This window comes from Manis pentadactyla, chromosome 1 (genome assembly GCF_030020395.1).
Source record: "Manis pentadactyla isolate mManPen7 chromosome 1, mManPen7.hap1, whole genome shotgun sequence".
Taxonomy (NCBI): domain Eukaryota; kingdom Metazoa; phylum Chordata; class Mammalia; order Pholidota; family Manidae; genus Manis; species Manis pentadactyla.
Genome location: NC_080019.1, coordinates 126,993,248 through 127,065,336, shown reverse-complemented (window position 1 = coordinate 127,065,336; position 72,089 = coordinate 126,993,248). Strand labels below are relative to the sequence as shown.

At 39.1% G+C, this 72,089-nt stretch overlaps 1 protein-coding gene across 2 annotated transcripts; it reads right to left on the bottom strand.

Annotated features, from left to right (window-relative positions):
- Nucleotides 1–14,322: 14,322 nt before the first annotated feature.
- On the bottom strand, nucleotides 14,323–57,322 carry ADAMTS5 (ADAM metallopeptidase with thrombospondin type 1 motif 5). 2 transcript variants are annotated; one of them, XM_036875140.2, is made up of 9 exons: nucleotides 56,959–57,322; nucleotides 54,811–56,635; nucleotides 46,032–46,164; nucleotides 35,975–36,142; nucleotides 27,642–27,925; nucleotides 26,048–26,231; nucleotides 25,514–25,689; nucleotides 23,717–23,892; nucleotides 14,323–19,061 (listed from the first exon to the last, which is right to left on the bottom strand). In XM_036875140.2, the coding sequence occupies exons 2-9, from the start codon at nucleotides 55,912–55,914 to the stop codon at nucleotides 18,494–18,496; spliced, it is 2,793 nt and encodes a 930-aa protein (XP_036731035.1). In that variant the 5' UTR covers nucleotides 55,915–56,635; nucleotides 56,959–57,322; the 3' UTR covers nucleotides 14,323–18,493. The 2 variants fall into 2 exon arrangements, with proteins under 2 accessions (XP_036731035.1, XP_036731034.1); XM_036875139.2 differs by lacking the exon at nucleotides 56,959–57,322 and having other exon boundaries at nucleotides 54,811–56,832.
- Nucleotides 57,323–72,089: the final 14,767 nt, after the last annotated feature.

Genomic DNA, 72,089 nt, shown 5'->3' with positions numbered 1-72,089 from the left:
TGAAGGGATGTCCTCTTAGCTTCCTGGAGGAAAGGGCAATTAAATTGGCCCTTAGAGAAAGGACATTATTTCAACAACAGGACAGGTAGAGCCCTCCTATACAAAGGGGATGCAAGGATATGAGTAGAGGACCAAGTCATTTGAGATAAGCGAGAGTGACCTTATGGTCTAGGACAAAGGCGATGGAGGAGGAAAAGTGGGGAAATTGTGCTTGTAAATGTCCTGACTGCCAGGACTAGGAGTTTTATTTGAATAATTAGCACTTGGTAGACATTGACAGTTTTAAGTAGAACTCCATGAAGAGAAAGTGGGTAAGCTAGAAAGAAATGAAAGACCAAAGTTTCTGGAGCTATTTCTCTGTGCTGTACATTAAAGAGGCATGTCAAATTCTTCATCTGCAGATAGGGAAACTAGGGCTGAGATGTTGAAAACTTGCTCAGATCTATAGATTAGGTGCTCAGACCCAAGTGTGTTGAATGCACAAAGCCCAGGCTTGTGTAGTAATGAAGAATAAGCCCATCAACTAGAGGGCAAGAGATGCTTCAGGACCAAAGATCTGGCATAAGGCTTGAGACTGGGACCCAGGATACTGGATGGATGCCTCTAGCCTGCATCCAGGTGTAGCTTGTAGGCTCTATCTAATGTTACAGAATGTAGGACAAACACCAGAATTCTAGTTTCATTAATTCTTTTTCAGATTATCAAAGTTAGTAGGATTTCTGGATTAGCATACTAAGGCATGCTTAATAATATACCTCTTCTTAACCTTCCATTCAAATATTCACAGACTGAATGATAGCACCACCATAAATTGAACACAAGAAGAGAACAGGGCAGCATTTTCTCGAATTGCATCTCTGGTGTAGCAGAGTTGAAAGTACATTCTTGGGCTACCTATTCTAGGTTCCAACCTCTGATGTGAACAATAAAGAAGCCACCCAAGCTGGCAGGCAACTGTGGTTACCTCCTCTTTACAGGTGCTAAATATTAGATTGAAGGGTACTCTCCTCTAAGCATATACATCTGCTTCTGAGTTGTAAGTGTTCTCAGACCCAAACAAATTAAACCCAGAGCCCAGGTCTTTCCCTTATTTTTTCTACATGTATTCACTTCTCTTTTGACATTCATTCAGAGATGACAAGTTTCAGGGTACAAAAGGCCAGGAATTAGAGGAGCTAGAGGCAGGTAGAGATGGCAAAATATTTCTAGCAGCACACTGAAGATCTGAAGAACTGTGAACAGCATCTGATTCAAGCACTGTCAGAGCAAGCTACTATTAGTGATGAAGAAGACACAAACTCTGTTCACCAGGTGCCCACCAGATAAACCCTTGCCATGTCCCCCAAGGTGAGCAACAGATTATGCCCCCCTATTTGGCTTTTAGTTTCTGAGAGAAAAAATTCCCCAAACTCAAATGGCTCATGAAGGGTGGCTGGTCATCCTCTTTACTGCAAAAATCATGTATAGATAGACTTCAAAGATAACTATACCCAAACATGTGCACTATGATGAGAAAATACGAATGAGGATGGAGAGCAGCGCCACAAGGCAGGCTGAACCACTGTGCTTCCCCAGCTGCACCAGGAAACTCCTGAGGAGATTAAAAAAAAAAATACCAACCTTGGGCCTCAACCCTAGAACTTCTGATTTAATTGGTGCAGAGCTAGGCCTGGGCATTAAGATTTTTAAAACATGTCTTCAGATGACTGTAATGTAACCAAGATCAAGAACCACTGATTCAGAACAAGAACGGCTCTTGACAAATATTTTCCTCTCACTTAGCCTCAATTTCCTTATCTGGCAAAAGAGAAACCTTCATCAAGGCAATGAATCATTGTGTTTCTCCTACCTTCTTGGAAATTGCTATAGTATTTACATTATAAAATGCTCCAAGGAAATATGTATCTGTATTAAAACATGAGAGCCAAATAGCAAATGAGATAAGTGAAAATTGCATGTGGTCTAGATTACTTCTTTGTACTTTCTTAATTTTAGAATGGGCTGTCATTCCAAGACTGGTTTTGTTCTGACTCACAGAGAGCAATGCTAACAAATATAAGGACCCTGAACTGCGGCCAGGGCATGGAGAAGTTTACTGGGCTCTGTCCATGCCTCAGGGCCTCAGGCCCTAAACAGCCACCTGATGGGCCATCAGTACCAAGAATACAAAAAAAATAGTAAAAATGTGTTCCTGGACTAACTTTTCCTAAACTCCCTGGCTCTCACATGCTCCATCTGTCCAATGGGTGGATGATATGATTTAAAGCTTCCTTAATTCTCCAATTAACCATTATATTATTATTATTATTATTATTGTTATTACAGGGTTTCATTAGCATTAAGGACAACAAATAAAACAAAATGTATGTTTTACTAACTTTTCAGCAGCTTAGGTAGCATGGATAGTCCAGTATCAGGTCTATGACAAGCGATGAGGTGAGTGAAAACTTGCCTGTACCACCAAACTGAAGAAAGTAGGGTGCCGTAAGATGCAATAATCAAGAAAAAAAAAATCCAATGTTCTGTTTTAAAAAATCAAAATTAATGAACATCTGTGATGAGCAACATATCAACACTCTAAATAAAGACATTGTATTTTAAAACTTAGATTTGTTTAGAAATTAACATCTATAGTGTTTGCCCAAACTGATATTCAAAACATGCTCATTCAATCATTGAAATAAGAAACTTGCAGAGATTGCAAATATAACGATGGTGAAGACATGGCTTTTTTCTTCAAAGGACTTAATATGGGTGGTGAAGTCTGTGAAGAAACAAAAATGGAAGGGTGTAATAATGTAGGTACCCATGATATTGGTATTGAGAAGACAAGGTAATTGATTTTGACTGGGAGTATATGTGTATGTGTATAGCGGATCTGGGCAGTCTTCATGAAAAATGCGACTTTTAAAACTGCAGAAGGTTTTTTAGGAGACATGATGGAAAGGCAACCCGGGTTGAGGGAACAACATGGAAAAACCACAGAGATTTGGCATAGAGAGGAAATTTGGGAAAGAAGGTGGCTTTTGTGGCAGAATCATAAGTGTGTATGATCAGGTATGATACTGGGACATGTGGCTGGAAAAGTTGGTTGCAATTGGAATGTTATGAGTACCTATCATCTGCTGGCTTCCAGAGTCAGGCCCTTTAGGGTGAAGAAGAGAGCTATAAATACTCTTCAAAGTATGGAACCCCCACAAATGAGAAGCCAGTGTGTTTCTAAATGCAAAAGTGTTTTGGAAGAAGTTTGCAGCTTGGGCCTAGTAAACTTAGCCAAAAAGATTTAGTTAAACATCCAAGCAAACAGGCAGCCTCTGGAATTCAGCTTTGAACTGACAAAGGGAATCATTCACTCCCCCATCGGTATCACAAGCAGGGGGAATCAGAACTGGGGTAGCAGCTTTTAGAGATGGCCCTCAGTTTTGATGGCTTAATTGTGAACATACCAGTCACTGTGTATCAGGTTTTGAATTGAACCAAGACTGACTTTTATGATTGAAAGTCATTTCTGTGAGAGAAAAACAAAGCACATTCAAGCACACTCATTTTTCAAAGTGTGCACGTGCTTCTAGAGATGGAACGTCTTTGGCCTTGACTTGAAAGCTGTGGTGGTGAGTCTTTTAGGAGGTGGAAGGTAATGAATGTAGACAGCAGAAATAAACGAGATCCTCAGGAATCCTTCTGGTTTGGCATGATGGAATCCAGTGGCAATCACACTATATATAGCTAAAAATAAATAATAACCTCATGAAAATGGAGGCAGAATTTCATAGTGTGTCTTCCCCAGATCCTACCTGCTCTTAACCACAATGCTTGTGACTTTCTCTTTCTCCTTCCTTCTTTCTGTCTTATATTACTCTTAATCTCTAAAATAGAGTAAATTATGGCTCCTTTTTGGTTATGACCAAATTTCCAGCTATTGTATTATTGGTAATTTCCTTTTTAAATTAGGAAATCGTGGTTGAAAAAAAGAAAAGAAAAATACCTTTTTTTCTTCTTTAGTCAATTATAATAGCATTGGGGCTATTCTAAATGGCCAAGTTTGAGGATTTTGGTAAATCTTCACATATACAAGCCTTTATCTAGCTCTTACTCTTAAACATTCTTAAGCAAAAAAACCCAAAACACCAAATCTATAGCTAGTGACATGTTGAAAACTGAATTGGGATTGGCCGTTACATATCATGTTTTATATTTCCTAGACTTTTTGTAATTCTAGAATTCCCTAGAAACTAAAACATGCTCATTTACAGCACTTACTAGTTAAAAATAAATGCTATTTGTACTTAAAATAAAATGTTGTTTAAAAATGCCCTTAAAGGAACAAAACTTTCATTCTTCTTAATTCTTTTCCCTTGGCTATATAGAAAACATTCCAATTAGCTCATTCAGAAAATGTGCAAACCTGGCTTTGGGCACGATAGTAATTTTCTAAAATGGGCCAGGGCTGGTTTCCATACATTTCTTGCAATCAGTTGCATGTGGTTAGAAGTAAGACTACTGGTGAATTATAGTGATTGCCTGCCATCAGTCTATGCCATGCTCACACTCACCTGCATAATCCATCAATTGTCCCATCAATGCCCAGGTCTCATAACATGCCTGAGATTATGTGGCTCTTGTGTGAGGAAATACACACCACGCGCCACTGTTTCGAGGACAGATCACGAGTACCTAAACTCCTGCTGTTTCAGCTTCCACAGCAGCACGGAGAAAAGAGTCATAGGCATGTTGATTCACATCACATTAGAAGGTGAGCCATAGGCCCCTGGGAGTGTATCACACAGCCCGAGCAGGACAGGAGGGATCTACTAGGGCAGTGTTTCTAATAGTGCAGCACTATTGATGTTTTGGATGGGGTAATTGTTGTGGGTGGCTGTCTAGTGCTTTCCAGCATCCTTTGATTCTACCCACTAGAGGCCAATAGCACCCCCTTCCCTGCATTGTGAGAATCAAAAATATCTCCAACCATTGCCAAACATCCTCTGGGAAATTTCAAAATTTCCCCTGAATGAGATCCACTGTACTAGGGGAAAAGTAAAACTAAGCTTTCGTAATTGGCCAATGTTGCATAGTGAATGCATGAGGTATATAGCAGTCTGTAGGATCAAAGTGAATAAAAGATAAATATTTATTAAACATATCTAAAAGTAATGCATATATACACAGAACATACATTGACATTTTCAGTAAATTTTTTACTGAGGGAGGGGAATGGTAAAAATAAACCTTCACAGTTACGGTACTTCTGAAACATCTGTGTTTGGAAGAAAAGTGAGTGTGATAATAGTAGAATTTTTTTTTTCTACTTTGGTCCTCATTTTGACCAACTTACTGGTTTTAATTCTACCATTCTGGTTATATAAAATAATTGTCAATCTTCTTCCTCATAGTCCATCAACTGTTTGAAAACATAAACTATATCATTCTAAAGTCCCTTTGCAACCTTTTTTAATCAAATGAAATAGGACTTAGTTTTAAGTTCTTCCATCATCACTCTTTCCCCTAAGGGAGCTTTAGTCTGTTTATATTATTCTTAAATTAGAATTCTTATGATTGAAATGAGAACTTGAATCAATTGGAAATGCTTTCATCTGCAAGAAAGAGAAAATCCAGTAGGGACTTGAACCTTTAAAAAAACGTTCTCACAAAACAAGGATTCCAAAGATGTTGATTGTTAACATTGGGGTTCAGCTGCTCAAGGACTTGGTCTCTAGTTGGTCATTTGTCCTACCTTCTTAGCATGGAGCAAGGAGGGAGTTGGAATGGATGTTAGCATTAGCAGGTCGGCAACACATGGAAGAGGAAGAGAATCACTGTATACAGGTGTATCAATGCACTTCAAGAGCCTAGCTGCTTCTTGGCAACCATATTACGTGACTGACCTGTATTTAAGTGTACCACAGAAACTATTCTACTGCAGTATAACTTCTTTGTCACCCATGTATACATCTCCCTGGGTTTGGGTCCTTGAATATTGGAACTATTGTTTGCTATTGCATCCTAATATTATTATAGGTCAATTATATAAGTGATCAGTAAATACTTTTTAAAAATTATCAATGTATAACAATATGTGCTAATCTTAAAAGCAAAATTTTCACTTGTAAGTTTTTTAGTAGAAAATTTCCATTTACAACTTATTTATTTTTCCTTCTGTTACATTGGAATTCCTTATTTAGTGTCTGGAGGTCTATGAATTCTCTAGAAATTGTACATAATATTTCATGTGAATATACATTTCCTAAGTGAATCACAGCTTAAATAAGGTTCTTAATGTACTATTTGGCTCTAGAAAAGTTAATTCTTATACAGTATAGATTTGTCAAGAAAAAAAAAAGATAAATGGAAGATCAAAGGAAAAGTACTCTGAGAAGGGAATTATTTTTCAAGAAAATAGGACAACCAGAAAGGATTTGCTGGAGAGGTTTATGTTTCTTCCTATTGCCCCAAAGTAGAAAAAAAAATGCACCTGCAATTATAGGCCTGAATTTCATGTCGAATTCTGCCACTGAGCTCACATAGGAAATTAGTCAATGCCAAAATCCAAAAAAGGTTTAGGAGTCTATTGGATTGTAGGAATAAAAATAATGGGCTCCCAAAACACTTTGCCAATATTAATATAGGTTTGTTCTTTCACTAAAAAAGATGCAATATATAAGCTGTCCTTTCTTTAGGCTCCTGACCCATTTGTAGCAGTAGATGCCCTTAAAGTCTGTGTTGATGAATTTATATTGATTCAATCATAATTCTGACTGGCCCCCTGTAAGAACAATGACAGAGAAACTGGTAGGATAGGAGAGAGGTCTATGACTTTCAGCCACTGGAACTTGATCATGGCTATGTTACACAGAGCTAAATTAAGGTGCTATACATATTTCCTAAACAGTACATTTCCTGTCTTCATTCTCCTAATTACAGGGATTTTTATTGGCTGGTGAAGTGATGTGCAGATGATTGAACAATTTATTATGCTACTATCAATATATTCTTGGAAACAAAGATTTATTACTTATTAAACTCATATGAACAAATGATACCAAAGGCTTTCTTCACAATCTCATGTCTGGGGTCTCTTTAAGTCAGACACTCCTTGTCCTCAGAGTGACAACAATTATTTGGACATGCTGAAATCGTTTTTTCAAAGAAGGATATGCAGATCAGGAAAACAAAACAAAAAAACAGTAATAATCACTTCATTTTTCCCACCCAACCAGGGAGATTCTCAGAGTCAGGACTGGTACACAAAATTAATTACAAGACTGTGTGAATTATTGTCTGTAGGTTGCTTGCTTTAGACAGAAATGAATGTAAAGGGTCATGATATCCACTTAATTGTTAACAAAATATAAATATTATGCTTTTGTAATTCTAAATATTGTTTTTCTGAAATGAAAACCAATTTTTTGTGTGTGTGCAGAAATACCATGTTATCAAAGAAAAATTAACTTTGAAAGGTTGATTAAGCAAATTACAAAGAATGAAATACTGTATAATCTTTTAACTTCTCCAAGAAGCAAGGAAGAATCTTGAGTGTTACCAACTCACACATTGTGAAATTTTTAATTAGTTGCATTGAAAAGGGATATTCTGTGACGTCCAAACCTCAGCCATAAGAAACGTTATAGATTCCACTTGATTATCTGGGAATACCTGCTCTTGGAACCCCTGAACCACCTTGTAAGAAGACTGACTACACGTTGCTGAAGAACCCACAGGGAAAGGCTCAAGAGTACAGGAAAAAAGAGAGGTCTGGCCAATACTGGCCTTCTAACTGTTCCTGCAAAGATACAAGTCATGTGAGTGAACCTGTCTTGAACTCTTCACTCCAGTCCAGTCACCAGATGAATCTCAATGACCCCGGCTGATGAGTGGAGCGGGCATATCCTCCAGGTGATCCCTGACTTAGAAATCACGAGGTTCAATAAACTGCTGTTTTAAACTACTAAATTTTGGGATGGTTTGTTAATAGCAATATTGTAATCTGAACAGTCTTCTTAAATTTTGTAAATGATTTGATCAAAAACTTTATTCATTTATGTACTGCCAACAAAGCATTTTTTGGTGGCATTTTGGAAAACATTGTTCCAGGCAAAAGATTTCCCCATCCTTCATTTCTTATCCCTTTGCCCCTGTTTTCAAGCTGTATTTGCTTGCCCTTGTCACTGTTGGCTTTAGATTCTCACTTCACACTAAGCCTTTAGTTAATCTTGTTCTGAGTCAGTATATATATATACACACACACACACACACATACATATACCTTTTGTCTGATGACCCAAATAACTCCATATTATAGTTAGCTTGGATAAGGGTCTATCTCAAGTCTTTGTGCCAGTTCTAGTAACTTTGATCCTGTGTTTTTGTGTGTGTGTGTCCCCCATCCTCCTTTTACTGTTGCCCCAGTAACTGGGTCTTAAGCTTGTTCATCCTGCTTAAATGTCTAGCCTGATAGCCTAATAACTCCATTTGAAATTGGGATCCTCCCTTGTTTTAATTTTCTGTAAGTATTATAGCAAGTTGACACACATTTTGCAGCTTAAGCAACACCATTTTATTATCTCTCAGTTTGTCTAGGCTCTGCATGGCTCAGCTGGGTCTCTGCTCCGGGTAATACCTGGATGGAACCAAGGTAGCAACAGGGCTGCGCCCCTTTCTGAAGGCTCTAAGAATGAATCTGTCTCTCTGTTTCTTCATGTTGTTAGTGGAATCAGTGCCTTGCAGTTGTAGAACTGAGGACCCTACTTTCTTGCTGGTTGTCAGCCAGGGGTCACTTGGCTTCTTGCTGCTGCCTGTGTTCCTTGGTTTGTGGCTCTCTTTCTCTACCAGTGATGGCACATGGAGTCTTTCTAGTGCTGGGAATTTCTCTGACATTCCCTTGTGCCTTTCTCTTCTGCTTTTAAGAGTTTGTGTGATTACATTGGGCACCCCAGTGAATGCAGGATAATCTTCCTCTTTAAAAGTGTGTGAGTTGGTAACATTAATGCCATCTGCAAAATATTCCAGAGCAGTACCTGGATTAATGTTTGAATAACTAAGGGATAGGAATTATGGAGGGGCATCTTCAGATTTCTACCTTCCATAACATGTCATCCAAGGTGCTAAAGATCTGTCTTGGAATCAAGGAGCTGAGTTCTTGCTGTAACCCATCTTCTCTGGCTTCCTTACTTCACTGACCTAGTCCTGGCTTGCCATTTGTCTAAAACATCAGTGTAACATATTTAAAGTATTCCCATTACCATGTTTTGCCCACTTGCTAAGATACCACTGACCATTTCTTGAGTCCCCTTGATGATGGTCTGCCTGGATTGCCATCTATTCATTCATTCATTCAACATTCATTCATTCAACAAGTGCTTCCTGTGTCCTTAGTATATGCCAGGTGCCTTCTTAGGACCTGGTAATATGGCTGTAGAAAAAACAAAGACTGTGCCCTCAAAGTATGTGCATTTTTATATCTATCTATACCTATTTATATACATATAACAGACATATACAAATGAATATATATATTAATAGATGTATATGTGAAATTTCACGTGTTGAGGAAAATTGAAGGAGGATTGCTTCTATTTGAATTAGGGTGGTCAGAGATGGCCTCTCTGAGAAACAACATTTAAACAGAGACTTGAAGGGAAAAAGAAGAAGCAAGTGTATGTCTGGGAAAGAATGTTCTTGGCAAAGGTTTCTGGACAGGGTTCATGCTTAGAACAGTGAGGAACAGCAGGAAGGAAAAGCTGCTGGAATGGTGAACCAGGACAAGAGAAATAAGAGATGATGTTAGAGAGAAGGCAGGAGCGAGACCCTGGGGGATTTGAAGGCCATGGGGGATTTGAAATACATTGTTTTGTTTTTACTTTGAGTAAGATGGGAAGGCTTTAGATAATTTTCAGTGAAGGAGTTAAATGATCTGACTTATGGTTTTCCACGATCAGTCTGGCTGCACCATTTAGGAGGCATTTGCTGGTGTTCAGGGTAGAAAAGGCATCTTGGACTGGAGTGGTAACAGTGGGAGAGCTAAGAAGCAGCTGTTCTTCGCATAACCTTGAAAGAAGGGGCTTTCAGTGCTTGTTCCTGCACACGGCCATCCTGTCAGACATACCCACAGTGGTCACAGCTCCAGGCACTTCTTCAGGGTCCCACCAATGAGGGCTCTTGTGTCTTTCGTATTTTCTGCTTAATCCCAGCCAGCTCTAAAGTCTGAGTTCCCACCTTGAAACTGCCTAAAGCAGTGCTAAGACCTGTGCAGCCAGAGAAACCATCTGTGATGGCACAGAGCTAGTCACGGGGGCTCAAGAGTGAAGAAACACTCTAGGGAAATTCTTTTCAATGTCTAGTAGGTAGTGAACTTGCTTGGAAGGTGAGTAGATTAATCGTTCCCAACACATTTGTAGATGAATGATTCTTTTAACCTAAAATTAGTTCAACCACTGTTGGAATGAGTGTATTTACAAGTGATTAAGATGTATGGTTTCCTGCTTTCCAAGATTTAGATGCTTTTAACAATAAATAGCAACTACAAAAAGTCTGTAACCCCAATTCAAGGCAAACCCCAGTGAAGGCTAAAGTAGGAGACAAAGCCCTGCGGCCATCTAGAAGTGAAACGAGAAAAGTATACAGCGGGGTGTGTGAATTCATGCCAGAGAGAGGCCCTGGGCGGGTTCCCTGTCTTTCCTAATGCTGGGAACTGCTCCAGGTAGTTAATCACCTTAGGTTTTGGTTCTCTTTACCTATGTGATGAACGTGGAAGGGACTAGGAAACCAAGCTACCCCTTTGTTTGTGTCTATGCGAAGACATAATCAGTCATTCTGTGGGAAAACATCAGTTTAATTGAACAGATAAAACAATAATACATCAAGACAGATTCCCACAGAATCTAGGAATTAAAGATGGCTTGGACTTTCCAAATGTCTGTCATGCCATTTCTAACCAACTTCTTTGTTCATTCTACTCCGGATCTACAAGCTACAGCAGGACCGTTTTTACACATTTGACCTTGTCTGAACCCGCTCATTATTGGCTGTGAGGGGTTTGTAAGGTTAAATACCACAGTTTTGTTTTTATACTCCCCAGCAATTTACTGGTTTTCTAAATCAAATTCTCTCTCCCCTTTCATTAAACAACAGTCCTTTGTACATTCTAAGCATATGCCTCTATTCTCACTGCTCGCCGGATTCTACACTTTCCTTGCCATTTTTATTGGAATTTTAGGACTACTCTTGCTTTTTTACTCAGGTGTCAACACATAAGGACACCTAACACTTCCCCCATTTCTTAAGTCTAACAGAGTCCTCCATCAACCCTACAATCTCTCCCTCAGACTCACATTCCATAAGGATTTAAGACTCTCACTGCTTAAAAAAGGAGCCAGTAATTGATAGTAAACCTCTAAAAGTGCTTAAAACAGTGCCTGGCACTAGGTAACAGCTAAATGACCATTAACGACGATTATGATGTGATAGTCCTTTGTAACACTGGGATCTCAAGACCAGCCTCACAAAAGTCATGGAGAGAAATATGTGGGAGATAGTTTGTGAGGTGTTTACCACAGGGCCTGACCCAGAGATGGTCAACAAATCTTAACCATGTTACAATGACTAACTTTATATGTCATCTTCTTAAAAGTAGAGGTGTTTTGAATTGCTTATTTAAAATGTATACACCCTACCAAGAAGAAAACTTAAAGTACAATGATTCTGAAATATTACTTGAGAGAGAAGTGCAATTTTTCAATGTACACTAAAGAGTAGGGATTTCAGGTTTCAGAGGAGCTGATGTCCTTAGAAACCTTAATACCTCATATTTGTTAGCTTTTACTAGTAAATGTCAATTCTTTTTGAATTTCAATGCATGCATTATTATCTTGACTATTTAATTTTTTATCTAGAATAAGTTCATTTTCAAAAAAGTAAAGATGAAGCAGATAGATTATATTTCTTGTTATTTCTAATTTAACAACAGAATTTCAATTCCAGACCAGACTCAACGGGTCAAAGTCTGGTAAGAAGGACTTAAAGCAAACAGTTCCATAGTACTTAAACTAAGACAGACAAAGTATTAATTGTCTATGCCAAAGTGAATGAAGGATGGCAGACATTCTAGACAGCCTAGGGCTTGGTGCTGCTGCTGATATGAGAGAATTAAAAACAAACGGACAATAGTTTCCAACTCTAAAACATATTATATGCAGTAATACTTTAACCTGGTTTTCAATTAACATTTATTATGCCTATTGAAACCATAAAGCCAATATTTAATTTTACAGTTTAAAGTCACACATAAGGAAATGCTTTACAAAATAGGATATTGTTTCTCAATGAAAAATATTACAGTACAGTTCCCAAATGATGGTTCAAGTGGTTTGCCTGAATAACAGGATTGTTGTGGAATGCAGGCTACATAACACAATAATGCTTTCAGTAGCTGATTCAGGTTTGAAAATTGCCAAAGCTGAAGAGATATTTTAAACAAGACCTGTCTTGGTTTTCCAAGATTTTTGGTTTTTCCACTGTATTATATTTACAGAAAAATGCCATCACTTCCAGAAAATTGAGGGTAATAACCAGCTTACATTTTGCCACTTATGTACAGTATGTAAATCTTTGACATTTTCCTTTACCTTAAAGACATGTTTCAAGATTTAAAAATCTCAGTTAAACCTGCTTAGGTTTATTACCTGACTTTACTCACAAACCGTAATGTAGAAATCAAATGTGTGTGCTACTGCTTACTTCAACCTGAAGATATTTCTGCACTCTGTTTAGTTATCTACAGTCTATTAACAAAGCATGTGCATGGCTTCCTCTAATACATCCCACTAAAATGTAAGCGGTATTTGTTAGCTCCTCCACGTATGGCATCCAGTGACAATATATATTTCTTAATCAAAAGGCTAACTTCACACAGTCACAAACAGTATGATCTTCTATTCTCAATATCCTCTCACTGTGGGTTGAAGTTTTCTTAGTATGTTGTGAAGTGCTGAAGACTGAGATGCAGCAGCCAGGTAGCTACTTTATGAACATAAAATATTGCAAAGCTTACAAGAGTCAGGCCAAATACACACAAAAGTTTGTGTATAGGAAACAAAAAAGTTTGCTTGAAAGGAATGCTGATGGCTTAGTCAGGGATGAAACATTTCTCATCTAAATGTCTGCTACTCCAGCCTGACACTATTCAAGTTTTGATGTCACTTTAAACATCCTCGATGTACATATAGTTTATGTCACTAAACACTGTTGATCAGAATGACCAATAGATACAATTTCCCAAACTTTGAGTATCAAGTTGTACCCAGACAAAAAACTTAGAGTTCTTTCTTACAGATTGAAAAATCATGTAGAATAAAACAGTAACCCAGAAATACCATATTTTGACAGCTGATCACTGAAGATGTTAGCATGTTAGTAAGAATTGCAATCTTTCGTTGAATGTACCAAAGGAAAATGAAAAAAAAAAAGAATCCCATTTATTTACAAATTGCAGCTTTCCTCATTGTGTTAGACTGGGCCACTCTGATGGGGCAGTGCCTTATAGGATGATGGGCCTGTTTTTTCATTTGACCCTTGGCAGTCCAGAAGGACCAGTTGTTGGAGTTCTGGGGTAAGGAACACAGACAGCAAACTTACTGCTAAGTGCTAGTCTATTAGGAGAGTGCAATTAACTGGGTTAACTAATATGTACATTTCTGTCATATTCTTTTAAAACAAACATCTTCTAATGACATATGCCTTTATTTTTCGCACAAAATATGTATTGAGAATTAATTATGGTATCCAAAAGACACTTGACAGGTTGGATGCTTTTCTGATCTTAACACCATGTGTATTTCCATTCTTTGTCTCACTAATGCAGGGGTTCCTATTTCAATATGCTCCCAAACATTAACTGATCACAACACAGCTAGCCATTATAGACTCATGTTTTCCATTCTTTGTCTCACTAATGCAGGGGTTCCTATTTCAATATGCTCCCAAACATTAACTGATCACAACACAGCTAGCCATTATAGACTCATGTTTTATCAGGCTATTACTTGAGAAGTCATTTCTGTAGTTCATGCTAGCAAGAGGGGCTACTGTGATTTTTTTTTTTTCAGTGGGCTGGTCTGTTAAGTTGATTTACCTGTTGAACAATCTAAAACTCCAGGTTGTTAGCAAATGAGAAAAACAATAGAGAAAACATACAAGATCCTTTTCTGTTGGTCTAAATGACAGGTCATTTTGACCCTGCACTTGGTTCCATTATAGCTTTGGATGACCATTTCTGTATTCATGGTTGTTCATTTATCTTGTAGGTTAGACATCGTAAGAATGATAAGGTATTTTTATGGTTTCAAGTTTAATTATAAATAGATTAGTTATATTCATCAATCATGCCAATGAGATTTCACACTCAGCCACAAAGTATTAACAACATTTGGTAATTATTAAATTCAATCTTATTTCATAAACAATGAACTCTAAGTCATAGCACAAGTACTGAGCTTCTTTGAATCCAGTTGCTGTCCTCATCAAAACCATTACAATGACCTTGTTAATAAGGAAGGAGCCAACAGGAGAAACATCAGAACCAGAGAGAGATCCAGTCAATTGTGTGTCCAAGGGTGCTTTGCTTTAATTTTGTGATCAGACTGGATTTATAGTCAGAGGCAAGCTGATGTGAACCAAGGTGTCCCTCCCTGTCCCAGGTCTTATGACTCCATGACATTTATTATTAGTAGAAAGTCACTCAGTGGAGATACCGTATTTGTAGAAATAGATATGACTCTTAACACTTGAATCATTTTAATCAAACGTGTTTACTCCCTTGTATAGAATCCTACATACATGAAAGACTAAGTAATAATTAATTTTAAGAAGTGTTTCTAAAGCAGCAAAAGACAATATTTGGTTTTATTTTCATTTCTATCACTTGGAGGTTGTATGTGCACAGCTTTCATACAGTACATCAGCATCTCCTTGTCCAAGTTTATCAGTGAAGTGAATGCACTTGATTCTTAATTCTTTCTCAGCATCTATGGGAAGCGTCCAGGTTATCTATATACCCAAGTTTAAAACTTGGATCTTAGTTGCTTAAGTGTTTTTCTCATCTGTGACTTGGAAAAATTAGTATTAATGAAACTCAAATAGACCTAATGTAACTAGAAGTAATGAACACTACTAGTCATGAAAAATTCAGTTAGAAACTTCCTTGGAAAAGAAAGTAGTATCAGAATAAAGATATGTGAGGAATACATACATATATATATATGTACACACACACATACATATACATATATGTATACCTGTTCCTTGCTGAAAGCTTTCTATTAAAAAATACAAAAGCAACCAGTGCCGTATATTATGTAAACTCACAAAGTGTACTTTATACACAAACATGAAGCATAAATTAAAAAGTAGGACAACAGCAAAACATTTTAAATAAAGAATTTGCACATATCTTTGTTAAATAAGAATAAATAATTTTATCACACAAATACACATACCAGTTGCAAAAACAGTAAGTCATTTTTTTTCAGTGCTGCAACTTTTTGTTTGTGATTAATCCCTTAATTCTTAGTTTAATGGATAAAACTGTTTCCACAGGAAGGCAAAGGAAGTTGAATTTGTTGAACAAATTAAAACACTACCCTTAAACTTCTAAATAATGCAGGGCTTAATTTTGCATTTTCTTTTCTAGAAGAAATAAATGCTATTTCCTTTTGGACTCTCTGTATTTACTTAAACTTAATTTGGAGTGTTTAGTTGTGTGAGATTAGATTCTTACTAACCTGAGCATTTTCAGACAAACTTTTTTTTGAGGAAGTAACCACTAGCATCATGAACTCTAGATGCCTTATACAAAATGCAACTATGGAAAGGTACAACTACAGTTCAAAGTCAATCTGGACTGAATTAGATTGCATTATAGAGGATTTTTCATTTCTTTATCATTCTTTATATTTACTCAACACTCCATTTCTCTGAATTTCAGTTTTCATTCCATATCATTTTTCTCAGGAATGTAGACATATATTCATTGGTCAATTTATTGATATACTCATATGAAAAAACTAAAAAAAGCTCCTTGAAACCATGGAATAGTGGTTAATTCATTTATTTTATACTCTCCAGTATTGTTTGCTTCAATGAGAAGTATAAAACTTCATTGTTTGAGGGAAAATGAATCATTGATAAATCATATTTAAAAAAATCTATGAGTATGATATGGAGAAGCAGAGTAGGAGATAATCAAGTTTGTGCTTCAATTATTTTTTAATGTTGCTGTGAATATAACCAGAAAAGGTAAAAATATTTTTTAAATATTTGAATTACTTAATTAAAATTATTTCAGATATTGGAAAAAGTAATATTGGCCTCACCATTAATTCTCTCTGCACAGTCAAATTGTTGGTGTGATTTAAAACTTTTTTCTGAGTGATTTGAATAGCTTTGTTTCTGGCTTCTGGTATCTGGTGACCTCCATCAGACATAGGTTACCAGTCTTATATGGGTTTCATTTCTCTAACAGATGATTTTTTTAAGAAAAAAAATGACCACGTCTAAAGCAAAGTCTATTTAAAATCCAAAGGATGATTACCAGTTTTGTAAAACAATTCTTTGTTTTACCTAATAAATTCTCAAGAAAATACTTAGTGAGACATGTTTTCCTGGCTTACTGTAATGAATGTGATATAGTAAGATCAATTACATAATTCCTGTATGTTAAAATATATTATAATAAAAATAAACTCTCATGACCTAAGGGGAACTCAAACAATGGTCCCCTAACATCCTTATATGCAAATCTTTAACAATAGGCACATTTGGTAAGGATTATATATAAAAATTTCAACAACAATTGACTTTGTGATATTTCACACACACAAAAATCTCAATGAAATGAAATACCTTTGATTTTCTAGTTATCAAGTTAGAGGGATACAATTTACTGTTTAAATAAAGATTTGAATGCATGTGACTGTAAAAATTTTCCAAGTCTAACTATTCAAACTTAGAAAATACCTAGACGGAATATGAACATTAAAGCAACAAGCTGCTCAAAAATAATCACATTTCATTACTCAAACACTTACTGGTATAACCAAATCCTTCCAATTGGGAAAAATGTTAAGTACAGTATGAGTGTCCTTGGATTTTAAAAAAAACAAACAATGCAAGGAATTATTGCCTTTATGGTGTGGAAACAGTCTTCTTAATATTAACAACATTTTTTTTGCACTAGCCCATTAGTGAAAACCACGTCTAGATGTGGCTAATTCCTAAATGATCTTTAATATTCCTATTAAACTAAGTCAACAAGAAGTACAAGACATTGAAGGTCTTACAGAACCCTAGAACAAAACAAACTAACAAGTGAAAAAAAAATGCATTTTAAAGGCTTGCTGGTAAGAGGTATACCAGTGTTGAAGATGTTGAATGTGATTTAGAAAAATGTGTGTTCTGTATGTATATTATACATTGTAAGATATCAGATGGAAGGCGTAGAAAGGGAAAGCGGTTGTGAAAATACAAATGGAAAATATGGTGAAGTATGTTTTTTTTTCCTTTTAAATTCTAACACAAGGAAACAATTTTTAGACTCTTGAATACTGGTAACATACCCACACACAAACTCTACTTCTACATTCTAATCACTCATTAATTTGGCTGGTTGCCCGAAAAAATACAGGCAGTCAAACAATTAAGTAAATATAAAAAATGAGATCCTTTTTCTTTTCAAAATTTCTCAGAAAATGCTTGCTGTGAAAATGGTTTTTGACTAAAATTTTATCCTCTGTTGTCTGAAAGTATACTGAATCTTATGAAAACAGCAGCACGGTCTTAATTTCCAGTAAAACATCCACAGCTCTTTCCGGAAACTGGAAGAAGTTTAAATAGTTGCAGACCTACTTTGGTCAAACACTTTTTATAGAATATATATATATATGTATATATATATATATAGATGTGTGTGTGTATATATATAGATATACACACACATATATACACACACACACACACATATATATATATATATACATATTAATAGAACCGAATGATATAAAGTGACATACCAAGGGAGAATGTATTTACAAACAGTAAAAATAACGCTAGTGTGCCTTAGGGGTGAAAATGACTACGATGCCTTTGAAGACATTCTATAAGAGGTAGGTGACAAGGGGGAGACTGTTGTTCTGCTATCTTCAAATGTCCCCTGATTCTACATTCATCAGTCATTTTGCATTTGTGTAGGTCCAGGGGATGCTCAGTAACTCCCAAGTGTTTCTGTATCCCAAGGTCACCAGTGTCACACGAAGCAGTGCACATCTCCTTTTGGTCGCAGAGGGCAGATTCTGCCCGTAATTGGACTCCTGTTGCCAGTGACACTGAAACGCGACTTTCTGTGCTTTAGGTAGAGCTCTTGATCACAAGATGGATCACCACCCTTCATCACGACTGATCGGTGATGACTCATGCAGGTACCTCTGCATTAGGTCATAACCACAGGCTAACATTTCTTCAGCGAACACTGCTTGAATGCAGATGGCCTCTGAGAGAGAAGACAGCCCTTTGCTAACTTCCGGTTCCCATCCTGGCACTGCACCGTCCTGGTGTGCCAGCCTGTGTCACAGGTCCTAGAACAGGCGAGCCATGGGCCCGTCACCCACTGCAGCTGCGCAGTGTGCGGTCCCACTTTGTTGCTGCTATGGCTGGTGACCGAGTTAGTTTTTTGAGTGGACATCTTGGGAACAAAAAAGCTGTAGCGGACGTCTAACGCTTTAGTTGGGTCTGTTGCCAGAATCTGCACTATTAGAATTTCCTTCGTGGCTGAGTAGCCCATGCCGTGCAGGAAGTCATCCCTGTGGCTCCAACCGCTGTAATTCATGACTGTTCCGTTGATGTCAATGATGGTTTCTGAAGTGGAGATCATGTACTTTCCATTGATAAGGTACTCACCGTTTTTCTTTTTCAGGGCTAAGTAGGCCGTGAATCTAGTCTGGTCTTTGGCTTTGAACTGTCGGACTTTTATGTGGGTTGCCCCTTCAGGGATCCTCACAACGTCAGTGTAACCCTTACTGCAAGCAGGAATGTCCACAGGGGAGAGGGAGCAGAGAGAGAGGGAGGGAGGGAGAAGGAAAGATTAATGAACACTTAGCAAATGGATAAATCAATGGATAAACAAATAGAAATTCTCTCAAAGTCTTACCTTAACAAAAGTTTAATGTATTTAAGAGATTAGGTTAAAATTGGCTTCAAAAACTTTCTTATAACAAAATAAAACTGCAGCTAGACTATCAGACTGTGTACATTTTTATTGTGATGTTCAAAGTTAGGATGATATTAGCAACCTGCCTTTGTTATAAAAATTTACACTAATTTTATTTGAAGATTTATAAACACATTACACAGCCCTGTCAAATCCTATCATCTTTACAAAAGCTACTTTATGTTCTTTCTGGCATAAAGTGGGATATACATGAAACAGAGACTAACAAAAATCTGCCCTTAATCTCATAGAAATCTTTAATGCCTCTCAAACTTGCTTGTATATTAGAATCACATGGAAATCTTGTAAAGATTTAAATCCCTAGACCCCAGACCAATTAAATCCCCATCTTGCAGGAGGGGGGATAGGCAGCAGCGCTTTTAGAGTCCTTCATGTTCAAAATCTGCAGACAAGGTGGGGAACCACAGATTTCATTGTTTATTGAACTAGGGACAGAGTAAAGGCTCTGCTTCCATTTCTACCAGAACTCTCAATTTCCGGGCCAGGACATGTAAATGGAACATAAAATTCCATAAATGGGTGACCATAGCCTGTTAATTACATCAAAAGAAAAAAATGAATCTTTAATGCCTTAGCAAATTTCTCTGAACGTTTAGTGTTCAGGTAGCATTATGATAGATTGAGTGAGGCTTATGGTGGGGGAGAAATAAGATAGGTCACCAATGACCCATCATGTGCTCAGGAAAACAGGTAAAGGCATAAATATCTCTAATATTCAGAGCTTGTGGAAAATGCTAGGACAGAAATGCTAATTAAGCTCCAAGGGACTATACTAGAAAGGAGTCATCTTTTGTGAAAATCTTTGCCTCTATAAGTGATTTCATAATATGGTTTCCATATGTTTTACCTTCCTAGTTATTTGAACAGAAATAAATAAATTGCCTATGCAATTTGACTGATGTGTGTCAAATTTAATTATCTACTCTCAAATTCTTATTCAAATAGGGGACAACTGATTCACACACTGAAAATCCAACGGTGTTTTTCCCATTCGAGCAATTCCTCTAAACAGGATAAGGCTCCCCTGAAGGGAAGTCCCCTATGTATTGGGCATCCAATCTACAGGGACTGGTGGACAAGTGTCAGAGCTTCCTACCTTGTTGAAATGAGAAGATGTGATGGTGACAGAGTTGCTTATCCATTCAACTTGATTCATTATTTTTACTTTGTAATACATTCTGGATTAGACTTTCTTACAGGACTTTTTTTTTTGTCAATGTTTCTGATATCAAGAGATAATATAAAATCTTACAGTGGCTTCAAACAAAGCCAGGAGGGCTGTTGGAGGTGATAGCTCACCTTACATAAAAGCAGATAAAGTGGGGACATGGTGAAGTACTTGACTCCAGAGCTAACTAGTGGCAGCGCTGGGCTTAAAATTCAGGCCTCTCTGTGCCCTGTTCGTGCTCCTTTCACCATGTCCCTATGCGTGCAACCCTTACCTTTGCCAGGCATACTTTATAAAAGTTAAATGAAAAGTTCTGGTTACCTTCGGAATTTAAATGATACCGGGTGTAAAGAAAATAAAGAATGAAGGCTAAGGGAGTCAGGCAAGAGAGCTTTTTGAGCTGCTCATTCCTTACAGCCTGGCTGAGATTCCTGTTCCATTGGGATCACTTGGGACTGTTGGCGCTGCAGCTGGTCTTCACGCTGTTGGGCAGGGTTGCTCTACATATGAGGATTAGTGCCTTGATTTCTTAGTGCCTTAATAAAACCTGATTCCTTTTGTACTCCTTATTCATTCTCTTATGCCCTGCTTGGTAGCATCTGAACTCTGGACAATAATCAGCTTCTCTGGCTACCATAAATGAATGCAGTTGTTTCCATATAACTATTATGATGTACAGCTGGCAGGGCAAGGGAATCTTGCTTTGTTCAGGACTATCTCCACGACACGAAGAAGAGTGCCTGCCATGAAAGAATACATTCACTCATAAATACTACGTATGCTGTCGTGGAAGTGACATTCTAGTGGGGGGAAGTCAGACCCCCACAATTCCCCCCAGACAAAATCTGTGACACTATCAATTGATAAGAGCTGTGGAGAAACAGTGCAGAGAAAGGAAATGGTGAATATGACAGGGGTGGGGAAGAGATCCTCCTATTCATTTTGAGTAGCCATCATCTGAGGGGACATTTCACAGAGATCTAAGGAATTCTAGAGGAAGCATTGCTTATTGATTGCAGAAAAGTGTCCCAGGCAGAGTAAACTACACACACTTGCCTACATGCCATGTTTGATGAATGTCGGGAAGTCTGGTGTCAGGGGAGCAGATTAAAACAAGTGACTGGTGAAGAAGAGACACAGAGCAGGGCTGAAAGCTTTTAGCACCTTGCTGGTTACGAAACAGTATTGGAAATGGATACTGAGGTGTAAGCCAGTGGAGAGTGTTGAGCCAAGGAATGCCATGATCTGATTTCAGTAGTGGTAATAGCTCTCCTTACTTTGTGAAGACAATGTGAGGGCAAGGGCTGAGAGACTGGTGGGAAGGCTGCTAGATTGATTCAGGAAGAGATGATCATCAGTGGACTGGGTGCTCATGGTGGGGAGGAGGAACCTGACTCTGGACATACGTTGGAAGCAGGACTGGTGGGATTTGCTGAGGTTTGGATGTGGAGTGTCAGAGAAAGTGAGGAGCAAAAGAAGACTTCAAAGTTTTGGGCAAGGAAGGACTGAGTTGCCATTTACTAAGGTGGAGAAAATTGTCAGTGGGGGAGGGTTGGAATTAAGATTATGGTCATATTTGTGAAGAGATTTCAGCTCGAAGAAATATTTGAATATGCACTATCTCATTTGATCCTCACAGCAATATTAATTTGCAAGATAATCACTATTATTTTCATTCCACTTTCAAGAATTCTTATGGTAAAGAAATTTAGTGACTCTTCCAAGTTAATATGGCTAGTGATTTACTGCACCAGAGCTTAATAGTAAAAATTGCAGCTCCAAGATCAGTATTCTTTTTTATAAATTATACAAGGCCATGGTAATTTATTTGGAATACTTGAACAGGTCATTAGTACCACATTATACGATCTTGGCTAAATTAATTTGCAAGCAGTTATACTGTACACTATTTGTTGAGATTATGAATTTCTTCATTTTTTTCATGTGACATCAAATATGCAGATGTCTTTATGGTTGTCAATACAAAAAATTGAAAATGTTAAATTTGGCATTTTAAAAACTAGTTTATAAGTTTATGTAGGAAGAATATATAACATGTACTACAAAAGGTATTGTTTTAAAAAAAATAATTTTACTTCTCATCTGGCTCTTGAATTTCTCTTCTGTCCTTCTTTCCTTTTAAAAAATGTTTAAATAAAATAGCTTTTTCATCCTATGACCTCAGTTATATCTTTTGCTTTGGCATTCATCAGTTGTCTAAAATTAGATAAGTCCTAAACTTTCAGAGTCCAGGTTTCCTCATTTGTAAAACGAATGGGTAGACTTGATCATTTCTAAGGTATTTTGTACCTTTAAAACCTATAAAAATGTGGGATATAATGGTACATGCAGGGTTTGACCCAATACAGTCAGATGAATACTCTTACACCACTAGCAAACAGGATTAGTAATACATATTAACTCAGAATAAATTCTCCAGTCATACAATTTTTTATAATATCAAAGATGATTTCTAGTTTTCACATTAATGTGGCATGTAATTATTTTAATGAATCCTTATTGTGAGCTTGGCTGGTATACTGCCCTCCAGTTAAGACAACACAGCATGTATATTAAGAACACAGGTGCTTTTGGCCAGGCTCAGGGTAAGTGGTTTGGCAAAGAAGAGAAACAATTCTGCATTCCAGTAGACTCTTTGGCCAACTCAGCCATCCTAGCTGATAATATTTAATGCCGGAAATTGATACTTTATAAACTTATATCTTAAAGCAAACATGTAATCAGAGACCATGAGAGGAAACAGGAAGCAGACATTACTGTATATATTTCTTTACAAAGTAGATATAAACCAGGATAGTTCACTCTAAAATGGGATTGTTGTCTACACCACTGCAATTAACTTACATTTTGCAAAGAGAAATGTTTTTCTCAAGAAAAATGCAGTCTAATGAGGATTTGTTTGTAAAAAGAAGTAAAGATGGAAACCAGCCATCTTTCCTAAAACACATTTCAGGAATAATGGGTCTGCACGATATTGCTAACGTGGAATGTCACAGACTTTTCTTTTCAGTTTCACACTCTGCAAGACCTCATGGCCAGAGCAGTTTATCTGCTCCAGAGGCACCGCACATTTCCACTTGGCAACTAGAGTTCTTTCACCTCCTTTCCTTTGCTTCTCATATTCCCAGTGTGTTCCTAGAGCCACGCTAGACCTCCTCCCACAGATAGCTTACCATGTAACACGAATCCTCCTTTATCAATTTGCAAGAGCCTAACGCTTGGTTAAAACAGGGGCAATTGTTCTATCACATTACCTTTTCTTATTGAAGGTTCCAACAATCTTTGTACAGCTGGAGTTGTCTCCTCCACACACTCCACACTTGTCATACTGCAGCTTTGAGCCAATGATGCCATCACAGCCAGTTCGTACACACTTCCCGCGGACGCAGATGGAATTGCTATACGGCCTACATTCAGTTCCGTCGGTCACCTGAATAATGAGGACCACATTAGCAGCGGGGAAAACGTGCGCACAGGTACTTGGCATCTTTGGTAAACAGCAAGTTCTCATTTGTGAGTTCTGAGTTTGACTGGAGTAGATAGTACATTGAAAAATAAACAAAAAATCATAGTTTCCACGAGTATCTAACTGAAAAAACCCTTGACATACCAGCAGAAAGATCTGGGATAAATCTGGGGTATGCACTTTCTCTCTTGAGCTTAATTCTGAACGTGTTGGGAGACCCAAAGTCCTCATCTCCACTTCTGTATGTGTGACATGTTTCCAGGTGTATTGTGTTTTCATTGACAGAGCCATCTTCTCCCTTCGTGTGTGGGACTCTCACTTGTGTGGAGAGTAGAATATGAGCACATTCAAGACAGAGAGGTCCTTCTTTGTTGCATAACTGTTATTATAGTAATAAATTTGAAAATCTAAACCTGACATTCAAAATCTTGTAATGGTTGGAAAGCATTCCCTATTGTGTGGCAAACCATCAGATGTTGAAACAGAGACAAACAAATTAACATAGAAAAAGGAGTCTAGGGAAGTCAGAGAAAAGTACTTACTGTAAGAGCCTGAAAATATTCTGACTAAAGGAAATCAGCATATATTTAAAAAGCTAGTTTTAAGTAGTATGTGTATGGACTCTGGGGTTTGTGTATGTGCATATACATATAAATGGCATATACAATCATATACATAAACATACACACTTGTATTTGTATATATACAGAACTCTTCTACACACAGTGTTTGATTGTAAACTGAGGTAGGGTATACCTTGATAGGTTAACAGTTCCCCAGATGGTGGTATTTCCAGGTGATGTTTTGTTTTTATATTTCTTTATTTTTTTAATGAAAATTATTATTTTGCAATAAAAAGAAAACTATCTTGAAAACTACTTAAGTTGGGTGATCTTATTTTTCAATAATATGTCATAAATACCTGAAGGCCAGTTCCGAGGTGGTTTTGCATGTAGCACTTAATTTAACTTGCTGTATTTTTTAAATACAATGTTTAAACTGTATTTTAAATTGCTGCATAACATTGACTGTGAGAAATGAAATTGCTAGGAATTTAGAAAATGCCCTTCTCTGAAAAATAAGGGATAGTTTTGCATGCATATATTAAGTGGATAGCTACAGGGACATTGATTCATATTAAGGCTGTAAGACATTTAAAATGTAAAAGTCTGGGTCGAGATGATGATCTTAAAACCTACCTTTATGAATCACCAAAGGAATTCTTAAGTAAATGATAAAAATACAGAAAGTTTTCTTGCTTTTAGTCCCCTGTACAAGGGAACCTTGGAGATAACTGTTTTCCTGGGTATTTTGAAGTTAAGGTCAGACCTCACCTTCTTTGACAGAGAGTTCAATTTCTTAAAAATAGTTTTTAAAACATCTACTTTTTCTGTTTACAAAATAATTTCTATTCATTACATAAGGTCTGAAAGATACAGACATGATAGAGATGAAAATAAAACCCTCTGAAATCTAGCCACCCTCCGAATAATGACTGTGTATATTTGGTATCTGTGGGTTTCATTCTAACAAATAATTTCCACCCAGGACATGTCCTGTCTCTGGACAGGAGGTGAGCAGTTACCTTTGGAGAGAATACCACATAGTAGCCGGTGCCCTTAGCTCTGCAAGTCAGTTTACACACATCCCCAAGCAGGACGCCGGCGTATTTGGGAACCCATTCCACAAAAGTCTTGACTCCTTTTGCATCAGACTGATACCCATTTTTGGCCTCACACTGCTCATGACGAAAAGATTTACCTGAAAAACAAACATATCAATTATTACTATATCACTTCTGGAACTTAAGATATATTCTTGTGTATTTAAATAATTTTAAGGAGAAGATGATTTTTTTATTCAGAGCCTCTTCACACACCAGTGTTGAAGGATTCTTATCTACACAGAATTGCAAACAGAAATTACTTTCTTCCTACTCCCTGAATATTCACTCAGTTGGTTATAATAATCATTTAAAAATCACCCATGTGTTAGTGATTTGCACATGGGTGGAACCACGAAGTACAAGATGAATACACTCTTTCCCCAGCCTCCCCTATTTATTACTACTAGAGTACAAATTACACACGGCGGTTGCTGACACTTGGTAGCAGCGTACCATTAGGTGGGCAGGGCATGACACTGCAGGAGCGGTAGATGGCCCTCTTCCCTGTGCAGTAGCGGCCACTGTTTCTGGGTGCAGGATTATTGCAGTGGCGATAGGCAAACTGTACTCCTCCCCCACATGAGCGCGAACACTGGCCCCAGGACCCCCAGGATCCCCAGTTGCCATGGCTTGATGTCTGAAACAGAAAATAGGAGATATTTTAACTCAAAAAGGAGGAAAACATTCAAAATGTACATTGGAAATCACTTGCCTTCAATGACACAGTGGAAACTTCATCACAAATATAGTTAAATTTCACTGAATTTAACATGATCACAGGTATTAGCCACTCTGGAATTACAATGTGATTTCAATTCGAAGCAATTCTCCTTTTCTACTTGCTACCATCCCCTGACACTAGAGGACTTCACCCTCAGTCCTGAGCATACTGCAAAAATTACTCCTGGCTTCTCTGGGCCTTCTGAAATTGTACATTTCTGTTAGTCACCACTGAATCACACTGAACTTTTTGTCCACTCTGATCCTGCTCCTTTAATGAAATATCTCAAGTCAAAGGTTCTGCATGATGCTGTTAGCTGATTGTAATTGACACCTTTTCTCCCTCTTTAGCAACGAAGTCCTGCAGTCCCTTGTCGACGTCACCCATCCCGTCTGTGACAGACCCTCTGTCACACGCATAAATGTATGTGACCTGGGCATGGCTTAATTCTTCATTGGACTAGAGTCTCACTTTATAGACAGCAAATGCCACAGATACAGAAGTGAGCCCATACCACATGCACACACACCACAGGGAAAGGGGAGCCGGGTTGACACCCCAAGTCTACACTCTGGAAACATTGCAACAGGAAGCTGGAAGTTTCCAAAAGGAAAAATGTTATTAACTCCTTTGCTGAGGGAACTCACGCAGAACCTCCTCTGGCTGCCTGTTGGGTGTCTGAGAATGCATGGTTTTCTGACAGTCCTGAGTGACTCCAGAAACGCACACATGACAATGCTGTTCTAGGGACTTCGAAAATCTTGTGAGTGAACAAATGCCTTGCTTAGGCCTTGACAATTAAGGGGGCAATTACTGACCTGCAGGTGGACCATGCACATGAGGAGGGATGAGGTGTTTCCCTGGCGCAGCCACAGGTCACATTAGCTCCTAAAGCTAGATTAACTTGCTTTAAGGGGAAAATACGACCAGTTTGGAGTCACCCAGTGTTATGACCGCCATGTATGAGCTCTACTATTTCCTTACTGAATTTAAATAAATCTATTCTGATAACTTTAGTGAGAGGAGTTTGAAAGTAAACTTCCAGTGACTTGGGGGCCCTGCGTGCAGCCTCGTGATGGAGTCTGGGTTAAGTACCTACGTGTGACGGGACAAACCTGGATGTGGGTAGCTAAGGCCAGCCCTTTCTCCAGTTTTTGATTACTGACAATGGCTACCAAGGGTAAAGGAGGAAGCTGTAAATAGATCTCTCCAGGAAAAATATTTTACTAGGAAATAAAGGCTCCTGGTGACAGTGCCCACACGGGTCACAGGAGTGTACTTCAGATCTCAGGTCTCCAGGCACTGTGTGACAAGAAAAGCACTTACTGAATAATACTTTTTCTTGGTTTTGTCCACACACTTGCCCTGCAGGCAAATCCGCCCTTTCCCACATGGCGTCCCTTCCACGGCTGGCAGCTTCTTGGTCAGGCACACCATCTGGCCCTGGCGCACCACGGCGCACCAGAGGCGCGCGCAGACGTCCATTCCCGGACACACGGAGTACTCGGGCCCGAATGTCAGGTTGCACTGCTGGGTGGCATCATAAGTCTGCCCTGGGAGTTCCTCAGGGCCCAGGATCTGTTTGCGTGGTAGGTCTAGCAAACAGTTACCTGAAAGAATAACCAAGATGGACAACTGTTCTGTGTTTAGTTTTCAAGTCACAAAACTCATGGATCTGAAAACGCATTGCTCCAGCTGGTGCTGACACATGATGCCCCAGGGAAGGGGCCTGCGGGGGACGAGGCTGGGTGCCCCCTTGTGCTCACCGCTACCCTCTGGGCTTTTCAATGGACACTGTTCTCTGGGGCATGTATAGTGAGGGCAGTGGTATGATGGGAAAAAATCATTTTGTAATAATTAGTTGTGAATATAGCCATTGTGCTGAGGTACTAAAAGAAATCAGACTGGTCCTAGAGGAAATAAGAAACTGGACATAACAATAATAACAATAAGTGTTTACAGCTTTGAGGAGCAGAATTTGCCCATGGCTCTCTATGCCCCTTTCTCCACTTCCAACATACCTCTTCCTCAGGTGCCTGTCCAGGTCCCTTTCCGTTAACTCCATGAATAATAACAGGGTAATAACCTTATTCATTTTTGCACTCACCCAACAAGCATTTGCTTCACAGCTACAATGTCCCAGTAAACATGCCAGGTATCAGAAGAACAGAAAAATGACCCAGATCCATCCCTCAGGACCTCCTGATAAAGTGAAGGAAATAGACTAAGTAATGTCTCCCAGACTGATAAGAATTTTAATAAAGAGCCTTCAAGAGACACCAAATAAAGGAGCATTGGAATAAGAAAAGAAAACCTCATAATTCGGAGCCAGGCTCATTTTTACCCTTCTTTTTCTCACACGTGTGTCAGTTATTTAATGTGATTGGTATTGTTGGGTGCTTGGAGTGTGTCTGTCACAAAGTGCTCTTTCTTATCCCACAGTCACACGGGAGTATGAGGAGTGGGATGGGGAACCGGCAGAAGCCGGTCTGCACCCAGACGGGGCAAATTCAGAAGCTTCCCTGTGCCTCACCTCCCCCAGGAAAGCTCCCCAAGAATCCCTGCCCTGTGAGTCAACCCCATTTGTTTTCTCCCATCATAGGGAGGGTGCACTATTGCCTACCAGTTTCTGTATTCTTTCTGTTTACTTGATTTTAGGATTTACTCAGTGATTATTAGTAGTACTAAAAATAACAAGTACTTGTTACACACTTAACAGTCTCAGCTCTTAAAATGTGTTACTTTATCTAATACTCACTAGAACTCTGTAAAGCAGATACTATTATTTTCTTTATTTTACAGAGAAACAAGCTGAGGAACATAAAGATAGATCGCTTCCCCAAGGGCACAGAGCTAGCAGGGTCCTATGCTCAGAGCCAGCCTCTCTTCATATACCATCTGCCTCTGTTTAACACGTGGATAGATTTCTTGTTTTATTGGGGAAGGCAAGCTTGTGAAGGGTAGGGATCCTTTGAATGGTGGATTCCGTGCCTAATGGTAGAAACACCTGGTCTAAAGTTTAATTCTGGCAAAACACTAAATGGCTGAGTGTTCTTGGCCATGTTAGTCAACCTTTCCCTGATTTATTTTTAAGCTCTTCCTATTATAAGGTTAAAAGTAACTAACAAGACGTAAGGACAACCAGAAAAATAAGACACAATGATGGATGGCAGTATGCTCAACATATTTAACAGCAATTTAGATGTATTCAAGTCATTCTTTTTATTCAAGAAAAGAAAATCATTTTTAAAGCCTACTTTCCACTGAGAAATGGCATATTCAGCACATTTTAAGTATACTCCAAGTGTTTTTACAACTATATTCAGGTTTCTTCAAAGTGGATACCTTAGAATTTGTCAATCGGCGATGGAGACATTATATGAAAATGAATAAAGAGCAAAGTTCCTATTTAACTTCTGAGCCAGAATGTTTGAAGAGGTAAAGCTTCTTAAGGCAAGCCAGAAAAAGCATTAAAATAAGTATCCAGCCAAAAAGAACTTTGGGAGAAAAACATCAAGCTAAAAGAAAAACATCAACAGCAAGTCAATAGGAAAGACTGATAGTGAAACCTCACCAAGCTTTGTTTAAAAGGTAGAGTATGATTAGCACTTCAGAACCCCATGAAAAGTGTTCTCTTCATTGCTACATAAAAAAGAGCATTGTGTAACCCAGGGGATGCTGAACAGATTGCTGATGCTAGAATATTGTCAACAAACCTCTGAGACAGCAAGAATGCTTTCCAATTCTTCAGAAGTGCTGTTTTAAGAAACTTTTTTATTTTACTAAAAAGCACAGACTGTAAGACTGGCAAGCAAAATGCTGGCTGGGAAGGCTTTAACGTGTGCGGGTGCATGTGGCACGGGTCCACCTCATCTGTCATGAGCCAAAAGAACTCACCACCTTCTTATGGATGTAAAATCGGCTGTCATTTTTTCAATGGCACTAATAGATGATGAGCTAAATGAGATGTATAATGCAAACAATTTGAAATCAGCTTACAAGGAGACTTCAAGATGTGGCATCTCCTTACAAAGTTTATTATACAAAGTGTAAGTTTTAAAAATGAATCACACATTTGTTTTGCTATCAAAAATATGGTATCTCAGCTCAATGGTTTTCCCTTAGAGGTCATTTGGAGATGACCTTTTCTTGCTTAAAAGGATTCCTCACTTGCCATTAATGTATTACTCCAATGTTCTCACTATTTGGATTTTTTACTGCATTAGTTTCTGTTTACCCTGAAATATAGTCTATTAATGTCATCTATATGTTGAATTAGGTCCTTTTACAATAAAACAGATACAGACATCTCTACCAAATAGATGACTTGTGCCAGGGAACAATTGAAAAATCAGTCTGGGGCCTTGTCCTGAATTTCATGGTATAAAATGTTTAAAATCAAAATAATAGTGGACTGGATATACATTGTTTCCTCCCCCCCCCCCCCCACTTTTTTTTTGCATTGTCCATTTTTTAAGAATGTGTACAGTTTGGGGGAGGGACAAAAGAAGAAACTGATCAATCTTTTCATATCATTTATATTGATCTATAAAAGCATGAAATCTATGGCTAACTTTTCTTAATCTGTTTTATTTTTATTCTCAACCACTTCATATCTACTCCACATATTTTTAAATGTATCCTAGTCTGAAATCTTCTCTGGACTTTGCTGCCAAAATTTTGTCTGTTTGTTCTTTTCCACAAATTGCTAAGTTGCTTTTTCCTTTTCTGCCTCCCTACTCTCCCTCCCTCCCTTTCTTTTGTTTGAACATTGTGTGTTCAAACAACTCATACAAACTATAAAAATAGTTTGTAAAAGAAAAATAATAGAAATGCATGCGTATAACTATTTCTTTTAAGCATCCATGTTAAATTAAATGTTTAAGGTAAAAAAATGAAAAAGTAAAATGCACTGATTTTCCATATGGGCAGATAAAGGAATGAAAGTGGTAGTCTTTCCATGGCTACAAAGTACACTGAGGGGTGATGAAAGGTATGCCATGTTTCCAGGAAAGAGAACAGAAAAGTCTTTGTTTTTTTTATATCTGATGTCCTGCACTGTTAGTTTCTCATGTTAATAATCAACGAAAATTTGTGGATGAAGGTTGGTTGTTCTCTATCCTTTTTATTTGTTCTTACCCATTCCTAGAACTACAGTTATTCCTATCTTCTCTTCCTGTTCAATAGACAGACATGAAATTAAGCATTGGCCCAAATATCCATGATCTAGGAGGAATCAATTAATATTCCTAATGAAATTCATCAGAGAGGGCCTAATAGCACTACACACTCTCTCCTTTTACTTTTTATCATCATCTCCCTGAGACTGTAGCTCTTTTTGTAGGTCTTTATTCAAAGTCTAATATTAAAAGAGAAACTGATTCACTGTGAGCCAGATGACAGAGAAACTAAGGATCTTGACGAAGGAACAGACAATCGTTACTGAGCATAACAATCCAAGCGGTCAGCTTGGGAAACCGTTGGAAGCATTGAGCACACTCCTTAGCAAACATAAGGCCAAGGCAGTTAGATGAAACTATGTTGAAGGATGAAGCATAGCTTTTAGAAAATATAGGAAATCATGGCTTAAAATGTATGTTTTATGTACGGACTCTTTTAAATAACACATTTGTGAAAATCAAGATAATACCACAATGGGCTTTAAGTTTTGTGAGTACTACCTTAAAAATGGAACATTAGAATCTTTTAACTTGCTCTGTAGTCTATACTTATAAAGGACTCAGAGGACTGATTTTCTAATATAATTTTATCTTCAAAGTTCTGTGTTCAGTAGGTGGCTGTAAACTTAGCTCTTTACATATGCCACATGTTAATATTCAAAGCTTTCTATAGATTTTCCTTAGCGGCTTGGGTCTTGGGCATCCTACGCTGTCTTTACTTAGGTGGTGGCCTTTCTCATCACCTGGCCCTGTGGACTTAGGGACACAGAGATGCAGCTATCCTGTTTTGGCTTCAAGGTTACTAGTATTTGAGAAAAGAAATTCAATAAACTGCTTTCACTGCACAATTTCTTTGCTAGTGTTCACCTTTATTTTTGAGGCTCATTCCTCTTGCCAGCTTGCCTAGAGCTGACTTGTATAAATAGTGCACAGTGTCTAAAGTGTCTTGGCCAGCCTGGCAGGGGGCATTGCAGGGAGGTTCCCCATGAGACATGGCTTCTCCTTGCCTGATTCACAAGTATGCAGGCAGTTATGTCACAATGTGCATGCTGACTTTTCAACCATAACCTAATTGCCACATATTTCTTGTTGGAACTAAATCAGGAAACAGTATTCATGAATTTAAGTTTGGCAGTAGTCAAGTGCTACAAATGTCCAGCTACTTATGGCTAATAATTTTAAAAACAAATCAAATGATTTAATTTTACTCTAAGACCTCATTTCTCCAGCACTGCTGTAGGTAGTAGAAAGACAGATGAGCTTTTACCCATAAATGGATATTTCAGTTATGAACTCTTTAGATGCGATCTAAAAATTGCATAAATTTTGTCATAGTGTCTATATTATAAATATAATTGCTTTGCTGCCTTTATATTAATGTCATAATTTAGTTTTCCTAAATAACTGAAGACAACTTTTTTCTAAGTACCGATTACAGTATGCTGAAATATATTCATACTATATAATATATAAGGTCTTATTTATAGTATATAATATATGAAATATTTCATAGCATATGAAATACCCAGGGATCATGCTGAGTGTGATAGGATCTTTGACCTTTTGGAAAATTGTGCCAGATTTCTGAGCTTTTAATGTTTTAGGGGTATGTTTTATTTATAGCTTTTTTGGTTTCTCCCTTATTGTCCAATGATATCACTTCTTTCTCCCTGCTTATCTCTCTGAAGTGCCCCGCCCCATCATGACTGTTTTACTGCTTAAGATTGTTAGAGGCCCAGAAAATTACTACAGAAAAATATTAGGATAATATGAATAAACAGACTCTGAAAGGATGCCTGAGTAGTTCGCTACAAGTAAAGTGAAGGGGTTTTATGATGTGGTGTCATGATATCACTTTTGTCTTCTATGATGTGTTTTTGTTTGTTTGTTTATTTTTCCATCACTTTATACTTTGACTCGCTTCTTGGTTCCCTCTTAAGCTCAGAAGCTGAAAGTGAATCAGAAGTCGGAAACTCGACCATCTCAGAATCACATGTGCTAAGTCTTGTTACCATACTTTCACTTCAACTGCCCTAAGTCAGTTTTTTGGTCACAATTTAAAAGTTATTAAACAATTTGATTTCACATTTAACTGAGAGTGTTACAGAGCATCAGGGTTTCAATCTGTATCTGTGCATTCTGTGTTGAAATGAACACAACTGAGCTCTGCCATTATACCATAGGGCCTTTCTCTGGTTCTCCTTATTCTGAAATTACTTTATTCACTATAGCTACTGATAAAATTGAAGTGTTTTTTTCTGCTTTTGGTTAAAATACAAGTCTGTCTAACCAACATATTCAAAAGTAAGAGAGTCTAGGTTTGGTGAAATAAGTTGATAAATAAGGTATGAGAATTTGCTGTCCAAAGAATTTTGGTAATTTAATTTATTTACAGATATATGGGAAACTCAGATAAGATTTTATTAGTACAAGTGAATATGACTATTTCAACTAAAGGTATGTTCTTGGTCGTTATCTACCATGAGGGATTTTGGAATAGACAGAGAGATGCATAAAATATGAAATCTGTTGCAAAACTTTAAAGTCTGAATGTGGACTCTTTTAAACACAGAGATAATATTTTAAAATGAAGACAGTACTGAAAGCATACTTACTGCACTGAAAGTCATTCCATAAACACGAAATCAATGAGTCACTCCAAAATTATGGCAAAAAGGAACAAAATTCTGCACAGCATTGTAATTAGCTGACCTAATACTTGCACAGGAAAAAAAAATTTGTTCCCATTTAGCCATAAGTATTTGCTTGCCTTAGCAACTAAATCCATTCATTTAGTGATTCAAAGTTTAGCTCAACCTTTTGGCATGTGTAATGTGTGATTCTGAAATAAAATATTAATGTTACTTCATTTTCAGAAAACCTGAAAGAAAAAGAGCAAAAGCAGTATTAAGAGTGGAGACTAAGATTCCACTCAAGAGGGATTTCATTAGATATTGATTTGATCAGTGTAGACAGGCAGATAATTAGGCAAATATTCATTTCAAGACTTTATCACCATTTAATCAGCATTGTAAAGTGAGCTACACAGAAAGTTCCCCCTTTATCATTAGCCTAAATGAAAAGAGTAATACATTGATTTTTAGTATTATTTGTAAATCTTTGATACATTGAGATGTTCTTTCAACTAGCAAAGAACATTTCTTTTGTATTGAAGGAAATTTTAAACCAAGCTGGGCATGGACTGTTTTAAGGAAAAGGAAATTTAAAAAGCTGCAAGTGCCTAAAACATTACTGATTCACCACTAACATAGTAAAAATGAGTTCAAGAACAGACTTTGCCTGTGAGATACCAAAGAACTGTGTTGTGAATATCTTTTAGTCTGAAAATAATTCAATTCATCAATTATTTTGACATTATGTAGCCCAAGTTCAAGATGGCCAACTCATGAAGATATTATGAAAATACTAAGCCATAAATTTTGTGGATCTAGGAAAAGAGTTATCACAAATTCTCTTAATCTAACTTTGAACCATACATCATGAGATAGCTTTATGGACACTTATTATGATCAAGAATTTTGTCACGTTCAATACACCCACCAGTTTTAGAAAGAGACACATTTTTAAGAGAAAACAACAGAATGAGAATATGCTAATTTCTGTGATATGAGAAACTTGAGCTGCGTGGTCTCTGAAGATCTCTCCCAACTCTAACCTCTTGTGTTTCTAGTTTTTTGAAGTAATAAGGAATGCCAGGAAATCAACAACAGCTTGTTTCAAAGATTATTTAAGTGGCCAGAATTTATTTCTAAAAACTGCGACTTCTTTAGTATTTTTATGTACTTTACAGCGCTAATCCTGGATTTACAGAATTTAACAAAGAATGCTATGCTCTTGAACTGTATCCAACGGACAAAGCCAAAGATTTTCTTTTGAAGTTCTTAAAGTGTTTTCTCACCGTTCAGACTTGTTTTCTCTTTCTGTTGTGCAGTTTTTACTCTACTTTTAGGAGAATCTGCTGTTAGAGTGAAACCAGATTCTTCCAGTGAATGCAAATCTAAGCTTCCTTTCCTGGCTTTATGCTGCCATAAGAGAATCTGACAGAATTGTCACCTACATTTTCTCCACACCCCTATAATAGGCATGTAACAAATAATTCTGAGAGTCATATTAATAGCAGGGAAACAAGATGTCTGCCAGCATTCCCACAGGAAGCTAGTGGTGAAAGAGGGAATAAAAGCCAGGCTTTCAGAGCACTGGCTAGGCATTCTGTGTGGTCTCCCACACTGCTTCTCTTTTGAACTTTTCAATTCAAAAGCAAAAATACCATAGCTATAATGCCACCAAGGTCGTTGGCATTACCCACCAGCAGACAGTCCCCTCGCTCCCTTTCCTGACACTAACTAAACCACCATTCTCTTAGGGGCATGATGAACGCCATGAAGATACAGTGAAGGAAACCTTTTAAATTATCCCAAGTTTTGTTTCTAAGCTTATGTTGTCCTGAGCAATACATACCGTGGCCATCATCCAGGAATTCTGTGATGGTGGCTGAGGTGCATTTGGACCAGGGCTTGGACGAATCAATGCTAGTTAGGATGGAAGACATTAAGCGCTTATCTTCAGTGGCCCCAAAGTTCTCTTCACAGAATTTGGAGTCATCGTGGGAGAGGCCAAGTAGATGCCCTAGGGGAGAGAATACAGAAAGTACGACTGATGAGTGATTTTGCATTTCTACTCTTACGTGACAATTATACTAGCATGTGATTTTTTTCCCTCCCAACTGTACATGAGTTCATTTTAACAGCTTTCTCATGTAGCAACTAGACCCCCAGGGAAATTAAAGCTGCATGCAGCTAGAGCAGTCACTTTTGGTGAACATTTAGAGGAAAACAGAAAAATTACACTGAGGAGTAGATGTTCCTATAATCATCTGGATCACACATGCTCAAAGATTTGTAGAAACAGGCCTGATTTAGAATCTAGAATTTAAAAGGCAACTGTGGGATTATGTCATAGCCCTCACTACATATTATTTTGATTACTTGTCTAATTTTCTGCCTTCTCTGATCAACCATAGACCCCGTGAGATCCAAGACCATCTTCCCTGTCCACTATTGAAACCTCTGTATTTAACTCAATGTTCTGCAAGTTGCAGATACTTAATAGATGGCTTTTGAATGTCAGTGACTTCTATTTTCTTGGCCAAGTAAATAGGTAGCTATGTAAGAGATGACTAGGAGAGAAAAAGAAAGAGAATTAATGTTAGTAACTTCCCAGTTCCATGCAAATGTAAGCTTGTCTCACCCCTTCATTTCTTTTAGTTATTTTGTGAGTTGTGCACACTTACTAGTCCTACAAATAAATGGCATATTTTGAAAATGTACTAGTTTACATCTAAGAAATGTCTAAAATACCAAGATGCCCATCAAGGAGTGTTAGAGTCTGAGAGAAAACAAACACTGGGAAGGTAAGTGATTGGCCTCAGCTAGGTGGTGTTTGTGTGTAAGCCTACCAAATCCGTTCTCTGAAACCCCAGGGTCATTTCCATTCTACCAAGGTATCATTTCACAGAGTATATAATTGTTATAATCTGCCTGAATTGTTTTTCTATTACATAAGGCTCATTTTCACATAGTCTAAAGAGGAAACAACGTTCTCCAATAAATCTAAAATACTCTTAAAAAGTATACTACAGTGATGGACAGTGACTGCAATAGGATATGGGTGGGAACTTGCTAATATAGGTAAGTGTAGTAACCACATTGTTTTTTCATGTGAAACCTTCATAAGAGTGTAAATCAATACCTTAATAAAAGATTTAAAAAGATATATCCAGGATGGCAGTTGGTAGAGACTCTAAAAAGCACACAAGTTATCCTAGTAGTGTTTTTTGCAAAGCTTTATAGAGTCATACACCACACTCTAAAAAAGAGCATACATAGAAAACACTGTAGAAAAGTGATTACTGCATTCTCTCTTGGTTTCTGAATGCCAAAGGCAGAAACTTTGGCTCTTCTTCCAAAAAAAGTCTGGGGTGCAACAGTAAAACCCAACAGAGATGAAATCTTGCATGCCACATTCCAATGACTTTGGGCCAACTTGTTAAATCACCAACACCTCATAACTGAACTGTCCACTGAGCAGCTGGCTGCTGTTGCAGCTGAAATTAAGTGGCTGGGGCTGGGTGACCCTCTGAGGCTTCATATTTTATGGTATTTATGCAGTTATTTGCTTCAATAGCGCTTACTAAGCTAGCAAGTTTTCTGAGGGAAACCCTCATGTCCCCACTCACATTTTATTTGGTCAATAGCATAAATGTGCATCACAGTCTGTAAAGCATGTCCCAAGTAACATGCAAAAGAAGACTGGCAGGAGCTTGTCCAATTTTGGGGTGATAATCTTGAGTCTTTCAAGAACTCGCAGAACCTTTGATTCATGTCTTACTCAATACTGCTTAAAGTTTCTTAGTACACCAAGCACTTGCTGAGAAGGAACTCTGCTTCTTGCACTTTGGTAATGTGGACTGTTCTTCAGCTAGCACCATGGGATTTGCATGAAAATTCCACACTTGAGTTTTTCCCCCTGGCAGAGAAGAGAGAGAGGTAAAGTGGCCTGAGGTGACCCCTGCAAAATGATGTGTATTGAAATGCAAGTTTTATATGTAAAAATGTTATTTTTTTGCATTCTATTACATAAGATATTCCTATTTATTTAATGGAGTAACAGCTTTTCCTCAAAATCTATCTAAATAATGTAAATGTACTTTCCATATACATTTTTACTATTGTATCAAGGTATTTTCCCTTGAGTTGGAGGGTGAATTTTAGATTTTTTATTTAAGATACAGGCCATGTGACAAACACCAAATTCACTTTGAGGGGCCTGGGAGAGTACCTCAATTTTTTTTCATACAGAATGGTGAGGCATATAGTTTAAAATAGCAATTAGGTAAGCAAAGTAGTTTATTTAAAAGTATTTTGGGGGTATTTTTGTGATTCTTTTGGCATGCTTTGTGGCATAATACTGTGAATCTTATGCTCCCTAAAGGAATTAATTTATCAGTGTAACTTAATTGCTGCTGAAGATACTTACAAGAAATTCTCAAAGAAAAGAATGCCATTTGAGCATGAACAAATCTTAGTTCCACTTCAGCAAGAGCTACAAGGAGATGTGAATTTTGGAAGATCTCCCAAAGTCAGTGAGAAGCAATGAGAGTCATGGGCAATGTGAAGAACATTTAAGTGCCCAAAGAAACAGGCAGCCAGTTCTACAGTCACTGGAACCAGGACACAGAGAGAGAGGCCCATGTGACTTCCTTTCAGAAGCTGGACAGGAATGGAAATGGAAGATCAATGTGAGGGATGTTTGGATGCTCTTCAGGAAAGACGTGACAGACATACTAAAGGCTGTGAGCAGAAAAAGAGGTGGTACTTTCAAATGTGATTCCCCCGATCATTACGCTAGCTTACTCTAATGTCAGTCTGAAATTTGCCGATATCTTTTGAGCACTGCAATGGCAGCACCCATAGAAAAGCATAAGCTATTTTAAAGGCACACTCACATTAGACCAACATGCTATGGTACTAAAAACTTATTAACAGAGAAAAATCCAGAGTTCAGGAAATTTAAGATATAATGTTGTAGCTGACAACAGTAGATGTCAAACAGATGTTATAAAGGGGAATCAAAATTTATCATGATGTCCCTGATCATCTAGGACATCCAGCTTTTCCTGTGAAAGTTTGTTCATAAATCTTCCACAGAGATAATCTAAAATCTCAGGTGTGAATTGGAGATGAAGCATTTCTCCAACATTTAATTATACTAAGGAAATAATTATGTTAATCCTCCCATGAGATTTACATATATGTGTCCCCAGAGAGTGAGAGAGCGGATGAAGAACATAAAGAAGTACCAGAGAAGATATTTACAACTCCTAAAGTAAGGTGGTGTCATTTTCATTAGTGTTGCTTATGTGAGTTTTTATAGCAATACAGAGAGAGTTAGTGTGAGAGGTGACGTTTTGGAGGAGGCAGGGTGATGGAATCAAGAAACCCAGAGAGAAAGGCAATACTTATAATCAAAAAGACAGAAAGAGATTTCTTTCCCAAGTCAAAGTACAGGGAAAGAAGGGTGAAGAGGATTCAAAACAATTTTGAAAGATTTACCTATAAAAGAAGAGATTTGCAGAAGCTGGACCAAACTCCCTCAGTGAAACTGGCAGAGACAAGGCAGGCATGGATTTAGGGGCACAATTCACAGTCAGGGTTTAAAGTAGAGGTCCCAAAGTCTGGCTCTAAGGAAGCATTAGTATTTGTATTTGGAACCATTTATGATCAGTAGACATGGAAAAGACTGAAGAGCAGTGTGTTTGCTTTCACTAAGGTAAGCAGTCTTGTTTCCAGTACTCTCTTTCTTGGTGAATCCTTAATTCTTGATTGATATGATTAGAAATCTCTCACCTAAAATCCAGATGCAATTAAGGCTGAAACACACTTGTGTAGTGAGTGCACTTGTTAATGGCATTTGTAATTATACACTAAAATAGAAAAAAAAGATATCATAGATAACAGAATGAAATTTAGAAAATAATGTGATTGTCTAATTTAGTATTTTCCCAAGTCCTCAGAACTGCATCTTGCTTTTTGAAATCATTATTAAAAATCAAGGTATAAATTGAAGGGCTTTTGTAGAAAATACTGATCTACTCTTAATAGATATTAAGCTATGTCATAAATAAAACAGTCCCGATAATGAGTTCCCACCACACAAAATAACCTTAGGAAGGAGTTTATTTGAATTACACTAAGGAAATTAATTTCATGGTAAATTATGTCAAAGCAAAACCTATAGGGTAAGAGTCTGAATTATACTGTTAACTCAGAAATATCAAACAATGAATCCACTAACAACTGTTCTAGTATGATAATTGTCTTTTTAAGTTGGTGTCTTTTTAAATGCATAACAATATCTTATTAAATAAATCTCAGCTTTGATAATCACAATATAGATTTAAAAAGCACCTGGCCTCCTTAAACTCACAAATGAATCTGGTGTTAGAACATGTGAGATGTTGTACATCTGAACTTTAAAGGAAAACGTTGGTTTGGCTTCTTATTTAATTCAGGTATTAATTACTGTATGACTAGGGCTGACTTTTAACATTAACTTCAGGAAGGAAATTTGGTTCTTTTTCTAAACTTTTGTCTGCAAATTAAACAGAATTTCAAGTTCTCGTCTTCTGACCCCAAACTGACCAATGGACAAGGGGACATAACACCACATCCTAAAAAAATGTTACAAGTAGCCCTGTAATGTGTTTACTTAAGAAAGCACGGCTGGGATGGAGCATCTGTTTCTTAATGAGGTCATGTTTTTATTTCACCTAATTTTCCAGCTGGGATTATTGAGGTGCAAGAAGGTCTTGCCAGAGGTTGAAAAGTGAGTCAGTAGCACTCAAGGGATCAGAATCCAGGATCCTTGAGGAAGGGAACCAGGAGTTCCAATAATTGGATCATCCACATCTCTTCAGACACAAATGCTTATTTAGGAGTGAAGGAAAACTCCCATTTCAAAATGTTAAACATAATGGTAAATGTTGTATCAATTATGTAATTTGGAAGAAAAAAAATTTTTTCACCTTATAATTAACTCTGTCAATATTCTTTTGAAACAAATCCAGGATTATTTCCTCCAAAATGAACACTAACAAACCATTAAAGGATAACATCAAAACTTCAGCTGTGGAACCAGATGAAATGAGGTCAGATTTTCCCTGAGCAGTACATGAGTTGTTCACCTTAGGTTTGGAAATGTCTCTGTGTGTCACTTTTCTCCTCTCTTGGGTGAGCCATTGATACAACTCACTGCATGACGTTTTGTGAGAATTAAATGATATTATGATATTGAAAGATGAGAAGTTCTTAGAATGCATGCTTGACCAATACCAAAGGCCCCCTGATGGTTAGCTAACTTAATCTGTTCTTGCTGATATCCCGGTTTGTTATACTTTTACTTATGGCTATTCTAGTCTTCAGTAGCTTTGATAAAATTTGATATTGCTAGATACCTTCGAATTGGGAGAGAAAGGGAAATTTCCTAATCATAAAAAAACCATGCCTTAAGTGTGTGATTTATTTGCTTTTTATACCACCGTCAGCTTACTGGGTTTCCACACACGTGGTGGATGATCTACAAGCCTCTCCTAGAGAAATACAAATTGGTTATTGGATTTAAAAACAAATCAAAACAAAACTGATGCTCAACACTAAATCTCTCAATGATGCTGGACATACAGTAAAGACCTATTCCCACCTTTCCTCTGGGAGCCAAGAAAGACACAGTGTGGCACTGCTCCACACTGGATACAAAAAATGTTCAGTTCATGTTGATTAAAGCCATGGGTTTGGAGGTAAATACTGAGTTTAATCCTAGCTTCCTTTCACTTCACATCTCACAGCCAGTTCTGACATCTGATTCTGGGCACTTGGCTTTGGTCTATGGTGTTTTGAGGGCCTCCGCAGCTTTTCAAAACAAGGCCCTGCTTAATCTAATCATCCATGGGAGCAGAGTCACATGCAGACCGGCCAGAAAACTCCCTCTGACCACAGCTAAACACAGGCGGCCGTGCTGTTGTGTCGCAACCACTTCCTAAGCCTCCGGCTGAGTATTTGGCTTTGACTTTTTAAGTTGCCTGATTAGCTTAAGAAGCCTGACTAGCCTTTCATGGTGGAGAGACTCACTTAGCACATTTTATAATTAACTACTATAAGGCAAAGCTTTAGCAAGTTTGAAAATTATGGATTTTGTTAGTCTAAATAAAATTAGGTTGTTCCCCCTAGCATATAAGAAGCTGGCCAATCATCAGTAAGATTATTATTTTGAAGAACCATGTGTGCAACAGGTGAAATCTTTTTATTATAAGCCAATAATAAAAGTTCGTCAAGTTAAAAATATAAACTTAAAATGTAAACTTATTTTCACTTGAAAACTTTCTAGAGTCCACATTTGGATTGTAAAATGGCTGTAACCATGTTCTTGCCACCACTCAAGGGAGAGACAGGAATGGGGACTGTGTTCTTGATAGTTTAGCTTTCTTATATGTCCTAACATTCTAGTCAGTGTTTATGTGGGCATAGCAAACAAGGAGGAAGGCAGGTTATTACTGCCTTTATAAAGTTTATACTCATCAAAATCTATTTTCTAGAAGCCTGTGTTGGCATCAGTTGACTGTGTACCTCTAAAACCTAGCTCTTTCTCTAAAAAAAAATTGGGAAAAGAGAAGTGTTCTAGTTAATTTGTGGTGCATGAAAAGAATCACTTTTCATAATGCTTAACACCCTTAATTCTGACTTTACCATGGACAGAAAAGATGTAAGATAGAGACTTCAGTCTTGCCTCTATTTTAAATGTTAATTCTCAATGCAGGAAATATTTTAGATGGAGGGGGTAAAAGACCAAACGTTTTTGATTCAAATGACTTATTTTAAACCATTATGTATAGAAAGAGGGAGATTCAATGAGAACCTTTAAGCTGGTTAATCAAAGTGTTATTCTTAATCAAATACATCATTTTACTGCTTCTAGAACAAGGTAGAAAAAATATGGGAACAGCCAGGACACTTTCTTCCCAGCCTATGTTTTGAGCACAGTAACATATTTGCACCGTCTGTGTGCACAAAGAAAGTTGAACATTTTGGAAGGGGCTCAAGCAAATTCACATTCTAGCAAAACCAAGGTCTCACATTGTCATTTTTGATAACCATACATAGCCGTACATACAACCCCCAAATATGGAAAGTAGCAAATGCCTAATAAAAGGAAAGGGAGGAAATATGTAAGAATGGAGTAGAATTAGAATCCAGACCATGGTTAGCTTGGACTGATGGCCTCATGCAACAACTTAAAAATAAAGCACTGGAAACAAATCAGCAAATGGCATTACCCAAAAATCCCAGGGGCTGCAGAGGCAAGACTCTGTAATCATATACAGATGGTTAGGAAATTTAGTATCGTCTCTAAATTTTTAAGGCTTATACTTTATAACACATGTGCACAATATTTAGGCAGAAAGTGAAATTAAAGGATAATAAAGCAATTAGAAAATAAAGTGAATGAAAGCCAGATCCCTTTATGAAAGAGAAATTAAATCCATATTCTCTTATCCCCAGACCTTAAATTTCTCAAGTTAGGCCAAATGTAATGCAAAAAGGGAAATTAAGTAGGCAGTGTTTGACTGGAGAGTGAATTGCAGAGAATTCTGAAGAAGTAAATAGAAATTAAAGGGAACATAGGACATAGTCCTATATACTAAAGATTCAGGTTTGATTTTTTTATAGAAGCCCACATAGCTCCAATATTGTTTTCTTATGAAACTATGTTCAGTGTTCTTGTACTAAGGAGAGTTCTTAATTATACATATAAAGTTTTAATAAAATGCTTGTTCTCATCAGCATCTGGCTTCCGACCTCTCGGCTTGCTGTGCCTGCCTGTGCAAGCCCTTGGCCCAGGAATTCAGGAGGGGTGGGGAAGGGGATGCTTGTTTCTCCTTCCAGCCCGGTGACCAGCTCCCAAGGGAGCTGCATTACTGACTCAGTGGCTCTCTTACAGGGCAACCTCCCAGATGCTGCCAGTGTGTGAAGAAGGATCACCACAGAATGGAAGGAAATAGTCCTTCTTTTAAGGAATCTGTAATCTCTTATTTAGAAAACCAGGAGTTAGGGTTTATAATCTTGTGGCTGGATAATGCCACAGTTCAACCCTGCTGCTTATTCCTAATCCTTCCTCTACCCAGTCTCAGATGAACCAGCCTCCTCCGACCCAGGGGTTTAGAACCTGTCTGAGGGGACTTCTCTCACTCGGAGTAACAGTGATTAATTCCTGATGTACTTTCTAAATCATTTCCACTGCAAAATCAGAACACTGCCTTAGGCAGCTCTCATGTCACTCCCAGTTACTCACTCATGCACACACACAGATATGCAGTTAGTATTGATTGAGGATCTACATTGGGTCTTACTTTTATCAGTTAGTTTAACAGGCATGAGTGACAGACAGGTGAAGGCACAATCCCAGTCCTGAAACACAAATGGCATATGTGTTTTAAAAACATTTTCAGGCCTCATTGTTAGTCCATTTTACAGGGAAGGAATAGAGACTCAGTGAATCTCTTGCCTGAGATGAAACAAAGAACATGGAGACAGAGTTGGGACTTCATCTTGAAGCTGATGAAGCTCCATTAATAAAATGTTTAACTGAATTATTATCAATGGTGCTGTGGGATGGTTATTTATGTTAAGACTTTATGTTTGTATCTTTTTTCTTAGATGGTAAGAAGAGTGTCAGGAAAATTAAGGTCATGATTAATACTGAAGAAATGAAATTTAACTTCTGATTTCTATTTTACTGCTGCAATATACTGACTTTTGCCATTATCTTTGATTTGAAGTTATTTTAACTCTTCAAAGACAGCATAGCAGCTAGACATTGACACCTTGTGAAATATTTTCTGCCGACTAGGAATGTGAAAAAGTTTTAATTCCTATTTAAAAAGTATGGTTTTAGGTTAAAAACTAAATCTGTTCAATAATAATTTTCAAACCATATTTTACTTCCAAAAAGATGATGCTAAAAGATGATACATACATTAAAATGTAAATAAAATTGTTAATTAAGAAGCAAAACAGAAGTGTATGCGAATATAAATAACAGTTGGTAACATACCCAACCTGGTCCTTAAAATATCTCCACTAAATAGCACTGTTATTACAGTATTTCAGATGTGAAAACTGAAGCTTAGAGAGTTTAAATAATCAGACCAATGTGACACAGGCAGAACGTACTTTTAGCAAGAACTGAGGCCAGATGTGTCTAATTCTAAGTACCAATTTCTCATGCACCTAGTAGCCTAGGTCAGTGCTTAGGAAGTATGCATTACTAACTGCTGGGACATTTTTCAACAATCAACTTGGTCCTAAATTTATAGTTTTAGGGTTTAGATGTGTTTCTTATGACAAACAAATGTGATAAGTGACATTTGAAAATGAATCCTGTTGACTGTTGGTCTTGGTTTCATTTACTCTGCTATTAAAAAAAAAAGAACAAAAAAATGAGCCAGGAATGTTTACCATAAACTACTGTTTACCTATGACAGGAGCCAACTATCATTATTCACAATGGGATAAAACATGATACATTTCTTTGCAAGATGATTAGCCCTGCATGAGTCCATAGAGTCTTGAGTCTTAGCTGAGGGACATCTCTGCATTCCATAGTCAACTGTGACAAATTTTGTCTAAGAGTCATTTATGGATGCTTCAAAAGATAGTGGCAGTAGTGAATTTCTCTTAAACTTTTAAATGACACCATCCAAAGGGAAACATCTACTGTGAGCCTGAGTTTGCCTTCCTTCTCCCTTATTAGTTAACCCTGAAATTGCAAACATTAACAGATGTAATCCATAGTGTACATCAGAACCTGGAGGAATCTGGAATTAATTGCCAAGCGTTTTGGTTCCTGTTGCAGCTGTTACAAGTATTTGATTTGGCAAGGGAAGAGAAAAGGCACTGCATACCAATTTCGTGAGCCACGGTGAAGGCTGCGTGGAGGCCATCATCCTCAATCACAGCACAGCTGCGCTCTGGAGAGCATATGGTCCCAACGTCTGCCATTCCCAGGGTGTCACATGAATGATGCCCACATAAATCCTGCCCAGGAGAAAGAAATCATTAAAATCAATTTACATCCAGAAGGAGCCACCTTGGAGAGCCACTTGTTCACTCCAAAGGGCAAGATCAGTCTATGTGTATGGTAGCACCTGTTCAGCTCTGGAAATGTTCCAAAGACAAACTAATGGCACCAACTCTTGTGAGCTTCTCTGGGCCCCAGAAACACAGAAGGATGAGGGGACTTAAAAAAAGATGTCACAGGATTGTAGCTCGTCCATTACAAGAGCAGCTGCAGCCATCACAATGCTGTCCTGCATAGATGCAGACACATATGTCATGTATCCCTTCACATATGGTCATGCTTAGGAAAGCTTTAATATCCTGCCCTCAGTTCATGCTAAATTGATCAGATGCCTGGCCTAATCATTTACTTTCCATCAGAGGGGCAAACCTCAGCCACATATTTGTGGCAAAACATAAATTTGGCAGTAATTTGGATAGGAAACTAGATTGAATCCTTTAAAAGTCAGTGCAAGATGTTATTACTATATAACCAATGTTACCACCTCAATGTCAACATTGTCTTCTAACTCTTTTCTATTTTGCTCCATAAAAATCCAGCCAAGGTGAAGACTATTTAGAAGATATACCCTATGATCTTCTCCCTAGTACACTCTCAGGTCCTTATTGTGTTCCCCACATTATGAGATTCCAGCTGTGATGAATTACATTGTTGTCACCATGTTATTATAGCTGCAGAAAGCTCTGACAAGTAGCCTTGGTGAATCAAGTCACCAAACCAGCAATAGCCTCCCAAAGTTTCCTGTGTATCCTCACATGTCATCCCATGGGATCTCAAATTACAGCTGTTGAGAACAAATTAGTAGTTTTTGAAATTGAAATTGGTACACACTTTTGCATAATAAATAGTCTCTAAGAGAATAATGTAGTACAATATATTTTTAATCCACTTTCCCCCCATCATTTTAAGTAGCTTTAAGACCAAAGACCCAACTCACAATTTAAGTGAACTGCTAGATACTATAGGTTATTTCTGCACACATGAATTTTTTTTAAATGAAGATTTATGTTTGTCTTCACAATTTGGAGTTTGTTATCTTCAAATAATAAAATCCAAGAACTGTTTCCCTTCTGATTCCTACTCCATTCAAAAGCCTGGATGAAGTGCCACAGCAAGAGGAAATGGCTCTCTTGCTTTGCATATAGCTTAAACTGGATTCTTAATATCTCTCTATTTACTGGTGATCAATTACTCATTAGATGACATCAATTCTCCTTTTCATCCTTGAATTGCATTAAATGCATTTGGCCCCTTGCCATGGAAATGTGTGCATGTGACAAAATTATGAACAGAAGCAGTTATTTTTTTTAACAACATTGATTAAACGCCTTGACTGAAGAGCCACCCTCTTCATATTTTTGTAACTAGAGTTATATAAATTGGCAACCTTCTCATTTCACTCCTGCAATTTCAAACACTGGCAGCCAGTTATTGTTCCATTCTCAAAATTTACAATGAAAGCCTGTATTTCTTGGTGATCCAACGTTCATTCCAATGTATTGAACCTTGACTTGTGCATCAAATTAGTGAGTACAGTACATCACACTCCTGTCTATTTACTGGTGGTGACTTACAACACCATTTATAAGTATAAACCTTATTTGAAGTTTAGATTTTAATTCAGAGCAGAAGTAATCCTTACTATTCAGGCAATAGCATTTATCTATCTATCTATCATCTATCTCTGAATCTGGAGGCAAGGTATACTGAAGAAATGTGAGTCATATACAGTATGTGCATAAGAGGTAAATGCATTTAAAGTGCTGATGAGTTTTCCTGCTTGGTTAGCTTAGATCTGAAGGCAAGCTCTAGCTTTGTTAATGTTAAAGATGGTTCTCTTCATGTTGGATCAATATTTTATCATCATGGTGTAGACAGAACTGCAATGGAAGATTTAGTCAAATGTAAGGGTTGCAAGAGTATGCAGAGATTTAATTATGGGCTTGTGGTATTGGCCAGGAGACATGACTGGGACATTGTATCTAACTCAAAAGTAGAGCAAAGGGTGGTCAGCAAGATCAAAGAACATTTGATAGGGAGGTCATTGACATCCACCAGGTGTGGCCACTTAGAGGATTATGACTATAGTAATATCTGTGATTTACCATGGAATTTAGAAGGACTTATAGTACCCCAGACATATCCTTGTGGTGGACTGGGGGGCAGGGAGCCAGCAAACTATCCTGCCTTGAGAAGCAAATGCCCAGAGGATAGTAGGACTTGGGAAATCCCAGTGGTCAGTACTGGGTGGGAACCAAATAGACATAAGAATGTACAAAGTGTTACAAATTACAGGAGCTATAGTATTTCTAGCCTTGACTAGAAGATTGGCCTCTCATGCAGCACAAACGCTCTGACAGAAGGAGCTAAAGGAAATACATTGAATATCTGGTAAGTGCAGATATCATCACAACTGTAGCAACAGCAGACCAGAGTAAGCCTGGATACCTTGTACAGGAGAATCTGGAGTTAAATAATAGCAACTTCTGTTTCTATAGCAATCGCCACCTGGTGAGGGCAAGCATGGAGCAGGAGGGAAGGGCATGGAAGAGGATTTAACTGGCCTTGGATATCGATCTGTCTACTCAGTTCCTGTGAAAAGAGGAATTAATGATAGGGGAATTAATCTGGTATGGCACTTATTTTAGTCCTAAGTGTTACAAACCGATACTTACCCACTGTAATTCATATTTATCCCGTGGATGCGACACCTGAGGTGTCATTTGCCTTTCTGGCTGCCTGTAAAGCGATTTCCAAAACAGCTTTCTTGATTGGGATCTCAGCTGAGACTACATTAATGGGGTCTGTTAGTCTGATCATTACAATGACCCACGTTATACAATCTCTATCCATGCTTCTGGATATAGCGAGGTAATACCAAACATATGGAGCCCAGCTGGAACAATTGTGTGCCCGCAGTCTGCCAGACATTGTGCTAAGTGCTGATGCTGTGGTGAATCAGTAAGATATGATCCTGTACCTTAAGAAACATCATGATCTAGTGAGCAAAACAGATGTGCAGGAGGAAAGCAGATTTTGGCATGCTATTCTGAACAGACTGTCCAGGGTGTGCAGAAGAGGAATCGGTAAGTGATCCTTGAAAGAATCAATGAAGTGTTTCAAAGGAGGTGACTGGATCCTGAGGGATGGACAGAAGTCTGAGAGTCTTAGAGGAAGGGTAATCTAACAAGGGAAGACTGGTTAATACAGAGAATTGCAAAAGGCACGGTATGTTTTGGGAATGATAAGTTTGTTGCAGCTGGAGTATATAGGATTTGTTGGGTGGAGGGCATCAGGGGAAGCTGGAGAGAGTCTGCACCAGAGTTCCAAGATAGGAAATTTCTCTAGTAAATGTGAGGTAAGAAGGGGAAGGAAGGATGGAACAAATTGGGGACTGAGGAAAATAGATGCTAGGGAGTCATTTTGAAGAATGGGAATGGAAGTTGATTAGAGATAGAGAATGTGAATAGATGACTTTTTAATTCTCACTCTATTAGAAAGAATCATTATGTAAGTCATCTATATGCCTTGAGGCAAAGTTGCTTCATCATTAATGCAAGGAGTTTAAACCAGGTGAATGGACCCCTTCTTAGAGTCCAGCTATACATGTATTGGTATTAAATGAAAACATATACAGATTGAGAAATTACAGCTCAGAAGCAGTAAGTGTCCAAAGCCAGCTTGAGACTGGTGAGGCTGAAATCCAAACCTGTATTTATACATTTCAGTTCCTGGACTTACTTCTCCATGGTACTATTAGATTATCACATGTGTTATTCTCGACATTACTTTATCTTTCACATTCATAATCTATGCTTGCTCAAGAAAATTCCTGTTTTTGCAACAATTAACATAGCATGGTCTTTATATCTATGGAGTATTTGGTAAAACTCAATAATTTAGAGAATACTAAATATACGAAATGCATTGAGAAAGAACTTTCATAAAACAGACATGCTGGATCAGAAACATAGAGCCATCATTAACTTACCTCTCTCACCTGCCACATTTAACCAGTCACTCTAAGTCACTGACTCCATCTACCAAACATCTCAGGTAGCTGTCCTGTTTCTCATTCTTTCTATTAGTCCTCTGGTTTGGACTATCACCTGAGGTGTCTAATGGGTCCCTTTGTCTCCTGTAAATTCCCTACCTATATTCTGCAGTCAGTTTCCTTCTTAGAGTCCAGATTTTATAAGATTCCTCCCAAATTTAAATGATTCTTGGGAAAAGGGCCACTTTAAAACTTCTGAATCCCTCTCTATTATTAATAACCGACTGAATGTCTGAATAAATTAGTTATATTTTTAGTTTTGAGAGCACTAGATGACCCTGTTTCTGCCATTTGTCAGCTGTTACTCCAAAAAGATTATCTGTTTCTCTTTGTATGAAGGTCCTTACACAAATTATGATAAAGATACTATGGTTGCATATTGCTGAAAGGGTTAATTGTAAAATGGCTTATGATTGTGGATAGTACGTAAGAAATGCTCAATAAAGGTTGCTGAATCCATATGAAATTTATTCATCCTTCAAGGCAAGGGCCAAATCAATTCTACCTTTACAATAAAGTCTGTGTATAAAGATCTAAAGGCAGAATTGATTGCTCCTCCTCTCTCATTTCAAAGATTTTGTTTATAACTGTTACAGCATTTATCAGAATTTTCCTAACATTGGAGTGATTTATGCATGTCTCTGCTTTCTCTCCCCTGGTGATAAACACAGGTGAGCAGGGACCAGGCATTTTCCATCTTGCTGCCTCAAACATAGAAGACATGCATAGGCATATGCCAAATGTGAGTACACTGAAACAGGTCCTGTGTGCTGTGGTATGTTGTCTCTAAAAAACTTACACCTCTCAGAATCTTCTTCATAATTTATTTACTTATGTGGTTGTAAATTGAGAAGTAGATGACTTACATAACATTGCACTAGTTTCAGGTGTACAACATAATGATTGGATATATATGTATATTGTGAAATGATCACTGCAGTAAGTTAACATTCATCACAAACTTTTTCTTCTTGTGATGAGAACATTTAAGATCTACTTTCTTGGAGGCTTCCAATTCACAATTTATTTTTAAAATGTCAACTAGAGCTGCTTAGGCTGCTCCCACTCTTCCCATTTCTGGATTATATATCCTTTTATTGAATGGAGTTGACCAATAGGCTACGAACCCTTGTTAGGGGTTGGTTCACTTTTGACTTTAAATGGGATTTGAACTCAAATATGCAATTGAGTTAGTCAACCCAGCCAACATGCCAATGTGGGAACAAGGACACAGTTCTTCCTCCTCTAAGTTTCTGGTCTCCTCTAGGGCCCCCAGTTGTCAGAACCTAACAAGGAGCCAGCTGGTAAAGGAGGCATGCTGCCTGTGGGGCCCCTACTCCAGCAATACAGGGCAGGGCATAAGAAGACGTGTTAGCTGAGAGAGAACTGCGTAGTCTGTAGCTGGTTCAGTTTCAAGCCAGTTTTCCAGTCCATGAAAGAGTGAAGCTTGGAGTGAGGTGGTGTTAAATAATTTCCTGCTTTGTCATCAAGCAGGTAGGCTTTGTTTCTAGAGTAGATGGTATCCAAAATGGGTTCAAGAGTTTGTCTTTGAAGCCACTATTTTAAAATAAAAGAGGAAGCCAGGAACAAGGAAGGGATTCTGGAGAGCAAAATAAAGTCCTGAGGAGACTGGATTTCTACTATTTGATGGCAGAAGTGGTGTAAATTCCAGCATAAATGCCATTCCAGAATGAAAATACCTCCTATGCCAGAAAACTGTCTGGTGTTAAGTTTCTCTGATTAAAGCAGTGCCCAGTGCTGGGGTGCAGTCCTTACAGTGAAGTGTGTTGGTTTGATAAATGAATTACTAGCACTGTTTTGCTGACTCCTCAACACCACCATTCAAGGTGGCCTCAGCTACTAAACAAGGGTGGAAAACATATCCTCACACATTTGCTTCATGTCTGAAAAACAAGCAATTTAAGAGATGACATCTGGACACTAAATTTGAACAGTGCTCTGAGCCCATCAAAACATAGATCTGATGGCTTGGCATCTGGCTGCTAAGCAACATACTTCTTACATTCAAAACAGAGTTGTAAAAGTAGAATCCTGGTGCCAATTCTGGGGACTTCTCATTGAAAAAAAAAAAAAACCCATGGAAGTTTTTCTTTAGGTCTTCAGATATCTGATTTCCATGAGACAGGAGAGCTCAGATAATTTCTCCTCTAACCTTCCTGTTTTCCACATTTGGAAGTAGTAGGTACAGATTAACTTTATATTTACAAATACTCTTAAATGAATGCTGCATAAGGGTCTTGTTATACTGTTCTCAGTCCCCCTAATGAACAGCACTCTTTTAAATTAGATATATGTATTCATAATACACATGCTTTTTCAAATATTTGGTTCTCATCAAGTTAGATGTATATACCAGAGGCCCAACCGCAAACTAAATGAGATTTGCTTTACTAAAAGTATGCTTCTGCTTGGCAAGGTGGCCAGGGAGGGCCTATGTAAAATATTTTCCATCTGTAGACTAGCTTAGAAACCATATGTCACTGTAATACTTATTAAAATTAAGATAGACCATTAAGCTATTATCTATTTAAAATGTACTGATACGTTTCAGACCTTGGAAAAATAGGAATTGTTAACTACCCAACTATAAATGATAAAGAAACCCAGAAAAAGCAATACTCAGACCATTAACAATCACGGACTAGTTTGTTTTTTTTTTCTGAGAAGCAATTAGGAAAAATAGGGGGTAGGAGGTAAGGAGAAGTATGGGTCTCCTATCAATTTTTATTTATTTTTTAAAAATGGAATGTACATTTGTGTTGAAAAATGAAGTGAACTATTAAAATGACCTACTCTTTGGAGCAGTATGCCTACTGAAGTGTTTTTTTTTCCTCTGTCTTGAGGGAACTTCCTTCCATAAACTCTCTGAAGCCTTCTTCTTGGCAGGCTCTTATGATGTAGCAAAGCAAGAAATCCAGACATGAAAAGTTGCTTACCAAAAGAAAAAAAAAAAAAAAAACAAGACTTGGAACCCAAGTAAGAAAGGGATAATTTTACAGAACTTCACACAGAAGGCTACAAAAAGAATGTTCTTTCGTTTCAAAGATTAATGTTGTGCAGAGAAATGAAAGGATGGTTTTCCAGGAGATCACTTAATGAGAAAGATTTTCCATTCTGCATAGCACTGTGTGCTGCCTAGCTTTCCCTAAACTGCTGCCCTCCGAAGTCTTTGTTTACATGTGGTTTACATTTACGTTCACCCCAGGAACCACAAGTGTTTCTCCACTCCAAATTTATCAACACTTTTCCTTCATACCAGGGGTGACTTGGTAAAAATAGGAGAATTAGGTAGTGGAGCAGTGTGATTCTGAAACCTCCTGCAGGTATTATTGAATTTCCTATCCTAGTCTGGGTGCTCCCCTTCATACCACGATTTTGCATAACATTTCAAAGTTTTTAAGCCTTCATCTATCCTGGATAGATCTCAAACCCTTAAAGAATGAGCCTCAAAAGTTGATCGTTACCAGACATCAGAAAGGCATGACTTAAAATTGCCAATCAGAATAGAGTTGTGAAAACTTGAGTTTCAGAGCTCTGAGCAAGCCAGGCTCAAAACCACCCCAGACTTTATGTCTGAATGTCACACTTCTGTGGTGGTCTGACGATTGTGCTTCGGAACTTCTGTGTTCCTCCCAGAACCTCTGGGCCTGTGAAGATCAATTTCTTTCCCTACTTTTAACCATCTTCCTTAAAAGAGGGAAATCCTGGGAAAACAGTCCTTTCTCCTGTCTTGACTCTTTGCCCACATCTTTCCACACTGGGGTTTCAGAAACATATTCATCCAGAACCCAAACCTGCAAGCTGGATGTCCCCATCTCTGGCAGCTGCAAGGGCTTGTGGTGCCCTGGGCAGCTGGGCACAGGAGTTGCTAAGGAACCTCACAAGATTGGGTTTCTATATCCTCCTAGCCTTCCTGCATTCCTTCTGCCCCAGGAACCAAGATTCCACAAGGTGGACCTGTAAGAATTCAATCAGGAAGTCAGACTGAAAAAAAGAGTCCTTCCTTTGGAAAGTTCTCCTTCAGTTTAAGTCACAGAAGACGTTCAAGTATGAAGGTCTGGACATACAGATGAAGGTCATGAATAAAAGTGACTGCAATGTATGCACCATCAAGCCCTTTCCATCAAGGTTGAACAGTTATGCTTTTGGGTTCATTGGAAGGTAGAAGACCCAGGATTCCAAAGACAAACCTATTTTCCTCGTTTTCCCATGTAGCTATGTACATCTTCCCAAGCACCCTCGGCCCTTCTTACTATATTTATGCATCTTTGAACCCCTACCTTATACTGGAGACACCTTGCCTGCCTGACCACCTAAACCGGTCTGGCCATTTAAGGCAGGCACTGCTGCTGGGGCCGCCCTGAGTACAGCAGGAGGGTTGGAGGCTGGGTGGGTTTCCTGCAAGAAGCAGTTAAGCAGATCCACAGTGGCAGGCAGTTTGTGGCAGAAGCAAGGCCGTCCCCCAAGCTGGTGCTCTGACCTACCTCCTTGTACCAGAGCTCAGACCACCCACCCAGGCCGGACCTACCTCCCGAGTGAACAGGATGGCCGCGTCGTAGTGCTCCTCATGGTCATCCCCCAGTTGTTTGTGCTGGTGCTGCCACTTGCAGAAGTTCTTGAGCGTGGTGGCCGCGTTCTTGCTCACCTCCAGGCTCTTGTCCTTGTCGCCCAGCACCACCACCTTCACCACGGCCAGGCGTATGTGGTTCTCGATGCTGGCGTGGCTGTACAGCCTGTTGGCGATGGAGGCCAGAGTCAGCAGGTAATGCTGCAGGCCTCGGCCGTACATCCTCGCCATGGACGCGTCAGCGACCAGTAGCAGCTCCACCTGGCGGGCCCGGGAGATAGAGCGGCGCCGCCGCCGCCACCACGTCTGTGGTCCCTGGACCCCAGCCGACGAGGCTACAGACTGGTCCGCGAATTGCGGAGCCAGGGCCCAGCGCAGGGAGGGGCTGCTGTGCAAAGGAGTGGGCTCGCGCGACCCTGAAGGGGACGTGGGGGTCTCACAGCTGGTGCGAGGCGGCAAGGCCTCAAAACTGAAGCCCTCGCGGGTGTAGACGTGCAGGATCCGCGCAGACCCATCTCCATACAAGTGCCCGGGCTTTGCCTCCGTCCAGGGCCCGCGCAGCAGCGGCTTCAGGGTGTAGCGCGCGTGCTTGACCGCGAAGAAGCCGTCGAGACCACCGCAGAGGTCAAAAACAGCCAGGGAGCGGGGGCTGCCGTCCACTGTGCCGCGGTATAAACAGTGGCCCCGGTGGCGTCGGGTCGCCCTCGGCCCGCCTCCTCTGGGCACAAAGCCAGCGGCACCCACCGAGCCATCCCGCTCCAGGTCCAGGAGGAACCTCCGGCCGCCCACGTAGACGAGGTAGCCCACCTTGCCGCCGCCCGAGTAGATCTGGTCGATGCTCTGCACCAGCCCGCCGCTCCTGCGCTGCGGCGCCAGGGGGTGCGGGTGGCCGGGAGGCTCGGCCCGCTCCTGCGCCTCCTCCCACTGCCGCCGGCGGGGCTGGGCGGCCGCTGCAGCAGCCCGAGGCTGCCCGGCTTTATCCTGGGCAGGTGCCGCGGAGGGGCCGGCAGCGACCAGGGGCAGGCGGAGCGCGCACAGCAGCAGGGACGCCCACCCGAGCAGCATAGTGCGCTGCCCGCGGGGAGGGGCTGCGGGAACGGGACTTTACGGGTATTTGTTATTCGTTGTGGAAGTTACAGGGGAGGGAGATGGGGGGCACACACACACTTGCTTGCAAGGTTGAGTCGTGTCGGTTGGAACGGGACCCAGCAGCAGGGCCAGCCTGTCCAGGCTGCTGTGCCAGCGTACGAACTTTTCTTTGTTGATTTGGAAAATGTTTGGATTCGTTCTTCGGAAAAAGAAAAAATAAAAATAAAAAACGAGAAAAGTCGGGCCGTGGAGATTCAGCAAATAGTAGAGAATGGTCAAAATCCAAATCCAACCTCAAATGCAGCCAATAACGCTGCACCAATAAAAGTAAGGAAGGCGCCGCGCACCAGCCGGGCAACTGGTGCGTGCGGCCTCCCGCCCTCTTGCTGCTCCGGACCTGCAGGCAGCTGGGGTTCCAAGCTCCGGAGCCCCGTTCCTTTCGTATTTTGTGGGTTTCCTTGACTCTACTGGACCCAGGAGGAAGGGAAAAAAGAGAGGGAAAAAGCTATAAAAATTAAAACAAAAAATGCAAGGGGCAGCCTGCGGCTAGGCAGTGAAGCGGCGCGTCCGCGTCTCTTGGATGCAGTGTCTTCCTGCCCGCCGTCATCCCCAGTCCGCTGCTGCAAGCGCGGAGAGCAGTGCGAGCGCTGTGAAGATGCGAGGAGGTGGAACAATGAATTTATAGCGGCATGCCATCCTGCAATGGCAATTTCAACAATTCGTCACTGCAAGCTGCCTCTTAAAGGGAGAGCTTCCCCCACCACTCCCACCCTTCCCAATGCGCGCCTAATCAGATGGGGGAGGGCTGGCAAGGGGTTGATGGAGGAAAGGGAGACCGGGAAGAAGGCAGGGACCCGGAGAGGTGGAAGGAGGGACGAAGGAGGGAGCAAGGGCGAGGGGTTAAAAAAAAAAAGTATTCGGGTAAGAAAAACAGATTTCCTCGGCCTCATTTAAAGCCGCAGAGGCTCCGGGTTTGTCTGATATTTCACAACCAATAAGGGTTGGCTAACCTCGGCTTACCTCATCTCCTGAAGGGGTGTTTTGGTATGTTTTTAAAGTTACTGAGGCATTTCAAGTCTCTCCTGCCTCCTTCACTCCTGCGTCTCCTTCCCTCGGTAGGAAGTTCCTGACGCAAGTTTTTGCCCTGTGGGAGCCGGTGCACTTCGGCCTCGCAGACCTTGCAACTCCGTCTACCGGCTAAGGGCTTTCAGCTCCCCGTGCGCCCCCGCGCCCCGCGCTCCTCTCGCCTCCTCCCGGCGGTCCCGATACCGGGTTTCCTCCCTCCCCATCCCCCCGGCCCCTTCGCGATCGGAAGCTCGCCGGGGTCGGGCCTCGGGTGACTAACTTCTCCCAGCCACCAACAGAGGGGCCGGGCAGCCCTAAGAGCCGCAGGCGCTTCCTGTCGCGTCGCGGCGCTCTGAGTGCCGCGGTGTCCCAGGGCCGGGCCGCCCGCGGCCAGGGAACTCCGGGCCTTTGTGTGCGAGCCACGGGCTCCCCCACCTCTCAAGCTCGCCTTTCATCAGTGCCCACAATCTGTCACTTAATCCCGGACGACTGGAACTTCCTGCTTTCAGAAAGCAGGGCGGGAAGGAGTTAACTCTTGAAGGGAACTGCGCTCATTTTTTCCCCCCCATAAGATTTAGAAAAAAAAAAATGTGTCCACACTTTTCTTCTTAATCTTGCTTAAATGATAATCAAATGATAAATACTGCATTCCTATTTCACTCTCCTAAATCACTTACTGCCCTCGGCCCTGACCTACTGTCATTCAAAGACATTCCTTTTAGGAGAAAAAGAAGACTAGGTGTTGGGGGTGCAACTTGGTGGGTAGTACAGCAAGAATGCTATTGTCACTGAGACGTGGTTTCTGCTTCTCTAATTATCACCTCTAATAGAAAAGAAGGAAAATTCGAGCATCTTTTAACCCTTATCTGGATAGAAGTTGTGGAGAGAAGCTCTACTGCAGGGACAGGAGCATCTCCCTTTCCTTTCATTCAGGTTAATTAATGAATACATCGGTGAAAAATGAATTTGGTGTATGTGGGTAAAATTGAAATATTTCCAGAATCTCTTTCCTGGCCTCAGTTCATATCCATATCAATAGGTCTTTCCAAGGGGTGGAGAGAAGTAGTCCATCTCCATATCAATAGGTAATTACACGGGGCAAGGGATATCTGGACAGGAGAGGCGAGGTGGGGTCTCTTCTTTAGCAGCAGGGTCGCGAGAGACACAGGGGAACAGAAGTGAACAACTGCTTGTAGGAGATTAACGGGTTTCTCTCAATTTATTTCTCCCTTTGACTTTTGGTTTCAAAGGTATTTTACTCTGGGATTCCCCCCACCCCCCACCCCGAGTTACAATATAATTGGCACATTTCTGACTTTCTACCTCTGTTTAACTTACAGGGATGCAGAGGATAGCAGGACGACCTCAGTGGACCCCAAGCTGCTGTGCTTTTCCCTGATCCTTGCTAAGAGATCTGATCTTTTTTTCAGGGAGGGAATCAGGAGGGTCCTGGACTTGATCTGAGGTCCTTGCAGGGGTGATGAACCCCAGGAGGGAAGCCCAGAGTTGCCCAGCAATGATGTCCATTGCCCTGTGCCTGAAGCACTTTCTGGAGTGACCTGAGAGGCAGAATGAAGTATATCTTCATTTATTTAGATTTAATTTGAATTCAACAAGTGAAGTGATCATTAGGGCCCCCTTACCACCCTATAATCCCTAGTGCATTCTGAAAGGCCTCCAGACCTGGCAGGCAGTTGCTATTGCTGAAAACCATTGCCTTTTAATTCCACAGCCCCTCAGTCTCTCAGTGGTCAGTTGTGCAAGGTCAGTACTACCAGCTGACTATTTTGAGGAACCAGAGATGGTCAGGATCAGGATATAAAGGAAGAGAACCAGGTTTGTGCAGTCCTCTGTCCTCCCAAAAGCTGTCAAGCCTTGTCCTTGTGCCTATGGAGAGCAAACTTTATTTTTTTTTAACCGATTTCAGTGGAGTAGCCAATAATTGGCACTAAACACCATCTCTAAAAGAACTTTGATTCAGTAATTTTAACCATTTCATCATTTTTAATCTCAAAGAATCATTTTGATAGACAGGCATTTTAGATGACAGTGGTTTAACATTTATTAATTAAAATTATTTACATTCACAGACAGGAAATGTTTTATTTAGCATTCCAACTAATTTTCTTCTTAGTGCAACTTTTTCTCTTTCAAAAACACTACATTTTTCACACATACATCCTCTAAATTTTCTGCCTTTGAGTTAAATTTCATAATGACATTTATACTCAGATTATTCAAATGTTTAGAAATATTTTGAAGAACAGGATAAAAACAGATAAAGCTCCAATATGTGAATATCAAGTACTAAGTATTTACAGGAGCCACATATTCACAAGGAAAGGAATTAGTGCAGCATATAATGAGAGAATTTATACTTGGATGTAACCTTTTTTTGTTTCTGTGAAAGTAACTTGGATACTTTAGGAAGTTAATTTGGTAAAACTTTAAAAATATTACCCTAGTGGAATAGAATTAACTGCTATGTTTCAGAAAAATGAATGTCTGTCAGGCCAAGGAAGTAATTTGCACTGGATAGAGGAGTCCAAGTTTTTATTTTCCTTTTATAGTAGGAAGATAAAATACATTAACAGTCACATTTAGGTGGACTAATTTCTACTTCATTATTTCATTATTCCAAGTAACAGTTTTCTTTGTGCATTTTAATGATAACTTTCCACTGTGTTAATGGAGTATATGATCACATCTGATATATAATTTTACATTTCCCAAAAGGAAGAGAGATGTTTTTTATTCCAGACTGTTACAGTTGGAAGTTATCTTGGAGGTCATCTAAGGTGACTTTTTCCATCTACCAATGAGAAACTGAGAGTAGAGACCTAAGAGACTTACCTAAATCCACTAATGCCAGCTCTCCTGGCATTTACTCCTAACGTGGTGCTCAATCTATAACACCTCCTAAAATCTACCCAGTTTAACAAATGTCTGTTGAAGGCCTGCTGAAAAGTGCTCTGTAAGTTTCCCTAGAGGCATATAAGGTGCAATAAGCCAAGATTAATGTTCAGAGGAGCTCACAGTTCAGAGATGGAGACAATTGTGCCAAGAGATACTTGGAATACAAGCTGAAAAATACAAACATAGGTGGGGGGAAAGCAAGAGAATAAATCCTCCAGGTGCTCTGAGCTATTTATTTCCAGTACAGTTTCACTCCATCGGATTTGTGTATCCTTGTAAGTAATATTTTCTCAAATTTCCATTTGCTAAAGTGTCATTTCCTCCCCCTCCCCCTTCTATGATTTTAATGGTAAATCTGAGGAAATAACTAACAGTTAAATATTCCCTTCCAGCTGAACACCTGCCCCTTACCTCCCATGTAGGGGAGTCACAATCTCTCACCTCTGTGTAATAGTTTCTCTTCCCATCAAGAGCCCTGCCCTGGGCCCTGCAGTACTTCCAGCTTCCTCAGCATCACCTACCCCAGGGGAAGGATGGTGGGAGCTGGGTAGCAGGACAGTTCCATTGCTGCTTGAAGCTGTTGATGAAGGTCTTAAAGCCTCTGCACCTGCTGTGTCCTGGAGTGCACTTAGATTTCTTTGCAAGTTCTAGTTCTCAAAAGACTTGCTTTAACGCTAAAGGTTATTTTAGATACTTTGTGTGAGTGCAGTCATGTACTTTTGGTCCTTCTGTGACTGGCTTATTCCACTTAGCCTGTTCTCCAGGTTCATCCATGTTACTGCGCATAAGACAGTCAGACTCCTAGAAGCAGAGAGCATCAAAGTGGTTACCAGGGACTGGAAGATGGGGAAACAAGGAATTCTGTTAACAAGTATAGGGTTTCAGTTATGCCAAATGAGGAAGCTGTAGAGGTGTGCTGCACAACATTGTGTCTAGAGTTAACAATACTATAATGTACATTTAAACAGCTATTGAGGGTAAGATTTGGTGTTAAATGTTCTTACCACAGAACCAAACCAAACCAAAGATTGCACTTTGGGGACTAGAGAAGGAGTGTATTTACTATGCCAGCTTCGATATGATTTTAATTTTTTGGAGGGTGAAACTATATACCTGAATGTTTCTCCTTCTGTCCTTTTCCAACACTTTACTTCCCTCTCTGTCTGCTCCTATATTCTACTATGGCCCAACATGCATCTTGATGCACCAATAAACATGCACAATCTTGCACACAGTAGACACACAATGCATATCTGCATGTGTGCACGCTCACACACACCCCTAACTCAGTTCCTTCTAGGCTGCACCCATGAGTGGTTAGAGAGTCCTGATCAGAGCAGGGCTCCTAGGAGAGGGGGTTATACCAACCTCTTCTTGCCCCTTGAAAAGAAAACTTCCTTGAGAACTGTATTGTAGATATTTTTTTCAGGAAAAGTTACTGCATTCCTGATAACACACAAAGCCATTGTCTCTGCTGTCTGCCTAGGACATGTTACAGAAAAGTCTCCCTGTTGTGCTGGATAACACATGCTTCAAAATCAGTTTTATTTAGTATTATAAAAAACAAATTTGGGGGAAAGATGGATTTTCATTTTTCTTGTATGCAGACATTTTATACTGTATAAAAGTCTTCAAATGAATAATATACACGTGTATTATTTAAGACATACAGGTGCTCTCTGTAAAGTAAAACCGACAAGTCCGTTTTTATGCTGACCAGCTGTGAAATGTTGTTTTAGCTTTTCTCACACAATTATGTGCATATTACTTGCTTTTATGAGTTACCCGAGTTCTTTTTTTTTCCCTTTATTTTCCGGAAATCATCTCAAAATCAAACCTTACTGGAAACACATGGAAAATCAGGAATTTCCAGCTTAGAGTAATTTGAAACATTTGAGGTTTTTATTTTTTCCTTCATGATGGCAAATTTAAGTAAAGATTTCAAATTCCTTAGTGAGTAGTAGTTGTAGCTGTAATTGGAGTAGGTAGGAGTTGTTATTCCACAGCCCTACAATTAGTTTTTATTTTTAAGTTAGAGTTACATGGTAACAACACCTTGCTCAAGCTTGGAATATTACAGTCTTCTTGAAATGATTCAATCTCTTCCTAATAAAGGTCAGTAAAGTAAGAAGTTGAAGTGAGTTCAAACAAGTTGATGAGCATCAATTGGTTACTGCCTCACTCACCCCTGGCCAGAAAGGAAATGGAGACAGTAGCTCCCTGATCTATAAGCTTGCCTGTCACCAAGGGTGCTGGGATCACTGTGAGTTGCTTAGATGGTTTAAGAAAGAGACACACAGTATCATTTTTTCATGGTGTTCCATGAGCTAGTATATACCTGTCTTAACACACACCTTTCCAAGTCAGATACCAACAGGTGGGAGAGGACTTATCTGGGTTATGATGCTACATGAGGATGGGGGGTCCGGTAAAGGCTTTGCAATTTTTACTTACTTTCTTTCACAAATGAGGTGTCATTCTTCCTATATCCTTCTTCTCAACTCCCGAATATTTTTGAAACAGTGACAGTGACACCATTATTCAACAACTCAGTGAAGATTGGATTCTCAGTGTGGGGAAGGAATGCCCCGACATGACAATCACCCTCAACTGCCCCTCTTCTCTTTCATCTGGCCTGACCTGGACCTCCTGGAGACTGCCGTGTCACCACTGCTGAAGCACCCCAGAGTACCAACAAGATCACTACCTTTGAGCTTGGAAATATGAGCAGATGAGCTTGAGGCAGCAAGAAGAGACGAGGAGGTGGAATATGACTGGTTGGTGGTGGCCAGGGAGCTAATCTTTGCCTCTGTTTTTCTGTATTCTTCCCGAAAGCCAGACTCTTGCTTTTGCTTCTGTCTTTTCCTCACTTCAGTTTCCTCTTGCAATCCATCTACACCCTTTCCAGTCTATGTAAGTGGTGAAACAAGATTTCCCTTGTCCTTCAGGCACGTAAGGGCATCAAGTATTTGGAGAACAACGGTATTGGGAAGGAAAGGATGAAATTGTGCTGCTTTCACTCATGAGGCTCAGACTCATGTTCAGAATCATCATATTCAGAATCATCCTCCACCAGGCATCCTCACCAGATCTGCCCACAAAGGTTATCGGACCCTTGATGTCTCATGTCAGTTTGAGCCCAAAGGTTGTAGGTGACTGTTGAATGATACCTGAAAAAGTTCTTTTGACTCATGACTGTAGAATTAATTACCAATGGTTGGTCGGAAATTATTAAACACATATTTAAAATTAACTATATAATCTCTAGCCTGTTTTTCTGCACCTCAGATCTTCACATATTTCTACCAAAATATTAATCAAATAGTAATTATTTCATTCATCTGTTAGCTTCTGAGGTGTCTTTCTTTTAGAAAAGTCGAATGAGGGAAATGGTGCAGACTGAAACTAAATAAGGTGGAGCCGTTAATAGAAGGAAACTGTCAAGTGTGACAGAGAAAGCCTCTCAACTAGATTCCACAGATAAACTCTACAGAGTTTTTAGAAAATTCAAAAATAACTTAAAAAAACTGTTGGTAGTAAGAGGATGAAAGGATAAACTAGCTAGACTTTTAGCTAGCTTCTAGCCAATTTCCCTTCCAAAAATTGCAAAACAATGTCTCATGAGGAAATGCATTTTGTTTTCCCTCTCCCCTCTTGTCATAACCTTGTTTTTGCCTTTGGTCATTGACAAATCTAAATACTTGGGTCCCTTGTTCACAAGTAAGCTTTCTGCATGCTAACAGTAATGCCTCAGAATTCTTCTTGGCATGATCTTTCCTTCTTTCTGCACTCTTTCCTTCCTCCCCCAGACCCTTCCATTTTCTTTACATCTGCTTTCCCCACTGAAATGTCTGCTCTCTGAAAACAGGATGCAGTTGGCTCCAGAAAGAGTTCTGCCCATTGTAGTCTCACCTGGGACATTTGCTGGGTCATCAGCCAAATGTACCTTTTCTCTAAGATCAGACTATGTAAGGACCAGGTACTAAAAAGGGAAATCTAACTGCCCATAAATTGTCAATGGTTTCACACAATTAAAACTTATTCCAACTGCTGTAATAAACCCTGAAATTCTCAGTGGTTTTACACGATCAAATTTTATTCTTTGTTTATATCACGTTCATTGTGGGTTGATGGCAGGCAGGGTGCTGCTCCCTACAATAACCCAGGAATTCAGTTGTGTTCCATTCAGTGATCCTACCCCATCTTCCAGTTGTGGCCTCCTAGGCTGATTTAGCAATGGAAGAGAGAGTAAAGAAGGTATCCTTTCTTCTTTGCCTCTGTCTACAAGTGGCATACTTCATTTCTGCTTACAGCCCATTGGCAGAACTAGCCATATGGCCTCACCCAGATGTGAGGTGAAGGTAGGGAGTCAGAAATATAGAGTGGCTGTGAGCCCAAGAAGAAAGGGAAATAAAAACATCTAGTCAGTCTCTACTGATGGCCTTTGATCATAAGGATGCCATCAAATGGAAAAAACTAAGAAAAGCAAAGCAGCAGAAAAGAGAACAGGAGGGAAAAGTAAGAAAAAAGGAGAGAGAGAAAAGAATGTCATTAGAACCCTTGAATCTAGGAATGTCAATCACATCTTTGTTTTAGTTTAAGCTACTTTAATTAGGCATTTTGTCACCTAAAACAGAATCTGTATTAATACACCTCTGTTTTGTCTGTCCTGTTATATCTAGTCCCCAGTTCCATATTTTGCATGTAACAGTCTAAATATTTTTTGAATTGAAGAGAATAAGAATGAATATTCAATATTAACATATTGATCTGATGTTAACTATCAGGCTTATTCCATTATTCCTGAAAATTGTTGTCTAAAGTAACTGTTTAAAGTAACTATGACATCTATGATATTTGTTCTGTTCTATGTTACTTGTATGCCCTTCATGCTGGTCTTTAGCAAAATTACCAAGACCTTTTATCTCAGTTGATACACTAATTTTAAAATTTTCACATTTATGATTAGTTAAAATGGAAACTTCAATTGTATTTCTATTAGTCCAAGTCTGTTTAATCTTATGAAATACTGAAAGTGTCCATGAAATACTGGAACATGTGGACACCTAACACCCCTCCCATGTGAACTCTGAAGAGATGTTTGGCTCTCCCACTTCTGCGTGTGCCTGGCCCTGCATGTGGAAAAATCCTGATCATGTGGCTCTTGGTAGTGAGAGCAAGCGTTCAGAGCTAAACATTATAACAGAATTCTTCTCCCAAACTGTGAAGCATGCGAGTAGCAGAAAACCTACTTTATGCTAACTTACTGTGCAGATGAGTACACCCTCAAAAAACAACAGCAACAAGCCAAATGCCCATTTGTATCCCAGCTTGGCACCATTTGTGGTCCTGAGGAATTTATTTAGATCCTTTGTGAACCTGTTTCCTCATCCACAAGATGGTGAATATTATAAACCCTAAATGGTTTAGAGAAGTGCATCTTCTAATGCTTATTATTCCATGGCTATGAGGACTGTAAGGAGGAATCTAAAATAGTCTCTCTCCTTCACGTCCTTTTGTGGTTTATGTTCGCTAATAGTAATAAAATCATTTGTGTGTTTGTCTTTTTCTCCCTCCTGACATGGGCTGGACTGTTACTGTACAGTCTGAGGATTGTTACCCCCTGCTCATGGCTGCACATCTAGTGCAACATCAGATCTTTGCTTAATTGATTTCAATTAAATCAATGAATCTCATCTAATTCCAAAGGAGTTAGATGAGGCAAGGCAAAAAAATATTTAATTGCTGTTTATTTTTTATGATCTTGGTCTGTGTTGAAGGAAAAGAGAAAGAATTATAGCCTATGAAAGTAATCATGATTATCTGTAACTCACTTTGATAGAAACGTTTGCATTCCAGAGCCCTAAAACCAGAAGAGAAGTCAGGTGGCGACAACATGGTATGGGTTGTGGCTCCCTGAGGGAAGCCCCAGTGACTCTTGTCTTTCCCACCACATGACATAATACGTCAGACCCATGGGACTGGCAGGTATGGTGCTCCCACTTTCAATCACTGGATGGTTCTCTGAAGAACTTGCGCATACAGTACAAAGCAATTCATAATTTGACATGTGGTTAACTTATGCAGTTGCCCGGCAATACTGGTGTGGGTTTTTTGTTTGTTTGTATGTTTTGATTTCATTTGAATACTCATTATCACATAATAAGCAGCTAAGGTAAAGAAATTAGGCAAAAACTAAAACCACAACTCTTTGTTTATTTAAAAGACACCAGCCAAAACCTCAGAATATGACCTTATTTGGAAATAGGGTGCTTGCAGATGTAATTAGTTAAGATGAGATCATGCTGGATAGGGTAGGCCCTACATCCAATGACTGGTGTCCTTGTAAGATACAGGTATGGCCATGCATAGAAAGGGATGAAGACCATGTGAAGATGACACAGAGATTGGAGTGGCATAGCAACTTCCACCCAGGAGGGCCAGAGAGGGCTGTGATCGCTCGAAGCTGAGATCAGGCAAGAAAGGATCCTTCCCTAGTGTGTTCAGAGGGAGCATGACCTGCTAACACCTTGATTTTGGACTTCTAGCTTCTCGAATGTGAGATAATACATTTCCATGGTTTTGACCCCAAAATAAATAAATAAATAAATAAATAAATAGACATTAAAAAAAATAAAAGTATAACTTTTTGTTTCTTTAAAAGGAATGTTTCTTCAAAGGAGGTTAACTATTATGCATAGTAGTGAAAGTGAAGAGGATGTAAGTAAGTGTAAGACTGCTGTGTTTTAGGACAGAGCTAAATGGACACATTTCAAAAGGGAATTCCTTAAACACTCACATTTACTATGTGAACAATTCCATTTATGCTGCCCAGAAAAATAAGAAAAAGATGTAGAAGGGACAGCACCTACAAATGGTTCAAGTAATGCAGGAGCTCATCAATGAGATAAACATTTGGAGAAAGTTGCAGAATGGTGAACTGTGTTCTGCGTACAGAAAGCACAGAACAGCGAGTCTCCATTAAACGTGGCTGAAGAGAAAGTCAAGAGCACAAACATGTATACAAAGCTACAGGTGGTGAAGGCAAGACAGAGGCAGCTGGACTAAGTGTGCTTGGAGTAAATGTTGGTATGAAACTCCAGAAGCATTTTATTTTTTGCCACATGGGAAGTCAACAAATGCATTATTTGACTCATTGCCCCACAAGTGTTTTGAAGAGAAGAAGCTCACAGAGGAGAAACGGTATTTTCAATGAGCAAAATACCTTCCCAAATATTCACCGATGAGATGGGTAAGAAAACATGAGGACTTAAGGAGGCCAAGGATAAACTGACTCATCTACTTTTGTGGCAGTGTGTCATATTTTGGGATTAAGACTCACTTGTTTTCCTGTTCTGTCATTTCCCAACCTTAAGGGACTTGAATAAGAACTCCTTGGATGTTTATTGATATTCCATTCAAAAGAGTATAAGGCATGGCCAAATTCTTTTATTTTTTTCCTTCAAAAATGTCCACAGGTAGTTTGTACTAAGGTGGTATTTTAGATGAGATCAGGCACGTTCAGGGTGGTATGGCCATAGACTACTAAGATGGTATTTAAAAATATGTGTGTTCTCAATGTTTTCTTCACTTATCTATAGAGTAGGATTTTTCTTTCATAATGTTTCTGTTGAAACAAGGAAGAATAAATTTCCAATCCCTAGAAAGCAGTGAATCTCAAATATTTTGACCCTTTAAAAATTGAGGACCCCCCAAAACTTTGATTAATGTAGAGTCCTCAAATGTGGCTGTATCTACTGATAGTTACCATAATAGAAATTAGACCTGAAAAAAATAAATATTTGTTCAATCATTTTGTAATAACAATAACAAACCTGTTGCATATTACATAGTAATAAAACTGTTACATAAATATATATATATATAGAATAGGTAATATATTTTCTTTGAAAAATAATTATAGTCTTCAAAATGAAAAACAGTTAGTGAAATGAGTGTTATTGTTTTATATTTTTGCAAATCTCTATAGAAGATAGCTAGATTCTCATTCATATCTGCTTCAGCATTCAACCGTAGTTACATCAAATGTCATGGACCATCTGAAAACTCCACTGTAACGTTTGTGTATTATGATAAAAATAATTTTGAGTTGGGGATCTCCTAAAAAGGTCTGAAAAATGCTGCTCTAGGAACTTACTACTCAAAATCAGGGTCTGCAGGGCTTGGGAGCTTGTTAGAAATGCAAATCTCAGGCCTTGCCTCAGACCTACTGGATATGTGTTTTCACAAGCTCGTCAGACACTTCACATACACAGTAAGTTGAGAAATGTGCTGCTTTAGGATGTAAAAGGGAAGGACACTATGGCTTTGTGTCCATCTCTTACTGACTTCTTTCCAGGGAAAAAATGGAAGACCTAATTGGTGAAAGGAAAAGAAAACAACTGGTTTGACCCATTTGGACTGGTCCAGATTTCCCAGTTGGGTATAATTAATATGTAAAAATTATTAAGCATATATGACCACTATTTTTTCTTGGCTAGGGGGTGGGAGAGACCTCTGTGCTAAATGTGACATGGAACAAGCTTGGTAAATATCTTGTCTGTAGTTCTTCCTACAAGCAAGTCTAAAGGGCTAAACAAAGAAGTCAGAAGACACGAGAGAAGCAGTATTTGCTTGTAACCTTTCATCCCAGAATAACCATGTGTCCATATGACCCCTCCTGTGGGCAGTATGCTGTATGGTATGTTGATGGCCTGGGGCTGGCCAAATCCAGGCCGCCTTATTGATGGAAGTATTGGGAGGCCGACCCCTCTGACCACGGTTGTGTTCTTTGGGGCGCTGGTCACACCAGAATGAACCTTCTTGCAAAGAACATAGTCTCTGTCCCCTCACCCCATTTAAGCAGTTCTCTCCCTGTCCATGATAGTGTGCGCAACCTCATCCAGCCAGCACCTCTTGGACTCCCTGTACATAAGTCCCAATAAAGCCTCATGTCTCATATAGTGTCTCTCTTTCCTTTGGTCTCTCAAGGGCTTTCACATCACAATTCACCCAACTGGGCCTGCGATTAGACTTGCAAACACAAGAAAAATAGAGGATCAGGTTCATCCACGCTAAAAGTAAGCTTTGCCACTTACACTTTGATCCTTATCTGACTCTAAGGCCTCTTTCTCAGTTGGTTCGGAAAGGGAGAGGGTTGTGATAATGAATTACTCTCACTTACCTCCAAACCTGGCAAATGCTTAGTCTTCTGTGCAAAATTTAGTCCAGTACATGTGCCCAGCATATGCTGCAGGTGCTATTGAAGATAAACTGATCATCCAGAACTCAATACTGCTTCAATTATGCTTTTTGCTTGAAAAAATGTACTGTAAATATTTTTATTAATTTAAAAATTGTTATTTTTAACAAGGTGTTAAGACTTAGGACCAAGAAAGCACACAAATCTTGTATGAGTTACACTTATGAATACATAAACTTACAAGTTTATGCTTATACATGTTTACAGCCCTCTGCTCAAAAATGTAACAAAGATGGATAAGATGACATAGAAAACGAAAAATAAAGAAAAATTGGCATTTTTAAAAGACTATCTTTTTGGATCAGAAACAAACTTGGAGTCATAAATACTCAGGTCATAGGCTTTCTGTACTCAAGTTGAAGTAAGCAGTGGCACTAGGAGTCTGGTTCCTGCAGGATAATAGGGGCAAAACCAAAGTGCTTTCTGGTAAATGGAGGCCTGGAGTTAGTTCACTACTTAAAGCCTCAACTTAAATCTAAAACCTCTTAACAATATGCCTAGATCAGGACAATGGGTCTAAGAAATTGGCAACTGTCTGCTATTTGCAGCAGTGGTTTGTAGCCAGCTGTGACTGGGGTTGGTGAGAGGACCAGACTCACACATCACAAACTACACCAAATAACCTTGTGCTTAGTGAATATACCTGTGATATACCCAGTGCTTCTTCTAGGAGAAAGCCAGAAATATGCAATATCAGGGTGTTACAACTAATGATCACTATGCAGGGACAGGTGAGCACAGAGGAAGTAAAGGGACAAACAAGCAAAAACCTCCTTATCTAAGTGTGCAAGTGACATACACACAGAAATCAAATGTTACAGGGTACAGCCAACAAAATCAACAAAGTATGAACATAATTTCAAGAGAAATCAATTTCACGGAATAGGCTGATGAAACCTTTAAAGTTGCTGAGGCTATTTGAAGAGATAAATGAAGAAATCACTTCTGTATAAGAGAATAGGATTATGAAACAACGTGAAGGCAAAATGGAAAAAGAGGTAAGAAAAGGAACAAATTAGAAACTTTGAAAATAAAAAGTATATTTTTAAAATATAAAACTGTTTTAATGAGTTTCATTGTCTGTGCCTCGTTCTGACTGATGACGCTGAGAGATCAAAGCTGTTAAAAAAAAGTTCAATGATACTTACAGTTTCCTTGGACAGGCACACTGCCTCTTGGGGCCACAGGAGGTGCACCAGGTTTCTGTCAGGAAGCAGAAGCCTGAAATGGGGAGCATTTAGGCTGTGACCTCTACTGGCATTTCCACAGAAAGGGTGAATATAGTTGGACCATCATAAATACAGCACATGTTTTAACAGCATAGGTCCATGTATTTGAAGATTTTTTTCCAATAAGTGTATTAGAACATTTTCGGAGATTTGCAACAATTTGAAAAAACTTTCTTTTCTCTAGCTTACTTTATTGTAAGGCTACAGGATACATTTAATTTGCAAAATATGTGTGAATCAACTGTTTATCGGTAAGGCTTCTGGTCTATTGTAGGCTATTAGTAGTTAAACAGGGGGGAAACAAAAGTTATATGTGGCTTTTCAACTGCACGAGGTGGGGGTTGGTATACCTAACTCTGGCATTGTTCAAGGGTCAGCTCTAGTTTAGGATCAGCTGGTTTGAATAATTTCAGCAGGCTTGGGCTATCAGTGTGGTCCCTGGTTGCCTTATTCATGGCCCTGGGATGAGTAAGGCAGAAGAATATTGCCTCCTGTAGTGCAGGGGCCACACAGAGGAGGTATGTTCTGGACTGGTTAGTTTGCCTTTCAAAGACTAGCCCCACGTGGGGAAGGGCAGCATCGCGAGAGCCAGAAAGATTTTTTTATGATGCCAAAATGTTATAATAACAAGAAAATTAAAAAATGTATACAATACATCCATATACTCTGCATACAGTTGAAGATAGTGATTTTGGAAGAAGGCATTGAGGATTTAATTCATCTAGCATACATCTATCTTGCCTGCATGGGCTGCACTAACAGAATACCAGAAACTTCGGTGGCTTATAAATAACAAACATTTATTTCTCACAATTCTGGAGGCTGGAAGTCCAAGATCAGGGTGCCTGCATGGTCAGATGAAGGGCCTCTTCTTGTTTCAGAAATAACAGAGAGTTAGTTATAAGAAGCACAGAAGGCTTTTTAGTGGAACAGAAATTAAGTATAGAAAAAAAATGTGAGATAATGAAGACTAACCTATCATACCCAGGGATTCAAACCTCACAGGCAGAACTAGTGAGCTTGTAAAACTTTGATAGTGAAGAGAGAAAGCACAGAAATTGTTAAGTAATATGTGGCAATATCCAAGCAGGATTTAACTTTGATGTTAAAGAGAGAAAATTTTTTAAATGGGGGGATTTGGAGGAAGGTAGGCAAAAAGTACAAACCTCCAGTTATAAAATACATAAGTACTAGGAATATAATGTACAAGCAGGATGGCTAGAGATTACACTGCTCTAGGATATACAGGAAACTTGTTAAGAAAGTAGATTCTAAGAGTTATCACAAAGAATTTTTTACTTTTCTTTTAATTGTGTCTGTAAGAAATGATGGATGTTAACAACACATATTGTTATCATTTCACAGTGTGTGTAAATCAGACAGACCCTGCTGCACACTTATAAATGTGTACACTAATATCAATTATTTCTCAGTGAAACTGGGGGTGTTGGGGAAAGAGGAAATTGCCCTTGGCCAAACTGAAGGGAAAGAGTAAATAGAGTTTGTGAGTGGTGAGGTGATTGGATTAGGAAACTGAACTAAAGTTTGAGTGCCTATACAAGGGGAACTCAGACTAAGTGTGTAGGACAGGGCTTTTCAATATTGTTTATACATGAAGCTAAAGGGAACTAAGTCCCTTAAAAAATTTTTAGAATAATCTACAATATTGTACAGAAGGC

Coding starts and splice junctions, on each gene's coding strand:
- ADAMTS5 (XM_036875140.2), bottom strand. CDS start 55,914: ATGCTGCTCGGGTGGGCGTCCCTGCTGCTGTGCGCGCTCCGCCTGCCC. Junction 36,143..46,031: donor CACCGTGGCTCACGAAATTG/GTATGCAGTGCC, acceptor TCTCTCCCCTAG/GGCATCTACTTGGCCTCTCC. Junction 25,690..26,047: donor CATGCCCTGCCCACCTAATG/GTACGCTGCTAC, acceptor TTTGTTTTTCAG/GTAAATCTTTTCGTCATGAG.